Raw genomic sequence first — 72089 nt, 5'->3', positions numbered from 1 at the left:
TCATGCATCGGGCCAGGGTTTATCTGTATTTGTTCTAATATCTAAATGCAATTACCGCATCGTGAAAAATTAAGATTGACCTGAGTATATCATTTGCTCAAATATTTTTTCATAGGGTAGGAATGAAACATAGACTAACCAATGTAATTAATGAAACTTGGAACTGCATTAAATCAAACACAAAACTTCAAGATCAAGGAACAGGCCACGCACCGTACCAACAAAACAACATAATCAATATACACTGAAACGCAAGAGCCTCTGTAACATGTGATAAAGAGAAATTAATGAAATTGGTCGATCTTTACACTTCTAAAGTATTATTTGATAGAGTTCTTTGATTACATTGACAAATAGTTTAAATTATAGATTTGGTAACTCTCATATTTTCACATTCAGGTGAAGGCAGACCATGTTAAAATTGGTTTGGTTCATGTATGCGTCCAAAATTCAGGGTAGTTCATAATCAAATGCCATTTTCATTCACTAATCTCAAGAAATCAGATTTCTTATAGAGGTAAAATAACCTGCATATGCTCATAGCACATAGTTACTTTCTAATATTTTATATTTTCATTCACTAACGTAGGTTGTTAACTTCATGGACCAAAATATCGACGATATATCCGATATATCGCCGATATATATCGGTATTTTGGTACACCGACATCGATATTTCCGACATATATCCACCGAATATAGAACTCTTTTTTTTCCGATATATATCGGAATTTCCGATATGAAACTTTATATCGCCGATATAATCGATATTTCCGATATAATCGATATATATCGGTTGACTTTTTGACCATTTTAAAATATAAATCCGATATTTCCAATATATTTTCGATATATATCCGATATTTCCGATATTATATTTCCGATATATCCGATATTTCTGATATTTTAAATAGTTTGGACTGGTTACCAAAAAAATAGATATATCCGAAATATCCGATATATCCGATATATATCGGTTTTTGGGTACACCGATATATTGATCGATATCGATATTTTGGGCCTTGGTTAACTTAATCACATGCTCATAAATATCAAAGTCAACCACCTTGTGTACAGTGCATAAACGTTCTTTTTTTTTATGACCAGATAATCGAGGTGATAGAATACCTGTATTATTGGAAAGAGATGGCTTAGCATTATTATGGGACAAAGAAGGTATAGCCACAAGGAAACACCTATCTATTCTGTTGAATCGAGAAGCTCTAACAGAAAAGATTTTCCGGCATGGAGTGCAACATGGCAGTCTTCATTTTCCTTTACAGATCCCAGTCTATCAGCCCAATTTGCTAGCTCATGAAAGAGTAATGACGTAAACACGCCAAGATACAATTCGGTGTTCATAAATGCCTAACAGGAAGGACAACAGAACGTTAGAATCTTTTCTACGAAGCAAACCAAAAAGGAATATAGAGCGTCAATGAATGCTTAAAATGTTCGTTTCTGTTTCTGTTTTAACTTTTTTTATTTTTCATTTTGTTTATTGTGGTTATTTGTTAATGGTCTAAATTGACATTTTACAAAATAATGCAATTCTTTGATAGGTCTTTTTACTGTAAAAGAGTACACATAACATCACATAATTGTAATGAAAATTCTATTAAGGGTGCAGCAATAGAATGTAGCATGCAAAAAAGGACGAATATGCATGGTTGAACGAATACTAGTGATAAGAGCCCAAAACTGTAGTTTTAACCCTGTAACAGCCATATTATTAGACCAATTATGTGAGTAATAATTAAGAGTTAATACTGATTACGTGTTTTTATGCATTTCAGGCTTCAAAGTCCATTATGTGCAGAAATGTGCCACTTTAGCGAGATAAAGAAGCAAAGGTAGGTTACTAAGGAGTTCCGTGATTAAAGGCCAAGATTCAAGAAGACAAAACCTTTCTAAAAGCCCGGTCAAAAGCTGAAAAGTCGACGCGGGTAGAAACAGCACACAAAGCCAGCAGAACTTCCAAAGGCCATATCTTTGGACTCAGACCTCGGAATGGGGCCTACCTTATGTCAAAATGACCGGCTCGGAAAGAGCTTTCCAATGGTCTAAGTCTTGACCCAATCAGAGGAGCAGAAGTGGACGAAAAGTCTGTTGAAACCAACTGCAGCTGAAGAGGCCTTTTTGGACTGAAAGAATTGGGTTTTGGGCCTGATTCTCTGGCCCAAAACATGGCTCCAAGCCCATGCACGATTTTTGGATCTGAAAGTATAAAAACAAAAGCTTAGCTCTTTGTTAATGGTAGATTTTTTAGTAGAGAATAGTAGATTTTTAGGTTAGAAAATAAAGGAGCTTAGAATAGAAAGTAGCCATTAGAATAGCTTCTAGATCTAGTTTTTATTTAATTGTTTTTTTATTAAGTGTAGTTTCAAATCCAATTCTTGTTTTAGATTAAACTCTTAGAATCTTTACTCTTAATTAGTTTGATTAATAAAATAGCTAGTTTGTTAATTCCGATTCTTGTCATTTACATTTGTGTTAGATCTGATTTCATTTATTACTTGTTATTGAATTCTTAGTTATTAATTAGATTTTAATTATTGTTTAATTTAGATTAGTAAATTTCAATTCTTTATATTATGTTTAGTTTTAATTTCATCGGAAATGATTGCGTAATGATTCTCGGCTAAACCTCCATTAGAGGGGGTTGAGAAGCCTTGATGAAAGCTTGATTCCGATTATCGTAGATTCGTCGTAATTTCCTTTCCACTCTATAAACGATTAGTTCACCATGAGAATGGGTTTAATCGTTCACATGCTAGTTATTAATTGGTAGAAATGCCATGTGTAATTAGGGATTAGGAAGAACCAATTGTTCTGCGAAGTAGTTCAATTCGGATTATGACGATTCGTTGTTAATAGGATTAAGTCGAGTTAAGGTGGAATCAATCCCCCTCTAACTCCTTATCATCGAATCAATGTAGCATTCCCTTAGTTATTTTGATAACCGACTATTTGCATCTTGTGGGTAGTTGCATCGTAGTCTAGTTGCCTTTTCGTAAATCTCTCATTAGACCTTAAGTAGAGTACTTACACGTGAGAGCACAGCATGCGGAAGGACTGAGAGTGGAACGAATCACTCTACTCCAATATATCTCATAGGATTGAGAGTAGAAACTTTGATAATATAGGCATCATAAGCTAGTTTTAGTTTTACTTGCGTTTGTGAGTTTCATCGTTCATTTCGTAGGTAAACTATTCAATTTTATAATTTATCAACTAGCATACCAAAATGTAACCAATAAATCAAATAACCTACTTCAGTTAGCTCAACGTCCGAGCCTTTAGCCAGCAATGATACTTCTGTTCTTGCATCATGGCTTTCAGCTAATTCAGCTTCGAAATCCTCATCGAAAGCCACTGTTTTAAGGAGAACATTGACATAAGAAAGTGGAAAACACAATGTCAAAGAACTTGGCATTGCTGGGCAATTTGTCAAAATAACAAACTGATGCTAAATATCCAAGACTAATGAGAGAGTAGAGCAAGAAGAATCAGATTCAGAAGAGTAATTCTCTGGAAAAGCCTCCAAGTACCAGAACCGTGAAGCGAAAGCAGCTTCAGCTCTTTAACGTAATATCTAATTGTTCTGGGATACATGAGCCACAACCCTGCAAGACGAATTGTACGGGGACTTTTTGTGGCCTCCTCAATAATCTTTTCTATGAACTGCAAGAAAGAAGTTGAGTCACATTTAAGAAAATAATAACGATTTTTAAAATTACATTTATATTGTTTATAACTTGGTGGAAAAGGATAAACCAGCTAACTACTCATCATGATTCGATGTCAAACTTTTTTTTATATGATTCGGGATTTCTTATATTGATAGATTTATAACACAAACAACACACCTGAGTCTGCAAAATCGATATGATGTCGAGGTGGTATAAATAAGACTTGAGTTTCTATTTCACTGGACTCAATGTTGCCATCTATATATTCATATCAACAAACACAAATCCTTATTAATACCCAAAGCCAAATCTCTTCTACATCATTGAAACTGGAAAACACAAAACAAAACAACTTATTAACAAATTTACCTTATCAATTCGTTCTTGGTCTTCAGGAGAAGCATCAGCACCAGTAAAAAAAAATTGCTTCCAACAATTCTTCAGGCTTTAACATCTTTCCCAGTCTTAAAAAACGAAGGAATAAAATAAACACCAGCTCTAGAGATACCCTCGTTGAGTGGGTTTTGATTTTTGCACTGTTTTTTTTCTTTTCCACCGAGAAATTGGAGGAGTGAGAACGAAAATTGAGAATGAGAGAAATAATGGGGAACGAAGGTTTCTATATAATTAATTCAGTTTGATGAGGAGAACACATGTAAGCGAAGGAAGGGGCTGTTAGATTATTAACATACCAAAATACCCCCGAATTAGATAGTGAAAAGACCATTGTACCCCTGTGACGTACGTGAAAAATAATGTTTATCAACCCCCAGATTTTTCTAATATAGTAAGATGTGGCATGCACACGTGTTCGAAAGACTTGAAAAAGAAAAGAAATGGTGGGGGAGTGAAACTGAAGCCGTTATTGTTGACTAAATTTTAATATAGAATATTTTATAATTATATTTTTATTCTAAAAAATTTAGATATTTATTCATCATCTATGAACTAATGTGTTGGTTGGAGTTTAACTTTTTTAATGAGAGCAAAACAATATTGAGAAAAGAGTGACCAAGAGATTTAAATTATATATAGATAAGGGTTGACTATTATAAAAATAGTAGAGACTATTATTATATTGATTTTTTGAATAAGTTTTAAAAAAGTTTTGTAATGAATCATGACTTACCATGTTTTACCTTTACTTTTACTTTTACTTTGTGGTTGTGCTCCCTGGCAAGTCCAACGGAAAACAAGACTTTATGTCTCACACTTCTCAGGGATAAAATGCCCCAATATACATCTGTTTTGCAGCCAACCGGCAGAGGATCGGAAATCACTAATATATTCCTCCTTTTATGAAAAACTCAAAGTATCCAGTTGAACTCATAGTAAATTGTGATATTTCGAAATATAATCAAATTCAACATTTTGTTTGGGACTTGGGAGATTGAATTGCATAACCCGCTGGTTTGTCTTCTTCAGAAAACCAATGTTTAAACCCCATATCTTTCTCTCATTTAAAGCTTGTATCTTATTTAAACCCCTTTATCCTTCTCCCACAATGCATATGCTGATATGCCCATCAAAATAGATAGTATTCATATCTATTGAGTTATGATCACAAGACCTCACATTTGAGCAGCACCATATAAGGTATACAAACATTTCTTTCTCTCTACCCCTCAATTTACTACAGAGTAGTAATATATAAGAGAGAGTGCCTTTACTTGTCCATATTTCAACCATTATTCTTGATTCTTTTTAATTGTTTTTGTTTTCTACTACATAATGATTGTGAACTCTCAATAATTTGAAATGTTAGTTATTCTATTTGGATTCAGTTGTTGTGAAACTAATAAGTAGTTTTAATTATCAAGAAAATGGTCCCAAGGCCCAATTTCGATTCAAAACAACTCTAGAGGACAGAGTTTTTTTATAATAACTCACAAGGACAAATATCAGGTGAAAATAACCCTGAAAACCAATTTTCGAGTGAAAATAACCCCCAAAGACAAATGGCCCGGATTTGAAATAAATATTTTTCAATTTTATCCTTTCTGTCGTTTTACTATGAACAATAAGTGTTCATACCTTATACTGATATATGAACAATGATTGTTTATACCCAAATAGGTGAATATACCTTATACAATATATTGATGTATAAACAATGATTGTTCATAGCTCATGTTGAGGTATAAACAGTGATTGTTCATACTCCAATAGGTGTTCTCACTGATCATACATTATGTTAAGGTATGAACATTGATTGTTCATACCCCAAATAGGTATCAACAATAATTGTTGATTGTTCATACTCCAATAAGTGTTCTTATTGATCATACATTATATTGAGGTATGAACATTGATTGTTCATATCTCAAATAAGTATGAACAAATAATTATTTTTTATATATGAACAATTATTGTTCATACACCAAATAAGTGTTCTTATTGATCATACATTATGTTTAGGTATGAACATTGATTGTTCATACCCCAAATAGGTATGAATAATGATTGTTTATAGCTCATGTTCATATGAACAATCACTGTTCATATGTGTATGAACAATCACTGTTCATACTCCAATAAATGTTCTTATTGATCATACATTATGTTAAGGTATGAACAATCGGTGTTCATACCCAAATAGATATAAACAATAATTGTCCATAGCTCATGTTGAGGTATAAAAAATGATTGTTCATATTCCAATATATGTTTTTACTGATCATACATTATGTTGAGATATGAACAGTGATTGTTTATATCCCAAATAGGTATGAACAATGAGTGTTTATAGCTCATGTTAAGGTATGAACAGTGACTATATACACTAGGTCATTTCGGTTGGGCCGGGCTTTTTATTATTTCGTACCAGGGGTATACTTGACATTTCATCTGCCCAAGCCGTTTTTAATTCGCGTCAAGATATACTTGACCTTTCATTTACCCGGTCCTTGTGAGTGATTAAAAAAAAAGGGTGTCCTCTCGAGTTACTTCTTCCCGCGATTTGTCCTCTAGAGTTACTCCCTGTTTAATTATTGATATATAAGGAGTGCTAACAAAAACTAATACTGCAAAACGTTGATAATTAAGTTGTTCTAAACAAATTTATTTTGGTGAATGAATCAATATGCTCTTCTCCACTTTGTACCTTAGAATTTGAATTCTAACAGATTCCAATTCTGACGATAAAAAACAGCTTTGAATTAAATCAATTAGGCTAGGTACGGTGATTTCAAACAGTTTTAATTAGTCGCAAAGGAGGGGAGATCCTCTAATCTGCATAAACTATATATAGAACCAATATGGAAAAGAAGAATGATTTGATATTTGGCTATTGAATGACATATACGAATTCGATTTTCTAATACTGAATGTGATAGTGCTATTTTCGTCTTTATTTTTTTTTATGGAGTTTTCAGGTTTAACGTTTAGTACAATGAAGAACTAGCAAAGTCGGTAAAATCTTTGGGTGATAATACCAGAGGTCTAGAGGTCGAACCCCGCCAGCATCAAAGAGTTACTGATCTCATTTAAAACAGGATTGCCGATAAAAAAAAAAAAAAAAAAAAAAAAAAAAGCTTGTGATTCCATAAACAAATTTATTTTAGTGCTAAAAATTGATATCGGTAGCTTTTAGTCATGTGGATCTTCAGGGTTTCACTGAAAATTCAAAAGGATAAATTTGCAAAATCATTTTTCCTTCTTTTTTATTCTTAGTCACTTCATTAATTTGGTGACCTATTTGTGTTTAACTTTCGACTTCTACACTCGCTTGATTTTCTAATTTATGTAACACAACTTCTTGCCACTTCTCAAAATTAGAATTAACTCCCGCTTAGTGAAACTGTAAGTTGGATTATCTTCTTTTTTATTACATGTTTGTAATTTAGATTATTTCTGTTGGTCTAACTTTTTACCAAAATGTATTCGTTATTGATGAGAAATTGAGACTTCTAATGTGTAAGTAATTTAGTGTTATGTACTTTTTTCATTATCATAGAGAAGAAAAAAAAAACTTTTAGTGGACTGCTTAGACAACTTCTTTTGTTGGTTCTCATCTATTGTAGGTGGTGATTAATTTATGCTTTGGAGAATGCCTAATGTTTTTTGTTTATCAAATGTGTATTAGGTCTAATAATGGGTAAAAGTAAAGATGTTACTTGGAATCATTATCAAAAAATCCCCGGCAATAAAAATGGGACTATATGTAACTATTGTGGTGCAATTTTTAATGGTGGTGGGATCACTAGATTTAAACACCACATAGTGGGTGGAAATGTAAACGTAGAAATGTGCAAAAACCATGGTAAGAAGGTTAGGGACTTGTTTAGAAATACGGTTGACAGTGCTAAACTAAAGAAACTAGAAAAGGCTGCCGTTGAACGAGAGTATGAGGAGGCAATGTGTTATACTGAATATGTAAATGATTCTGATGATGAGCCTACCCAACAACACGGTTATGATCTAGATGATCTTGAGCAAGCCAAAAGAGAGTCACTTGTAAGCCACCACAACGAAAACCAATTGCGCAAAGGTGGGAGTGTACGAATGGAGATAGGTGAGGGCCGGGTCAGGTTCTAAAAAGAAAATGAAAGGAAAAATGGGGCCCTTTCTTTAGAAGATCCTGTAGCATGCATGCTGGTAAGCAGCCGGATATAGAAACTATCGACATTGACCTCATTCAAAGAGAAGATACAAGGCAACCGCCCATTAAACATGCAATTAAAGCGTGTTCAAAGGCATTGGGTGATCAGTTCAGAACAATTTTTGGAAAATTTATACATTATGTTGCAATAAACCCGCACCAAGGTATCGCCAACCCGTACACTCAACCTATGATTGATGCAGCTTGTGGAGCGGGCTTAGGAGTAAAGCCACCCTCCTGCTTATGACTTATTTCATAAGGAACTCGATATTAACAGTCTGGAGGTTGATGAATACATTGATGCCTTGAGACCAAAATGGGCGACGTATGGGGCGACTGTCATGTGTGATGGGTGGACAGGTCCAACAAGGAAATCTCTCATTAACTTTCTTGTGTATTGTGATGGACATAGTTGTTATGTACGCTCCATGAATTTTTCAAAAGATTCCACAAATTGATCATGGATCACATGCAGTCTATTCTAGATTGGGCCAGCAAAAAAAATATTGTCCAAATTGTTACTGACAATAGACTGATCTACAAGAAAGTCGGGGAACATTTAGTTAGGCTTCCTGGTATGTTATTTACAATTATGATTTACATTTTCTTCATTTTTCTTTTGTGAATAAATGTTCATCTCAATAAGATACAAGGTACAACTTGTTTAGGATGGGATGTGCTGCCCATTCGATTTATCTAATATTGAAAGACTTCTATAAGAGAGCATTAGTTTTGAAATTAATTAAAAAGGCTAAGGTGGGGATGACCTACCTATACAACCATTCACGGGTTCTTGAATTGATGAGAAGACTCTATGGTGGTGACATGATCAGACCTGCTTTGATAAGGTTTGCCACAAACTTCTTAGCTTTACAAAGTATGTGGAATAAGAAGGATAGACTTAAAGCCATGATTGTGCAAGAAGATTGGGTGGCAATATATAAGAGGACATGGCAATAAAAAAACATGTAGAAACTTAAGGATATCATTAATGAACGACAATTCTGTAGAGATGTCAATATTTTGGTTGATTGCATGGAACCTTTAGTGGAAACATTGTGACTTGTTGATGCTGATGCCAAACCTATTATGGGATTTCTCCATAGATGGATGTCAATGATGAAAAATAAGATTGAAAGTACTAAACGGCATCCATAATGGGTTATTAGACTAATTGATGGCAGGTGGACAAAGAATTTGAGTCACAGTACATTGCGGCACTTGGTAGGTGATATAAACTTCCACAAGATCTTTTAATTAAGCAAAATGGGTTATTAGACTAATTGATGGTAGGTAACCAAATATTAAAATAAAGTTATTGTTTTTTTTTTTTTTGTAGCCTACTACCTCAATCATGTCATACAATATGGTCCAGAACATTGGATAGTAAGTATTGATCCAGATCTTATAAAGGTTGTTCAGGATGCGATTGGTGTCTTGGTCCCAGACATTGAGACACAAGCATTATGCATGTATGACAGTATGAGGCAAATATGTACTCATTATATGGAAGGATTTGATCCATTTTGCTTATGAGATATTTTTTTTATAAGATAATATTCATATGCAAATAAATTTTTTTCGAGAGGCACATGGTACATTTGGGCAACCTACTGCTCTTCATAGTCACACTTTAGAAAATGTCGGGTTAGCTAGGGAAATAAAAGTTAAAATATAATATCTTTTATTTTGGTGTTGAAACTCTTTACTGACAATAGGTTTCTCATGTAGCGGAATGGTGAACTTTACATGGTGGGGATGCTCCGAACCTCAGAGTAGTTGCTATTAAGATCCTATCCCAAATTGTTGCATCATCTATATGCGAACGGAACTGGAGCACGTTCAAAATTGTGCATTCAAGCAAGTGGTGTAGGTTGACAGGTGAAACACTACATAAGTTAGTGTATGAGCACTACAACTTGAAGCTAAAAGCCAAGAACCTAAAGGCTGACAGCATATTCAAGATTTCCACACCAAATTTTGACCTCACTTAATTATACCTATCTTTTGACAGAGAGGATGCACCTTTTGACTGGATCCAAGATGATGAGGATTCCGAACCCAAGTTGGATGAAAATGGGAGGTTGAATGCTTACATTGCTCAGGAGATGGGTGCAAAAGTTGAAGAAAATCTTATACCACGACCCCCACGACACGAAGATGCATTCGATGACACTTTTCCTCCCTTTGATCGCAAGATGATGAACCTATTGTTGGAGATGATTCAGACTTATTTGGTTCATCTTCCAGTTCAAATGATGATGATAACAATGGTGGTGGTGGCTGCGGTGGAGATGGAGCAACTAGTGTGCAAGGTACGCTTCATTGTAGATAGATCACAGATGGATTTTATGCCTCCATTGCACTTCACTGGTGAATCAGAATTTCAGTATACTACCCAAGATGAGGATCATGCTGGGACCGCTTTGCCTAAATCAAAGCGGGTAAGACAGAGGAGGCCACATGTTAATGTCAAAATCGCATAATTCAATTGGAGAATCCTTCGAGTGAGCGATATACATCTGGATACTCTTATGCGGGTAGGCAGGACAACCAATTCGGAGGCTTGTTTGATTGGAACACACCCCAAAATTACTATCATTCTGAGGGTTACAGTTCCTCCACTCCACCCTATGCATATGGACAAGTTCCCGAGGGGAACTCTTCGTCCTCACATGACCAACTTCCTCGATTATGGCTATCTTAGTGGGAGTAATGCAGTAGCACAAAGAGCAGACGGGAATAGTGGTTTCCAGCCGAGTTTCAAGAGTGGTTGAACCTTCTCACTGGTGATACCGAGATGGCTGTTGCATCCATTTCATCTCCTAATACTGAGAAACTTGGGTATCCCATTATTGGTTTCTTGGTTATGGGTTACTATAGTAGCCATTTTCATAAGATGGGCCTTTGTAGGTATTGGGCCCAGAGAATAGGCCCAAGACCCTACTAGGCCCCATGAGGTAAACCTAAAGAGGAGATATAAAAGTGAGGAGAGGAGGACTTGAAAGGAGGAGGGGAAGGAGAAAAGAAGAAATGGAGGAAAGAGGCACCAGAGAGAGAAAAAGAGAAAGGTTGAGGGGAGGAGGAGGGAGGAGACAACCAGAGTAGGTGGAGACGACGGCCAGAGGAGACGTCGGCCAAAGAGGAGGAGGAAGAGGAGGGGAAATCTAGAGAAGGGGAGTATGGAGACGTCGGCCAGAGAGAAAGAGGAAGAGGAGGGGAGATCTAGAGAAGAGGAGAAGAGAGATGTCGGTCAGAGAGGAGGAGGAAGAGGAGGGGAGATCTAGAGAAGGGGAGTATGGAGACATCGGCCAGAGAGGAGGAGGAAGAGGAGGGAAGATCTAGAGAAGAGGAGCAGGGAGACGACGGCTAGAGAGGAGGAGGAGTAGTGAGATGATGTCCCGAGATGAGGAAGAAGAGAGGAGGAGATATTTATAGTAGAAGGGGAGAAGACGATGGCGGAGGAGGCGGCGGCAAAGGAGACGACGGCCCGAGGATACAACGGCCAGAGAGGAGGAGTAAGGAGATGATGTCTCGAGATAAGGAGGAAGAGAGGAGGAGATATCTATAGCAGAGAAAGGAGAAGACGACGGCCAGAGGAGACGACGGCCAAAGGAGACGACGGCCCCGAGGATACGGCCGAGAAAAGGAGTAGGAGATGATGTCTCGAGATAAGGAGGAAGAGAGGAGGAGATATCTATAGCAGAGAAGGGAGAAGACGGCGGCCGAGGAGACGATAGCCAAAGGAGACGACGGCCCGAGGATCTGACGGCGAGAGGGAGGAGTAGGGAGATGATGTCTCGAGATAAGGAGGAAGAGAGGAGAGATATCTATAGCAGAAGGGAGAAGACGACGGCCGAGGAGACGCACGGCCAAAGGAGACGACGGCCCGGGATACGATACGACGAGGAGGAGGGAGGAGATGATGATGTCTCGAGATAAGGAGGAAGAGAGGAGGAGATATCTATAGCGAGAAGAGGAGAAGACGGCGGCTAGAGGAGACGACGGCCGAGGAGACGACGACCACCCCGAGGATCTGACGGCGAGAGAGAGGAGGAGTAGGAGATGATGTCTCGAGATAAGGAGGAAGAGAGAAGGAGATATCTATAGCAGAGAAGGGAGAAGACGACGGCCAGAGAGGAGGAGTAGGGAGATGATGTCTCGAGATAAGGAGGAAGAGAGGAGGAGGTATCTAGAGCAGAGAAGGGAGGAGACGACTGTAACGCCCGTATTTTTAAATACGTATTTTTATATATATTAATTAATTAAATTTAATTATTTATTTTCAAAATTCGTCGGATTGGACTCGGGATACGTGGGCCTGGTTTTGGGCCCGAGTCGGTGTTGGGCTTGGGTTTCGGACCCAAGTATATAAACACTTTTTTCTAGAAAATAGGGTTCCTGGATAATAAAATAATGAAAATGGAGGCAGAGAGAAGCTGGTTTGCTGGAGCGTTGGAGCGCGACGAATCGGACTAGAAGGATTCGTCGAACTGTTCATACAGGTGAGTAGCTATTTGGCTATTTCACCGGATTTGTAGTTTACATACATCGGCGTATACTGTTTCGTTTTCTATACTGTTTATTATCCTGTTGTATTGGAATTCGTGCTATTTGAGTTATTAAATTTTATTAAATTTCGGATTTTGTATTAAACTGTCGAAATCTGGTCGATTTAGAAAACCGTTCAACTCTGTCAAAGTGTTAATGGCGGTCTTTGGAGAACTTCGCCCGTAAATTTTTGTGGGACTGTCATTGGGGTTGTTGGTTGATTGAATGAAGTTAGGTGGTCGTGGTGGAGTGTTGGGTGATGAGGGTCGGGTAGTAAAGCCAAAGCTTGGTTGGAAGGCGCTTAATGGCGGTGGCCAAACCAAAGGTTAAATTTGAATTTAGGTCGTTTCTTTTGGTTGAGTGATGATGGGTTGATGTTTGGTTGAAGTGGGATAGTGTAGGGTGTGTGGGGCTGTCGATTAGAGCTTGGTGGAAGCTCTGTTAATGGCGGCAGTAAACTCTCAGATCTAGTTTTGGGTTGAGATGTGAAGTTAAGAATTAGAGTTTTCGGTTTTGTTAAAGTTATAGGGGTTTGTGCAAGGGTTAAAACCGCTAGGTTGGAATGAGTAGGCGATTGGAACTTGTGGTGGCCGGATTTGGTGGTGGAAGAAGATTGAAGAAGATGAACAGTAATTTTCGGGTTGGGCTTGGGCTTGGGTCAAGACCAAGTGGGTCGGTTTTGCTTAGGCCCGATTCTAATTTCATTTGTTGGTTGGGCCCGATTTTGGTTGTTTTGTTTGGGCCCGATTTTTATTAAGTTTGGGACCAGTTCTAATATTAGCCTATGGTCCGTTACATTTGTATTTGTGGACCAGTTTAACTTAACAGTGTTTGGGCCCGTTTCTAATATTGCTTGGACCAGTCCATTGGACTTAAAATAGATCTTTCTGGGTCTTTACATGTTTAAACTTTCGGGTTCTAAGGTTTGGGCTTGGCCAGTTGGGTCCGAACCATGACCTTGGCCATGAGCCCATGAGCCATACACCTTTGACTTTGACCGAGACATGTTGAGTTTGACTTTGACCATGACAGTTTGACTTTGACCATCGACCGTTGACTTTGACGGTTGACTTTGACCTTTGACCATGGACGGTTGACTTTCACCTTTGACTTTGACCAGGACAGTTTGACTTTGACTAGGACATGTTGACTTTGACCGGGACATGTTGAGTTTGACCTTGACCATGAGGTGTTGACCCTTGACCGTTGGCTGTTGACTTTGACCGTTGACTTTGACTGTGGAATGTTGACTTTTCCAGTTTTTCATATGTTTGTTTATATGGATATATATAGTAATAAAATATTGTCCATATTGTATAACTTTGTGTGTCATTATCTAATTTAGATTTGACGTGAGTAGTGTGTAAAGCATATACATATTGGGCTTTAATTGTGGACTGTGGACTGTTTATTTGTGCTACGTTTTATGTGTATATTATATGGACACCTATAGTAATAAAATGCTGTGGAAGCTTGTATATATTTGGTTGTCATTATCTAATAAAGATTTGACATTGATATTGTGTATTTTTGACACGTGACGATATTGAGATGTTAGGAGATATTATATTCCTAATACGTTATAATGTATGTGATACGTTGAAGCATTGTGACATGATATAATATGCTAGGATAGTTGTATTAATGCAATATCTTGGAGAAATGTATATACACTCCATTATTTTATATGTGAGATGCTAATATAGTATTGGTGAATATTTGCCCACGGGAGTGTGGTGTAGTGCAATAATATATTGGCACGTGAAAGAATGAAAATGGTTATGAGGTAACTGAGATATTTCTATGTATTGTGGCTTAGTGCAATAAGGTAATTGACCCGCACGCGTGGTATAGTAGAAATGCTTATGAGTCATAAACGATGACACCAATAAATTACGTAACGAAAATCCTAGAACCTGACTACCACAACTCATGAGATTTGCCTTGTGTGGGCTTATGTGATATGATTGACCCATGTGTTGGGTGTATATATAAGATGTGATTGACCCATGTGTTGGGCAATCGTAGCCGAATAGTGGCTTGATATATTCCGTTCGCAAAATAGAACGATGATGCGCAATATTTTATGCCGAATAGTGGCAGTGCTTACATAGATTTGGCTTCCGTGTGAGGATTTACCTGGTGTGCGGCATCCCGCTCAGGGTGGTTACGCACGGAGTGGCTCATTATGTAAGGGAGGCATGTGGATGTACATGTTCGGCGTTGGGTTGCGATTGTGGTAGCCAGGGAAACTAGGTAAGACATAGATACGACGTGATTTTATTTTAGGACACACAAAAGAAAGCCCGAAATAATCTAATTATGGTAATATGTTTGGTTGGTTATTTGTTTAGTTAGAACCTAAGGCTCGATGGAGGAACTACATGCCTTATTTAGGATCGCGATAGTTCTTTGTGTGGTTAGTAGGAAGTTAAAGCTTTCGGTGGAGGAACTACCCGCCTTAATTATTGTATTTGAGTATGTTATATTAGTCGTTGAAAGTTAAAGGCTTCCGATGGAGGAACTAACTGCCGTTATGGATTATGTATATATTTGTATAAGTATATGTTGTTTTAGAGCTACTCACACCAGCATTTTTATAATGTCAACCCGATTTGCATGTTTGCTTATCGGGTGTGTTCATTCAATGAACATAGTTGATAAGTTTTGACAGTTTAGTGTTGAAGAAGGTTTAGGCTGGCCTTGTGGTTTGCATTAAGCGTTACATCTCCTGATACGTTTTGTTTTTCCCGAGGTGATATAGCTTTTCAGTCCTAGCCAATGTTTTTGTATTCTCATTTGTATATTTTAATTAAAGAGTTATTGAAAAGAGATTTGTAACCTAATCTTAATTGGGAATTTTTGTAATGAAGAGGACTTATGTATAATTGAAATTTTTATTGGTTTTAATTATCCGTATTTTAAAACTGTTTATGGGTTTTTGGAAGTAGAGAGTGCGTCACACCTCGGAGATCGAAGAGTCGGGGAACAAATAATGTTTTTCCGAATTCTGTCGAAATTCGGGGTGTGACAACGACGGCCATAGGAACGGCGGCCAAAGGAGACGACGGTCAGAGGAGACGCCGGCCAAAGGAGATGACAGCTAGATGAGACGACAGCTAGAGAGGATGAGGAATAGGAGGGGATATCTAGAGAAGAGGAGAAGGGAGACGACAGCCAGAGAGGGGAGGAGTAGGGAGATGATGTCCCGAGATGAGAAAGAAGAGATGAGGAGATATCTATAGCAGAGAAGGAAAAAGATGAAGGTCAGAGGAGACGACGGCCAGAGGATAAGACGGCCAGAGAGGAGGAGGGAGAGAGGAGGAGATATCTATAGCAGAGAAGGGAGAAGACGACGGCCAGAGGATACGACGGCCAGAGAGGAGTAGGGAGATGATGTCCCGAGATGAAGAGGAAGAGAGGAGGAGATATCTAGAGCAGAGAAGGGAGGAGACGACGGCCATAGGAACGGCGGCCAAAGGAGACGATGGTTAGAGGAGACGCCGGCCAAAGGAGACGACAGCCAGAGAGGAGGAGGAATAGGAGGAGAGATCTTGAGAAGAAGAGTAAGGTGACGACATCCAGGGAGGAGGAGAAAGAGGAGGAGAAACCTAGATAAGAGGAGCCAGAATGAGGAGACAACGAGAGGAGAATAGGGAGACAACCAGAGGAGATGACATCTAGAGAGGAGGAGAATCCAAGAGTGAGATAGAAAAGAGTGGAGAGAGGAGAGAACTACGGTGCAGCTTGATCCCTCGATAAGGGGGTACGTAGGCAACCCAAATGGGTTCAGCTGATGAAGTCAGATTAGGTGTATTGTTCGCCTTCAGCATCTAACCAAGTAGTCGAGAATTATAAAAATAAAAAAAATTGTGAAATGGGTTGCAACAGTTACACAGATCAGGTAACATATGACATACGACGGGAACGTGAGGGATTACTTAAACTTGTACATGCACTCTATGACATGGGCCCAGTATTGTAATGCATTCCTTCCATCACTTGCGACAAAGGTCACTGAAGCCAATCGTAGATCATTCTGGGGGTAACCTCTTGTTTGCAAATTGTACTATTTCTTATACCTCTTGGTATTGTCGAGTCAATTCCAGGATATCACTACTAAAAGAAGGGCTTTTTGTGTCACTTTTGTTTTAAGCCTCGTGTCACTTATTGAAAAAAAGTGACACACCAAAATCTTATGTGTCACTTGTTTAGAACATTTAGCTAGTTGTGACACTTGTTAAAAAAGTGACACAATTGAAATCAGGTTTATGTGTCACTTTGGTTAGAAGTGGCACATTTAGAGATATTTAATGTGTCACTTTGGTCATATGCCACGAAAGCGAGAAATTTAATGTGTCACTTAAAGATAAAACTACACGCCAACTTTTTACCGTATTTTGAATTTGAACAAAAAGCGACACACGCAAATGTTTTCTAGAGCTCACGGGCTTTAAAGTGCCCATCATCCAATAAGTATAGAAATCCACGATCCCTCAAATAAAATAAGGGCACGAAGTTCTCTCTGTTACCCCGGCCTTCTTCCCACACACTAACTCCCCAAACTCCAATCTGCACCGAAGATTTTTATTGCCCAACTAGTGCCAAGTGGAATCTTCTCCTCCTTCTCAACACCCTTATTTCACTCGGTTAGGGTCGGGCATGTGAGGTAAACCTTTCCCTTCCCTGCTTTTCAAGTCTTTGTGATGAGTTCCGTCTTTTCGCAATTTAATTGTGGGTAGCTCAAAAGTGAAAGATCAATTTGGTAAGCTCCTCAATCGGTTCTCCAATTTTCTATTAGTTAAGGTGAGGAAATACCGACTGTAGTGGCTTGATATCTCCGACATATTATGATATATCGAAATGGTGTCAGCCCTAATATTTCATGTGTAAAATATTGAAACGGGTTTTACCCGGCGAGGGTTTCGCCATCCGTTTCGATCGTTAGAATGTTGGCGGGACGAGAGTTTAATTATTCCGGAAAGGGAGGTTTTCTTTTTGGATTGTCGTCATGTTGTTAGTAGGTATTTGCCTGTTTATGGTCCTTGGGAGATTGATAGGTTTAATACTCGAGCTTATGTTTCTCGATTCTCTGGCGATGGTTCACTTCTTGTTCTTTGGTTCACGTGCATCGAATTTAATTCATTCTTGCTGTTATTCATTTTGTATTCAACTTAATATCGACTATGTATTCTCACTCCCTTTTATATATATATATATAGGGAAGTCATATTAAGATTTACAATGTGGAGAAGGACTGGAAAGTTCGAGGATATTCTTGCAAAAGCTTATGGTGGATCGTTACGGATACATCTCCCCCCGGATCAACGCTATCTTGTAAGTTACGCTTAGTTATTTGACACTAATGAATATATCATGATGCTTTTATAGTTGATTTCAGGACTCCCTTGTGTTACTTATTATCTTGTAATTGGTGCAAAAACTTACCTTGACTTGTATCATAATTCATAGCCCAATCCATTTCTTCAACTTTCCTTTCATCTTTTAAGCGGCTGAGAGTCTGCGGTCTATCTGATGATTTTGATATCTCACCTTTCAATCAATTTTCTCAGTATATGCACAGCAAATGTTTGGTAGACAATAGATTATATATAAGCAAAGCTTTGTGGAAAATATGAGTTTTTCTTTAAAAAAAAAACGTTAGCTTAATTACTATAGGTAAAATGAATATCTCTCTTTCATATCTACTTATATATTCTTAATCAGATTGATGGAAACCGCTAAAACCAGCATATCTTTTCAAATGAGCGTTAAGGAATTGTGGGGGGAAATGCATTTATTTGCTGAAGATGTTTAGACAGATGGTTCGAATATGGTTATTGGTGTTGTTGCTTAGACAATGGTGTCTTCTACTTACATTATGATTGACACACGACGCATCGACCCATCTGTCTTAACTTGTATTGTAGTCACCGAACGCAATGTGGCAGTGGCTACTATTGATGTCAACTTACTCTTTCGATTAGAGATAACAACTACAAACCTGGCTAAAAGTAGGGACTAAATTTATAAATTGTCTAATAAGCTGTTACATGCCTGGTCGGGCAACCCAGCTGCTTCGTGTTTTTAACAGCTACCAAACCAGTTACAGACTTACAGTTATGATCAGATCACATGGTTCAGCCACTTTCCCATAGACTCTTTCTCCTCCTTTCTAAAACACTTCCTTTCAAGGATATCAAGCTCTACAAAGTCGCTCTCAAATATTCCAAAGTGAGAAATTTTCTAAAAATCACTTAGATTCCGAAGAATGAAGAGCAGCAAATAATCATCACTAGGTAATTTATTTTTAAGTTCCAGAACAACCATGTTTGGAAATTTACATGATATAGATCCTAAATGTGTGCGCGTGTAAGTGGTAACGACCAATTTATCGATCCAGTCATGGAAGTACAACCTAGGCAGCCCAATGTTTAACGTCTTTGGTGCAAAACCATTGATATCAAAATCAACAAAAGTGACCTTAGATAAGTTTTCATTCTCACCAGTATATGCAGAGAATGCACCAACAAGGCTACCTTTCCAAGAGTTTTTGGTCGGGATGGGAATGAAAGGATGTCGTGTTTTGCAGTTTATTTTACGACTTGCGTTTGTACTTTCAGTTTGGCTACTTATAATACAGTTTATTACATTTTGGATATGGAGGTTGCAAGGGGTGACATTGGCAGTTAATCCATTTTACACAATAATACCCTAAAGTTAGGAGTCCCATCACCAATTTTTGACACCTATTGCAACTAAAAATCTTGTATTCACATAAACCAATGCATTAATAAAAGAAAACCGAGATATCTGCGCTCGCCTCGAAACTGGAAAAGGTACGAGGTAATAACTAACCATTTACCGTAATTCCAAACACTTAAAAAAAAAATCTCTCTCTTCTCTCTACAAACATCGCTACCAAAGTTTGAAAGATGCCACAACAAGGTACTAGTTTGTTTTTTGTTTAATCTTTTGTTATGTTGAAAGAAAACTTATTTTTGGTGTGTCTGTCTTACAAGAACTTCCCGAGTTCTACTTTGATACAGACAAAAACAGGTACTTCCCCAATAAAAGATCCGATACCTGGTTCCACTTCCTACTCTCACAAACCTCCTTCTACTTCCAAGCCCAACCAGGTATGCTTTACTTACCATTGTTATGTATATGCTACTTTAATCAAGTTTTCATTGAGGAATGCATAGTTAAGTCAATGCCCCTAAGGTATCCCTTTTTATTTCGCCTCATATATATGTTGTGTGAGGTACATAAAACGAATGCAATAGTCCATGCCTTAGCAAATATTATGAGTTTGATTTAATTTTGTCTGACTTGGATTAGGAAATCGGTACAAGATCAACACTTTCGTTAATTTTTAAGGTTGAGAAAAGATGAGGGGGTTTCTTGTATGAGTTATACTTGTTACTGATCTTATTTCAGTAGAAAATGATGGAATTAAAAAAAAAAAGAGGGTATCTTCTGTCTTGTTAGTTTCAGATCAGTAGAATTCCCTCTAATACGGGCTTGAATGCTTTAAGGGAGGGAGAGAAGGAGCCGATAAATGTTACTGATCTCATGTGTTGCGTACTATGCAAGGCATTGACTAGCTAGGCAAGTTGCGTGATATCTATTTGATAAAATGTCAGACAAAATTTTGCTTTCGGTATTCATTCAAGTTTCAGTCTTATTGGTTGCTAGTTAGTTCCTGCACAAATGCATATATATATATATATATTATGTAAAGGAGACTTCCTTGTGATCTGCCCTCATAAGGATGTAATGGCTTTCCAGGGTGTTAATACGTGCTAATCTTAGTATATACTATGTAGGAAGGCGTACCTACTTTATAAAGTGGACTTCACAAGTGTTTATATCAAATTCAAGTGATACGAGCTAAGTTACCTTGTGCACTCTGCACTGTCTGAAGTCTCAATTTCACACATTAACTACTCTCGGCCGGCTCATTTGCATAAATTATAGTTATCTGGACTTCTTACTGTAAGTTTCCGGTTTATTTCCTTGAGCCTCATAAGATTATAACTAACTTTTCATATTGATATATAGTAATATATAAGTGCATGCATTTCCTTAACGAAGTGTTAATAATGAGAGTCGTGTGGTATTATGCATGCACCAAGGACTAGCTGAATTACACTTATTGCTTCAAGTGTAGCTTTTAGCAATCCTATTTGTATCAAGAAAAGCAGTATGTTTTAACATTCCTATTTTCTTCATTCATATTGTATCAAGAATCACGGAATGTAATTTCATAATTATTTATAGAGCTAAAATTATCATTTGGGGTGCGTAACTAAGAACCAATAACCCGTGGTGAAACAAAAGAAAAAGAGAAGAAGCAAACATCATATCGTCCATACTTTTGAATTTTGATAGAGTAATAATAAAAGTGCCTTTAAGCTTAGGTGCTTAAGTGGACAAAAATTTCTATGTTTTCTTGGTTGACTTATTAAAAGGTTGAAACCGGTTTTAAGCTGCATGCATGAACACGTTACATTAAATGTGGTCCTCTCCGTAAGCCTAGATTTGAGCTAACCGCGTCCCTTTATGGAAGTCGCTTTTTGATTGTAATCGCTTTTGCTAAATCAATAATAAAACTACACCTTCTGTCACTTGACTCACTTCTCGTATGGCTGGTGTTCCTTGAATACAAGTAAGGTTTGAGTTTCTGGTCTGAAACTTTGAGCTGCAATGTAAGTTGCCTCCGCTGCATTGACCATTTGATTACGTTTATGTAAATTTTGGTTATAAGACTTGTTGTAGTCTTTATGCTTGACTTGTCGCAGCATAATGAACAAATAGAAGGCCTGAGCTACTGCAACTTGAGATGAATTGAAGATGGAGCGGATTGTTTCCAACTCCCTAACGATATGCCTATTTTCCATTTTTACATGTGAAATAGGTGGTGAATTTTGATTGTCCACATTATTACTATCATCACATTTGATTGCATTTTGTTCAGAGTTAATTCCCAGTTAGACACAAGTCCAATGATGAAGACCATGCACCTCCTTTGGAGTATAGTTCTGAGGTAGTTATAAATTGGTGCATTTGTAAATATGGTAGGCAATGCATTGCCTGCATTATTCATTTTCATAATATTTATAATATATTTTTCGTCGAACAGGTATTGGAGTTCTCTAGCAAGAAGAGTTACACCATTGAAATAGATGAACTTCGTCTTGAATTCATCGACTTTATCCAACAATTTATCGAGTAGTTAATTTGGGTAAGTGGGCTTCCATATTTTCCCTTTGTTTATATATATATACTTTTCTTATCGTTTTTTTTTCTTACTTGTACAATATACTCTTTTTGATTCACTTGCTTTTTAATTTTATATACTAATCATAGTGGAATGACGACTTCATGATATGATGTAGGTGTCATGGATCGATTAACATATGAATAGATTGCAGCTAGGTTTTGGTGTTGGAAGTCGCCTGACAAGCTAAGATATTGCTAGGATAGTATTGGCGTTATGTAGTTTTTTTTTTTAATTGTGATTCTTTTGGTATTGGAATGACTTCTTTTGTTGGGAGTCAAACTAGATGATAAATACTTGGTTTGATCGATGAAATCAATAGAAGTTAATTGTTTTGAATATTGTTTCTTTCTTCTCGAGTGGATGTTGTTTTACGTATCATAAAAGCGAAAGTTAAAGTTATTTTGGTTGTGATGTTTTGATAAATGTATGTGGATGTTGTTTGTCATAAAACAGGTTAATGGGATTTTGTTTATGACGTATAGGATGCAGGTTGAGAAATGAATACGATCGAATACAAAAATGAGAAAATGTTTTTTAAAAAAATTATTTTCATTTGTCTCACTTTTGGAAAAAGTGACATAATATCTATTAAAAGTGACACAACTGACTACTCTTATGTGTCGCTTTCTTTTTCATACGAGTTATATGGAGTTGACTCCCAAAAGTGACACAAGAAGTAGTAAGGGGCATTTGTGTCACTTTTGACGTTCTGTCTTGTGTCTCATCTCACAAAAAAGTGACACAAGTAGTATATTTAATGTGTCACTTTTGACGTACTTATGTCTCATCTCTGTCCAAAAGTGACACAACTAGATACTTAATGTGTCACTTTTGACGATTTATGTCTCATCTTCTCGGTCCAAAAGTGACACAACTAGTATACTTAATGTGTCACTTTTGACGCATTCTATGTCTCATCTCTCACGGTCCAAAAGTGACACAACTAAGATAATTAATGTGTCACTTTTGACGCATTTATGTCTCACTCACGGTCCAAAAAGTGACACAAACTAAGATAATTTAATGTGTCACTTTTGACGCATTTTATGTCTCACTCTAGTCTAAAAGTGATACAACTAGTATAATTTAATGTGTCACTTTTTTACGTGCTTATGTCTCACTCGGTCCAAAAGTGACACAACTAAGATAATTAATGTGTCACTTTTTTGACGATTTATGTCTCATACTCTTGTCCAAAAGTGATACAACTAGTATACTTAATGTGTCACTTTTGACGTATTTATGTCTCACTCTTGTCCAAAAGTGACACAACTAATATATTTAATGTGTCACTTTTGACGTACTTATGTCTCACTCTAGTCTAAAAGTGACACAACTAGTATATTTAATGTGTCACTTTTGACGTACTTATGTCTCACTCGGTCCAAAAAGTGACACAACTAGTATACTTAATGTGTCACTTTTAACGAAATTATGTCCCACTCTGGTCCTAAACGGATACAACTAGTGTCACTTTTGAGACAAGCACTGTGACACTCTTTCTTAAAAGTGACACAAGAGGCTATTCTTAAGTGTCACTTTTATTAACAAAAAGTGACACATTTAGTAAGGCTTTTGTGTCACTTTTGGTAAAACTTTATGTGTCGGGGGCTTATAGGTCACTTCAGAATTAGTTTCAAAAGTGACACAAGTGACTTCTTGTGTCACTTAAAAAGTGACACAGAAGAAAGCCCTTGTAGTCAATTGGGAGTTTTTGTTGGGAACTAGTAAAGGTTTTCATGGGGTTGTTTTGTGCTTGGGTGGAATTGTTCTTGCTACCCTTGCTATGTTTATGTAATCTCATTTTGGTGAAAACCTCCATACACACTGGATGGAGCTTTGTTTATTTTGTATCTTTCCCTTCAATCTTAATAAAATTTTACTTATCAAAATAAAAAAAAAGGTATTGTTGAGTTGATGTGCCCACTGCACTTTTAATTCATCTCATTGTGTTTGTTCCTTGAGAAATTTTATAACAACATGGAGCTTTATTGCCGAGCTTATGTGCAACTTTTCATGCGTAGCTTTTATTTTTCAGGCGCTCCATCTCCCTGTGTATTACTGAAAATGCTTGCTTAATCGTTATAGAGATTTAGTTATTGCTTTTTCACAATTGAGCTATGTTGCAAATGGTGTTGTAACATAGGTTGGCGGATGGAATCAGTTAACATAATGTGGAAATGTGGAGTAAAATGGTGTGTTGATATGGTGTAGTGTATTTCCACTGTTGTAACAAGTGTAGCAAATTGGAGAAAAACGCCTAAAAGCCTCTGTGAACTACTAATTTGTCGTCCTCCCTATACCAACGATTTTTGTTGGTAAATTTCGATATTTATCTCTAAATACCAAGATTCTAGACTTCCCACACCTCATTTTACCAACCTTGGACATATGATATATACCCATTATATCGAAAAATAATCTGTCTGATAAATGGCTTTGGCACGAAATTTTGTACCATGCACACAACTCATATGGGCTTATTCAGTTAGGATTCCAAGGAATAATTTAATGAGAAGATACATATATTGGTTTATTGGTAGCAGGGGCCCTATTTTTCAGTCAGCAATTGAAAGCTCTAGGCATACCATAAAATATCGAGGCATGGTGAACTATTGAGCCCTAATATCTCAGTCAAATGATATCATCGACATCTCTGCTGTCACACCCCGAATTTCGACAGAATTCGGAAAAACAATATTTGTTCCCGACTCTTCGATCTCCGAGGTGTGACGCACTCTCAACTACCAAAAACCCATAAACAGTTTAAATACGCGGATAGTTAAAAGCTATAAAAATTTCGACTTAACAAAAGTCATCTTCATTACAAAAATTTACAAATAAGATTAGGTTACAAATCTCTTTTCAATAACTCTTTATTTAAATTTACAAATGAAAATACAAATAACCTTGTCTCAACTGAAAATCTATATCACCTCAAGGAAAAACAAAACATATCTTAAAATGCAACGCTAACACAAACTACAAGCAGCAACCAACCTTCTTCAATACTACACCTGTCAAGACTTATCAACTATGTTCATTTAATGAACACACCCGATAAGCAAACATGCAAATCTGGTCAACATTATAAAAATGCTGGTGTGAGTAGCTCTAAAATACAATATATATTTATACATATAAATACACAATCCATAAGGCAGTTAGTTCCTCCACCGAGGCGCCTTAACTTCCAACAGCTAATACGACATTCTTAACTACAATAAGTAAGGCAGGTAGTTCCTCCACTGAGGCGCCTTAACTTCCCACTAACCACACCACAAACCATACGCATAATAAAAAGGCATTTAGTTTCTCCACGAGGCGCCTTAGGTTCTAACTAAACTAATAACCAGCCAAACATATTCTATACTTACCGCATTTCATGCTCAATTACAGAGTGGGTCGTCTCTGCCCAAGTAATTAGTTTGACCCACACTTCTGCAAAACCATATACAATCATCTATTTAAAGATACATCATTAACCAACATATTACCATAATTATATTAATTAAGGCTTTCTTTGCGTGTCTCTAAAATCACGTCGTATCTATGTATTACCTAGTATCCCTGGCTATCACAATCGCGCCCCCAACTTAACATGTACATCCACATGCCTCCCCTCACATAATAAACCACTCCGTGCATAACTACCCTGAGCGGGATGCCGCACACCAGGTAACCCTCACACGAAAGCCATTATGTAAGTACTGCCATTATTCAGCATAAAATATCGCACATCTCGTTCTAATTTTGCGAACGGAATAATCAAGCCACTATTCGACTACGCCAGAAGGGCCATTCAGATTCACTAAAACGCCAGAAGGGCCAATCACATTACTTACGCCAGAAGGGCCATTCAGATTCACTGAAATGCCCGAAGGGCCAATCATATCACATAAGCCCTTCACATGGGCCAATCACATGAGTTATGATAGCTAGGTTCTAGGATTTTCGTTACGTAATTTATTCAGGTGTCATACATTTATGACTCATAATAATTCCACTATATCACGTGCAGGTCAAATACTTTATTACACTAAGCCACAATATTTAAAAATATCTCAATTATATCTCATAACCACTTTCATTCTTTCACGTGCCAATATATTATTGCACTACGCCACACTCCCGTGGGAAATATCCACAAATACTCTACTACCTCCTAGTAGCATCTCACAGATAAAATAATGAAGCGTTTATATATTTATTTCTCCAAAACTATTGCATTTAATATATATATCCCAACATATTATATAATCACAATTGCTTCAAACGTATCGCATAACATTTTTATAGCATTTTAAGAATATTATATCTCCTAATGTTTCTATCTCGTCACGTGTCAAAATATACACAATATCAACGTCAAATCTTTCCTAGATAATGACAACCAAATTTATACAAGCTTCCACAGCATTTTAGCATTTGATTTGTCCATACAATTTACAACATAAAATGTAACACAATTAAACAGTCCACAGTCCACAATCAAATCCCAAAAAAATCTAAAGCCCATGAATCTAAGTCCATATATAATTTAATTCTCATAAAAATGTATATATCTAAGTCTTATAAAAATTCCCCGCTTGTTACGTGCCAATATATTATAGGTTTTACACACTACTCACGTCAAATCTTAATTAGATAAATACAAACAAAATTATACAATTTCCGACAATATTTTATTACCACATTTGTCCATATTCTTAAATATGTGAAAATCTGGAAAAAAAAAAAAAAAAAAAAAAACATTTCACAGTCAACAGTCAAAGTCAACACGTCATTGTCAAAGGCAACACATCATTGTCAAAGTCAAACTGTTGTTTCCATGTTCAACAAGTTCGTGGCTAAGGTCAAAGGTGCATGGCTCCTGGGCTCATGACTAAAGAAAATGGTTCGGACCCAACTAGCCAAGCCCAAACCCAAACCTTAGAACCCAAAAGTCTAAATGTTGAAAGACCCATTTGGATTTCTATTAAGTCCTATGGACTGCCCCAACCAATATTAGAAAATGGCCCGAAAACTTTAAACTGAATTGGCCCTAAACTAAAACAAAACCGGGCCCAAACAAAACAAATGAAACTGGCCCATAGAACTTAAAACTAAAACTGGTCCAAAACTTAATTAACCTGGTCCGGCCCAACAACTAATATCAAAACCGGCCCAAAACTAAAATGAAAATGGCCCAAACCAACTAAAATAGAATTCGGCCCAGCAACCATCTAAGGACCAAACCCCAGGCCCAAACCGATCATCTCCTTCCTCTAGCAGCCTCCACCACCAGCTCGTGCGCCGGCCACCACTCCTCACCTCCTCATCACATCGGTTTGACTCCAAATCAAAAACCAACCAACTTTAACAAAAGCCCAACTCGATTTCCTATATTGCTAACCCTCCCCCTTTGAATGGGATCTAGTCGTCTGCCATTAACAAAACACCCAAGCTTCAATAGCCCTACTGCCAAGCCCCCACTCAACCCTCAACAACCCATAACCACCCCATAACCAACATCACAACAATACCTTAAACAATTCAATAGGATTTCGTTCATGGCTGGGCGATTCTCTGGCCGCCATTAACGCTCTTACAAGCTCCAACAGCCCACCCAATCATCAAATCAACAATCCACATTCAATACAACAAGAGAAATTTAAAACCACATCAAAAAGTAAAAACTATGCAGGACGATCTCTGTCTAGGCTTGCACCACCATTAACAAAGCTCCCGAGTTTGGAACCGTTCCAACAGTTCAATAAAGTGTATCAACACCCCCACACAATATCCGCGATATTTCAATACCCGTGAAAGAGGGAGGTTCAGCCTCCATTGACGCTTCTTCGAGCCACAAAGACAATAACTTTTGTTTTCAATACTCTAATAACAACTAACCATATATACAGAACTCAGTTTAACACTAACGACGCACGACGAGGAAGAACGAACAGTAAAAATGAGTGAAAAACATTAGACCGTAGAACTGTTTCGGTATATCAGTGAAGTAGAAAAACTAACTACTCACCTGTATTAATAGCTCCTACGAATTCATCCTAGTCCGAGTCGTCGCGCTCTAACGCTCGAGCAAACAAGCCGCCTCCATTTTTATTATTTTTTTATTATCTAAGAACTCTATTCTCTAGAACAATGTGATTATATACTTGGGTTTGAAACCCAAGCCTAATACAGACTCGGGCCCAGAAATCAGGCCCGCGTATCCCAAATCTAATCCAGCAAATTTTAAATAAATAATTAAATTAATTAATAAAATAAATAAATACGTATTTTAAATACATGCGTTACATCTGCCCTTTGTATGGACTTCACAGTGTTTTTGTTCAATTGTTGTTGTTTTTTCAGTTAATTTCCCATTTTATAATACAAATAAATATATTCTACGTGTCAATAAATTTACATATTATTTGACGCAATGTACATTTAAAGTTTTTTTTAAAATGGTTTATTTTTTTTTTATAATGTGCTTGGTTGTTAACTAGTTGGTTAACTTAGTGTAAATGTCTAAATTTACACCAAGAATTAAGATTTGATTCTTAGCTCTTAAGAGGGGATGATTTTGTTAAGTGTTAATGGCTACTCTTCATGAGTAAGAAGATGTCTACGTATCCAACACTGTGTTAGTGGGACTGGAATCAAATCGCACGTAGTTCTGAAGGGTGGCTTTTATAGTCATTGAGAGTGAGCATCGGGTGCGACACGTGTACTGATGAGTACAGATGTGCGGTCGAGATAGATTGACATGTGCCTGTGGGAGGCACGTGGATTAACAGTTTTAGGTCTATCTGAAGTGGCATAGGATGTAATGATGGTGTTCTCCGTAATGATTGTGTATGGTTGTAATGGTGCATGTATTATGGCGGAAAAAGGGCTTAAGGATAAGTTGGTAATAATGACAGTAGTAGGTGATGATGTCACGAGATGAAGTCGAGCGACAAGTCACTGATCTGCTGAGTATGCGAGTGCTCCGATGTAACGAGTGTGATAGGCGTTCGTATGCCTAGGGGTTGCGTTGTGCGTGCACATCACGTGACTGATGGGATGCCCCTTACACTTAGCAAAAAAAATAAAATAAAATAAAACCCATTTAGAACATGAATAGTCATGCCAAATTCCAAAAACGAGGGATAGGGTTTCAGAAATGCAGACACCCAATGGGCCTCCAGCTCTATTCAGACGGTTCTAAAAGTTCAAAAAGCACAAAGCACATTACAGAAGCCTGACCCAAAATAAATTTTGGACTAAATTTCTAATGTCAATGGTATTTTCTTCATTTTGACGTCTATAATACGCTTAAATGGTTCTCAGAAGATGTTAAACGATATCCCTGACCAAAGCTCCGTCATCCATACTTATACGTGGTAATGTATACGGAACTTGATAATTTCTAGGGGCCAATTTCCGGCTGCTTTATGAATATTGATAATTGTAAGAGGACATGGATTGGATAATCTTTTGCGTGCCTTTATCTTGAAGTTAGAATCGGCCAAATGACTCCTCTAGAATTCTAATTCAAATTTTGATTACTATGGACAAAAACTGGACTCCAAATTTGATCAGGAATATTAATCCTAATTTGATCTCTCTAGTGCCAAATTTTATTTCAATAGCAACACTAGTAGAAACCAATCGATTTCTATATATAGGGTTGGATGATTTCACCAAGAGACCCATTAATCTCGTCGTCTTGTGTTCAGAAACTTACGTTCTGGAGATCTTGTAATACGTCTCTATGGCAAATTCAAGTGCTTCTTCATCTTACCTACAATGGTCGGTGTAGGGGAGCAATATCCTCATTAAGGAATATAGCGCACGCGCGAAGCATAAGCGAACTCAGGACATCGACCTCCAAGACCGATCTGTGAGCAGCTCCCTTCATGTAAGTGGTACGCCTAAGCTCGTTCAAGGATGTCTCAGGACGAACAAACGGCTGGAGACAGGACGCCTCAGATAAAGTCACCACCAGGTATAATCATTACCAAAATCTTACTTGTACTTCCCACCACTGGGAAATAGGGACTACCGCACCAACTTCCAATCAGCTCACAACTCATACTAAAACCAGCCCAACACACATTCATAATCTCCACCCTACACATGTGCAAGAGGTACACGTGCCTCTAGGATCAACACTCCCTTAGGCCTATAAATACCACCTACTTGAACTACGTGAGACTTGATTCTTCTCTCCCCTAAAAAACCAAGAGAAGATACGTAGGCAGCTCGCTCCTCAGCGAACTCGGTCTCTCCAGAAAACCTCAATCCATTTTCCTCTCTTCATTTCAGCTAAAGAAAAACCTAAACACTCCTTTACATTGGTGCCGTCTGTGGTCTCGATTACTTGAGAATCCACTTTCACACTACTCAAAAAGTAACAATTCTCAAGCCCACGAAGCATGGCAAGCCTCGAAGCTCAAGTTCAAAACCTTGCAAACCAATTGGGTTTAACAAACGAGAGCATTTCCTTGCTCAGGCAAGAAAATGCTGCTTTACTAGCACAAGTAGACGCTCACCAACAGCAACCAGTCGGTAACGTCGCCGAGAACGGCATCAATGAAGTTAATCAACAGATTAACGAATTATCGCAAAAGATCGGCCAGAGTGCAGTAAGAAAGGATGCAACCCAGATTGTTCAAAAAATGCTCAAGACATACCGCGCGTCTCCGTTCAGTGCCGAGGTCCTCAGTAAACCCTCTCCTCAAGATTTCATCCAACCACGTTTCCCAATGTATGATGGCAGCACGTGCCCCGGTCAACATGTGGCTCGTTATATCCAAAGTCTAGCGCTTTACAGTTCCCCCGAGTTTGATCACCTTCATTGTCGTTTATTTCCAGCCAGTCTCAAGGATGGCGCACTTGATTGGTTCTTCTCACTTGAACCTGATTCTATCAAAACCTTTGAACAGCTTACTGATCTGTTTGCCAGTCAATATGTGCACAACAGGCGAAAGAAAGCGGATCTTGACTCACTGTTCCAGCTATCGTTCATGGAAGACGAAACCATTCGCTAATTCTTAGGACAGTTCAAGGCCGAGCTGTTATGTATGGAAAGCGGCCTGAAAGAGTCTTTTGCCACACTGGCATTTTCTAACGCCTGTCGAGTGAGTAATACCGACCTCTCCAGATCATTGATGAAAGAGCGCCCAGAAACGCTGTCCGAACTGTATGCTCGGGTCGACAAGTATATTAAGTTGCAAGAAAGTTTGAAGTTCAGTGGTTTAGCCGAGGACCAGGAGGTGGCAGCGATCTCTGATCATACCCCGCGTGCCAAAAAGCGATCCAGGTCGCTTGCAATAAAGGCAGCTATCCGACCAGACAACAGCAGAGAGTTCGCTGTCTTGACACGCTCCCCCAGTTACATACTGGATAAGATCCAGCGCGCCTCATACTTCCGACCAGATCTGCGGCAACCAATAGATCGACCTGACAAGTCTTACTGCGCATTCCACAAAGCAAAATGCCATGAAACCAATGCGTGCTGGGGGCTTAAGCACTATCTTCAGGACCTTGTGGAAGCTGGTCATATTAAACATTACACCAATATTCCTGATGGAGATTTGTGCCATAAACTTATGGCTCGCCGAGTACACAGTCGATCTCCGCCTCGCCGTAACCACCAAAAGTTTCAAGCTCGCCCTCAAAGCAGAAGATGTCCCAGAGATCGTTCTCGCCACGAGAGAAGACAACACTCGTCAGATCGTGACAATGCTAGCACCATTCATATGATTACTTTCCCCGATGATTCTGTAACCTCCTCCAAAGAGAAAAGACGTCGTGTCGACGCTCTTCAGGAAGTGTATCATTCACTTCCCAGCCAGCACACGCTCCCCGCAGCTCAGGAGATATCATTTTCACAGAGGCCGACCTCAACAAGGTCTGCCTCCCTCACAACGACACACTTGTCGTCCACGTCAAGATTAGCGACTAGATAGTAAAGCGCGTCCTGATTGACCCTGGGAGCTCGTGCGACATTTTATTTTATCACACCATTCAAGAAATGAGTTTACCCAAATCAGTCCTCATGGATCCGATTACCCCCCTTTATGGATTCAATGGCTCCAGGACCGACCCCGTCGGTGACATCATACTCCCAGTATCGGTAGGGTCTAAAGAAGACAAAGTCAGCTGCAATACACGCTTCATCGTTCTGGACATCAAGTCGTCCTATAACGCCATACTAGGCCGGCGGTGGATCCATCAAATGCAAGCTGTACCTTCAACATTGCATCAAGTTCTCCATTTTCTAGGCCCTAGAGGAATGATGGAACTGCGTAGCAATCAACTTGAAGCGTATCATTGTAACCAAATCTTATCAGCAAGTAAGACCGACAGCGGACCAATCCACATAAGGAACGAGCCCACCAGTTATACAATGGCCAAAGACCTGGTTGCCGAGGTCAGAGCCAAAACATCAAAACAGCACGCTGGGGGCTCCAGCAAGAAGGATCAGTCGTCTATTTTAGCTCCAGAAGTCAGTCCAACCATTGTCGATCCATCAGATCGGATCTCAGAAGTCGCATCAGTTGTTGTCAATCCAACAGTCAAGACTCCAGAAGCCACCTCCACTGTTGTTGTTCCACCAGTTAGCACCCCAAAAGTCGCATCGTCATGTTTCGCGCAACAAATGTCCATTCCGGAGGTCACCCCAGTCCCTATTGTCATGACCACAGTAGCCATTCCAGCCCCTGTTGTCGTCGCCACAGATATCGCTCCAGCTCCTGCGGCCAATTTCACTCTCCCTCAGATCGATAAAGTATCACCATCTGAGGAAGTATCAGCGCCAAAGACAACACCTCAGCATGCAAATAGAGAGCGAGTGAACCTAGGAACTGATGATGATCCCAAGTTCGTATATGTAGGGGCTAACCTTGACCCCACACTCAAGGACCAACTTGTAAACTTTTTGGCTATGAATAAAGATGTTTTCACTTGGTCGTATATCGACGTGCCCAGAATAGATCCTAATGTAGCATGTCATAGATTAAATGTAAATCCCAATGCTAGAACGGTTCATTTAACGGCTCGGCTTTCCCGTTATCCCTGCGGTTTCAGAAAGCCATTAATGACGAGGTCGACAAACTCAAACAAGTCGGTTTCATCAGAAAAGTGGACTATCCAGACTGGATCACCAACATCGTCGCGGTCCCCAAAAAGAATGGAACAGTTCGCCTATGCGTCGATTTCACGAATGTCAATCAAGAAACACCGAAAGATAGTTTTCCCCTACCTCGTATTGACCGACTTGTCGACTAAACCTGTGGCCATGAACTTCTCTCCTTCATGGACGCGTACAGTGGATACAACCAAATCCCACTCGTTGAGGAGGATCAAGAGAAGACCTCGTTCATTACCGAGCAAGGAATTTATTACTACAACGTTCTCCCGTTCGGCCTTAAGAATGCTGGAGCGACGTATCAACGTCTGGTAACTGACATGTTCCAGGACATGTTAGGAGATACCATGGAGGTTTACATCGACAACATGGTCGTCAAAAGCAAGAAAGCAGGCGACCACCTCACTCACCTCGAGCAAGCGTTCTCCAGATTACGCCGAACTCGAATGAGGCTGAACCCAGAGAAATGCCTCTTTGAGCCGCCCTCCGTAAAGTTTCTAGGATATCGTGTCACAACGAGGGATCGAAGCAAATCCAGATCAAATCCGAGCGTTCTTAGACATGCCCGATCCACAGACAAAGAAACAGATACAGAAGCTGTCAGGCATGGTCGCTGCACTCAACCGATTTATATCCACGGCGTCAGACAAGTGCCGACCGTTCCTACAACTCCTCAAAAAAGGCGAGCAGTTCTCATGGAACAATCAATTCCACCAAGCATTTGCCACCCTCAAAGAGTACCTCACCACGCCTCCTGTTTTAGCCAAACCAACAGATGGAGAAACACTAGGGCTCTATCTTGCAGTATCAGACTTCGCCATTAGCTCAGTTCTCTTCAAAGAGGAAAACAACTCAGAAAAACCGATCTACTTTACAAGCAAGACGCTCACGCCAGCGGAAAGGAATTATTCTTTCCTTGAAAGAGCCGTACTTGCTTTGTTGTATTCGGCAAGAAAATTCCAGCCGTACTTTCGATCACATCCGATCAAAGTACTTACCGACCTCCCCTTGAAGAAAATCTTCCACAAAGAAAACAAGACTACTCGTATGGCAGTATGGGCCGAAGAACTCGGTGAACACCATATGGAGTTTGTACCTCGAACTTCTCAGAAAGGTCAAGTCGTCGCAGATTTCCTAGCAGATTTCCCTGTCGATGACCTAAATTGGGAACCAGAAGCGGAGCTCGCAGACACAAAGGAGCATATCAAACCAATCTGGTCTCTCTTTGTAGATGGCTCTAGCAACCCTGGAGGGAGTGGCATCGGAGTCGTCTTAGTGTCACCCGATGGAACTATGGTAGAGAAGTCAGTTTAAATCGACTTCGCAACTTCCAACAACGAGGCGGAGTACGAAGCATTGATCATGGGACTTCGTATGGCACTACAGCTTGGTGTACAGGAACTTCAAGTTTTTAGTGACTCGCAACTGGTCGTTCGCTAGATTGCAAAAGAGTACACTACCCATGAAGGTAACCTTTCGAAATATCTTCAATTCATACATCATTTACTGCCTTCCTTTAAGAAAGCTACCATACATCATTTTTTGCATGACGAGAACCGTCACGCAGACAGTTTAGCTTACTTAGCCACTCAAACACTGAATTGCCTCCCAAGACAACTACTCATCAAAGTAGTCGACCGACCTGCGTACCAAGTCGAGCACGCTTTAGCAATAAGCGATCTGTTCCTTCTCTCTGCTAATCAGTTGAGTCAGACATGGATGCAGCCCATCATAGACTACATCCAGCATGGCACACTCCCTGTAGAACGTACCAAGGCCAGGCAAATGCCATATCAAGCTCGTCGTTATTGCTTATTTCATAACAAGTTATTCAGGAAATCTGCTGGTGGCCCACACTTGCGGTGCATTACTCCAGAGCAGGGTCAATTGATTTTTGCGGAAATCCATGAAGGAGAATGTGGAAACCATGCCGGAGGTCGCTCTTTAGCCCATAAAGCAATTTCCCAAGGATACTTTTGGCCCCGTATGCAGATCGATGCCAAAGCATACGTCCTTAAGTGTATAAGATGCCAAACATTCGGCCACAACATCATCCTGCCCGCTGGCGAGCTGATCAGTATAGCGATCCCATGGCCATTTCACATGTGGGGCATGGACATCATGGGACCATTCATTCCACAGAAAAGCACCGGTTTTCGCCCGTCTTTAGTCAGAACCGACTATTTCACTAAATTGGGTCGGCCATTCCTTTAGCGCATGTCAAAGAATCACATGTCAGAAACTTCATCTGGACTCACATCATCACCAGATTTGGTTTACCACATACACTAGTGATGGACAATGGCCCCCAATTCAAAGGCAGAACAGTTAAATAATTTCTAGCCAAGTGGAAGATCGTTCATGCATTTTCTACTCCATAGTATGCTCAGAGTAATGGTCAAGCAGAAGCCAGCAACAAAGCAATTTAAGAAAATCTAAAGAAAAAGATTGAAAAGAACAAGAGCCAATGGCCGAATCACTTGGAGAACATCTTGTGGGCTCATCGCACCACAGCTCGGTCCAGTACAGGTGAATCTCCATTCTCCTTGTGTTATGGCACAGAAGCCGTAATTCCCACCAAATTGACAGTCACTACGACTCGGTCAGAGCTCGTAGAGGCGGGACACAATGACTCCGTTTTAGCACAAGAGGTCGACCTGTTAGAAGAACGGCGTGACTTAGCCGCCATCAGAGTCGCTTCTTATCAGCAAACTCTAAAGAACTCCTACAATAAACGAGTGCATCCTAGATCTTTCCAGATGGCGATCTAGTGCTAAAGAAGACGCAAGACGACTCCAAATTAGCACCTACATGGGAAGGCCCATACATAGTGGAACGCGTTGTAGGCAATGGAGCATACTGGATAAAAACCCAAGAGGGGAAATTGTTGCCTCGCCCTTGGAATACTTATCTGCTGAAAAAGTTTTATCAGTAAAACCACTGATGTTGTATATGCTATTTTTCATTTAGTATAAACTCAAGATTAAATTCTTTATGTTGCCTATTACAATCTACTCCATTTACTTGTATTGAAAAGTCATACAATTCACACCGGAAGAACGACCAGTACACTTACCTACTCCAACACTCTCAGCGAACCATACGCTGTCATAAGCTAATACGCTCTCTGTGAGCAGACAGCTCTCTGGAGCTTACAGGCTCCACAGCCTCTCCGAGTCTTGTTAAGTCCAAGACCTATACTTCTAGGATCGACCAAACGAGAACGCTCTCCGTGAGCAGACAACTCTCTGGAGCTTATAGGCTCCACAGCCTCTCCGAGTCTTGTTATGTCGAGGACCTATACTTCTAGGATCGACCAAATGAGAACGCTCTCCGCGGAGCGGGCTCTCTGGGCGCCATAGCTCCATGAAATTCTCCCGAAGTCTTGTTAAGTCGAGGACCTATACTTCTAGGATCGACCAAACGAGAACGCTCTCCGTGAGCAGACAACTCAGACAACTCTCTGGACCTTACAGGCTCCACAGCCTCTCTGAGTCTTGTTAAGTCGAGGACCTATACTTCTAGGATCGACCAAACGAGAACGCTCTCCGTGAGCAGACAGCTCTCTGGAGCTTACAGGCTCTACAGCCTCTCCGAACCTCGCTTGTCGAAGAACCTATACTTCTAGGGTTGACCATACGGGAATGTTCTCCATGAGCAGTACGCTTTTATAAGCCAACACGCTCTGCCTGAGCAAAACACTCTCCTGAGTATTACTTCTAAGCTCAGAACAATGCACCTAGTGGAGAACTCTTAATTCTAAACGCAGATTATCTAGAATGTTCCCAACGTTTCTTCTTTTATAGCATGATGAACAAGGAAGAAAGCGCTAATCACAGGCAAAACGTGTCTCTAATCTAAGTCTCAAGCTCCTCAGTTATTTCAAGCCGCATACATAATAAGCAAGATGCTAAATACAAGCAATTAAGCAGAAACATACATTCTGAGCACACTTCGTAGCAATACTTGACCACAGCCACAACAACTAGATCCATCGATCTGCTAGGATTACCCAGGAAATCCAGATCGGTGTCTATTACAAATTTAACAACGCATCGAACTGCCACTTTCGTGGAAACCAATTCTTTGTACTAAAATAGCGAACTGCTCAGGCAAGCCTGAAGACACAGCTCTATTGTTAACTCTCATATAAGAGAGGAGAATGTAAACAACACTTACAATTTTCACTGAAATAGACAAAGGTAGATTGCATCATCAAATATCAGTCAAGACATGCTTATTTTCTGGGGCAGCGCTAGTGGAAGCAGTGTGCCGCGCAGATCTCAGCATCACGCACATACCTTCTCCCTGTTCCTCGCCTTCAGTCGCTTTCTTCAGGACGTGATACTCCTCGTCCAAAGCGGCATATGCGACACAAGCCTTGGTATACGCATTATGTGCTTTGCGCGCTACCTTTTGACATTTTTTAGCATATGCAGTTACCTCAGCTAATTCCCTCTCTAGATCTGTCATATCAGTTACCAATGCAACATTCTCCGCAGTAACATTCTGATACTTGTTGGTCATCACTTCTAGCTTCCTTTTGTCAGTCCCCCACGCAGCTCGCATACATCACAGCTCGACGTGAGGGTTATCATCAGTCTCAACGTTTTGCACAGCATCTTTTAGTTTATCATACCCTGCAAGAAACTGCACAAACAAAGTTAAAGATCCAAATTGCCTGGAAACTGACACAACAACTTAGCACATCATGAGCTCACCAAACAAGCGGCCATATCCATCATCCCCAACAGCGTCTCCATGTCCTCATCTTTCACCTCCGCCTTGTCACCATCTAACACAATTCCCTTCAGAACACTAGTCACTATGGGTGCCGAGTGGAAGCTACAGTCCGAGCATTTCACCATACGCTTCTTCCCCGTCTTCCCCAAGTAGTAGAATTCGCTCCCCACATCCCCATATCGCGGGGACGAATTCTCACCAGCGACTTGGCGACCTTGCCTCAGGTCGCTACGTTCCGCAGCATGACGATCAGTGTCACCTACTAGTTGTGACGACCTAAACACAATGCCACCAGCCGGACGACCAGCTCTCCTAGGTCGCTTGTTGCTTTTGGCTCCCACAGAAACAACTTTCCTCTTACCACGATCGCCATGAACATAAGGATCGAACTCTATCCCCTCCATTATCAGAGGTGAAGTTTCTCTCATGCTTCCTTCTCCTCTCACATATGGGTGACACCTTGCCATGATCAAACCTACGAACAGAGACAATACTGCATGAGTTAAAAATATACACCAACTCCTTCTCACAAAGGTAGCATTCAAAAATGAAAACAAACATACCTGTAGACGCATCGACGAAGGTAGTGCACAGCGTTAAGGCAGAGAGGAGCTAAGACAAGAAGCCAAGCAAATACCTTTGGTATTCTACGAACAGTTTACTTATTAGGTAACGTCTTTTCCTTAAGCACAGCATAATTACCTTGAGACGCCAAACGTCAGACCACCTGCCCGCCATCATTACGCTCCTTGAACAGCTCATTTTCCTACACGTGTCACACACGTGAGGAAATACTCCCATTCAAGGGCAATGAATGTAACCACCATACGTCCTACTCTATGAACAAGATCGCAGCGATCTGGTAACATCATTACGAGCAACACCTAAAGCTGAGCACAATTTAACGACAAGACGCTCATTCAAGACTACAGGGTACTTGTCAGTCAGTTATCACCACAGAGCATCCGACAGGCATAGATATAGCAGTATCATCATTCATACATTCAATCAAGTAGACGACACACACACGACAGAGAAACAAGAAATAAACATAGCACATAAGCAAGCCAACGACCTGTTCGGACAAGCCCCAACCACAATTCGTTCTTTAGCCGAGTTGCTGAGCCTACTCAGGAAATCCAACCTGGCTAACCAATATTCATCATCACATGGTTACCCCAAACCAGTACGGGGTACCAAATCGTTCCAAGTGGTAGCACATAAACACAAGAAAGGCGAACTGCCCAGGTTACCCCAGGAAACCAGCTCTATTGTATCACAGCTTACAAGCAAACAGATTCACAAGACAAAATTACAACTCACCATCTCCAGGCGCAACAACCAGCTCTCCAGCCACAAGCGACTCGTCAATTTGAGCATCCCTCCCGTCAACCATAACAGACACTCCATCTAAGTCCAAACTCATAAGCACATCAGATGCAACTGCTTCAGCTCGTGGTACCACCACTTCTGGAATGATCACTGAAGAAGCGAGCACACTACCGACATCTCCCTGCACCTGTTCCACTGCGGTGCGAGACATACAGCGTGCATGTTCCTCCTTCAAAGCGTTATAGTCCGCTTCCAGCTCAACAAAGTCAGCATCCAGGACGTCATAGGCCTTCGTAGTGTCCTGAGTAACCTTCTTGCAGTGCACGACATACTCGTTCAGTCTACCAATTTCTACAGTCGCTGCCAGGACGTTCTCTTCAGCTCCTTGTAGTTTCTGCCTCAGATCTTCTGCTTCGGTATCTTTCAGCATCTTTGCCAGATTCAGAGCTTGATGTGCTTTCTTCAGGTCTTCCAGCTCCTCACCTTCCATCTTAGCGACGTCTTGAACATTTTTCAGCTCGTCTGACAGCTTCACCATAGCTTCTCTATCTGCCTTCGCGAACTGAGCAATCTCCTTCAACTTCTGAAACCCACTTACAAGCTGCAATTGCACATATATGTTAATAACCAGGGCACACCAGCGTACATAGGTGAACAAATACATCAAAGAGGGACAAATCCACGTACCAGACATTGCGTGATTTCCATCCGCTTCAGGTTATCAGCCAGCCCTCTCTCATCCAGCTCCTTACGATTGTCGTCCAGAGCTATCTGTTCTAGCAGACAGGCCGCTACCTTACTCGACCTGAAGCTACAATCAGTTCGCCTCACAGTTCGTTGAACCCCGTTGTCGTCTAAATACACAAACTGTGACTCTAAGTCATCAACAACCATAACAACTTTTCCACTCCCTTTGCGGGAGCCTTCGCTTTCGCCAGCGGACTAGGTTCTCGCACCACGGGAGACGGACTAGACCCCACCCCAAAGGTAGCCAAGTCCATGACCTGCTCCGGTCACACCCAACTCCGGAGAGCAGCCGTAGCCCCAGTCTGACCACCACCAGAAGCGCCCCCCACGCTGGAGCTTTCCCCAAGAGCATGTCGTGCAACTTTGGCAACTCGGGCAGCATCTTGCTCGGAGGCGTCATTTCTTCTCTTCTCCGACCTACTTCGTACATGAGGATTGAAGACCATCGTCTCCAGCTCTACAGGAGCATCCATCGACCCCCCTTCAGGTCGGGAGCTCGACCCACTAGCCCCTGAAGCACCACCTCCAGAGGGACGTCTCGAGCCGCCATGAGCCCGATTCCTATCTTCCCGCGTTACCAAATCACTTACACGCGTCTCCATCACCCCCCGCCTTGTCTGACTTCGAGCTCGGTCCTTTTGAGCCTTTCTTTTTTCCCGAATCACAGGACCACCCTTTTCCACAAAGAAATGTGCAAATTCAGGAAGCTTCGCTTGTTTTTCTGCTCGAGTCAGCTGCGCGAACCTCTCTATCTCCCCCCGATCAGTTCGTGTTTTCACAGAAAAATCTACAAGCAAAGCAAAGACATGGGCCAGTTAGAACAACAGTACATCACCAAGTAAAACAACAAAAGAAAGACATTCCTACCCACCGGATATGTTACAAATCCTAGTTTGCAACCTACATCCACTAGCACAGTAGTTGCCAACTAACAGCAACGGCCTCTTTGTCCAGGCCTCGTTGCTTACACTGTCAATCACAGCAGAACGCGTCATCATCGTTTGCAAACTAAAGTTCAAATTACCAGATCGACTCACGACATAATGCTCGATTATGTCGGACACCCCTATGTGGTATTCCCCACTTGCATTCAACAGGTCGAACACCCTAAACAGTCGCTAGGTATTACCAACAAACTGACAAGGAGACTTCCAACAATGAGCCAAGAAGTCACAAACCAGTTTCGAGAACAGTATGTGTATATACGCTCTCAGCTGGCCCTCACAGATGATTACCCCCCCATTCGGCGGGTTGTACTCCTCACTACGTACATTCTCACTCAACCGTTGTTCGTATATCTCTAGATCGGGAATGTTGATCCCATACTCTGCCCTCAGTTCGGGGAACGAGCTCGCAACACGACGATCCACCATCCTAGGGGGCAACTCACTTGATGATGAACTCTCCCCTCGACCTGACGTACTGGCCACAGCACCTTCCGACCCAGATCGTGTCGTACCCTCGTCTACCCTAACTCCCTCATCCAACTCAACCTGAATGCCAACACTCACCGATTCTTCATTGTCATCCTTATACTCACCACAACTTAATGAAACCTCCCGAACCTCTTCTGATCGAGTATCGTCAGAATCAAACATTATGACGTATCCTTCTTATCAACTACCCAAGCTTAAACCCTACAGCCTAACACTGACCTACCTACTCAACAAATCGCACTTGAACAAGAAGAAAGCAAATTGAAAATGAAAGGCAGCAGCAGCAGAAGCACTAACCTGAGAAACCCTAGCTTGCGTTTTTGCTGGAGAAGGAAACAAGAAATACTTTTTCGAATGTCCCAAATTTGATTTTGTACAACCGCCCGTTCAGTTACCAAGAAGTTATGATTACAGCCTATACTCTAGCCCACACACGTGTTCCAAGGACCTGTCTTCTCAAAGTTCCGAATAATGCGGCGACATGTTTCTTTACCAACTGCTACGATTCGGTCACGTGCCAATCACGGGCCAACTTCCCTTTCCTGCCAAATCATCATGCCACACGGTTCAAACTTTACGAGAACGTTCACCATAGCTCGCTCATGCTTCGCACGAACTTCCGTTTTTTCTCTCAGCAGATCGCTTCCATGGACATAAACAATCTACTGAGAGGGGGCTGTGTAGGGGAGCAATATCCTCATTAAGGAATATAGCGCACGCGCGAAGCATAAGCGAACTCAGGACATCGACCTCCAAGACCGATCTGTGAGCAGCTCCCTTCATGTAGGTGTTATGCCTAAGCTCGTTCAAGGATGTCTCAGGACGAACAAACGGCTGGAGACAGGACGCCTCAGATAAAGTCACCACCAGGTGTAATCATTACCAAAATCTTACTTGTACTTTCCACCACCGGGAAATAGGGACTACCGCACCAACTTCCAATCAGCTCACGACTCATACTAAAACCAGCCCAACACACATTCATAATCTCCACCCTACACATGTGCAAGAGGTGCACGTGCCTCTAGGATCAACACTCCCTTAGGCCTATAAATACCACCTACTTGAACTACGTGAGACCTGATTCTTCTCTCCCCTAAAAAACCAAGAGAAGATACGTAGGCAGCTCGCTCCTCAGCGAACTTGGTCTCTCCAGAAAACCTCAACCCATTTTCCTCTCTTCATTTCAGCTAAAGAAAAACCTAAACACCCCTTTACAGTCAGGATACACTAGCAGTCTCTTTCTTATTGCTATGTTCCTCTGCCTTGGCTTAGTATGTTCAAAGCCTACAATCTCTATTGAAGAATTTTACGTTCCTGCTCTCGACAAAACATCTAATGACACAAGGAACACCGCAATATTCTTTGAACTTAGTTTCTACAAACCCCGTTTCCACTTTGGCAGACAAATCTTCCCTGCACACGTATGATATATTCCTATGATGCCCTCAATGTTACTATTTACTATGGCAAAAATCTAACTTTTGCAGTAGCTAATGTATCAATTCCTGGATTTCTACTGGCTCCTGTCTATGTTCAACGAAACGAGATAGTTAATGCCGTTGGAGTTCCTTGGGAAGCAGGTAGAACGGTGGATTCAAATGGGGCAACCGTCTTCGAGGTGGAAATCGAAACAAACTATAGATATGAAAAGGGCCAAAGAATTAAAGTTGAAAGAATTAAAGTTGAAAGAGTTAAAGTTGAAGGTGTTGTGACGCAGTGACGGTCAATGATCAGGGTAGCATGGTGAAACATAAGAACAACGGAGTGCAGCTATCTTATGTGGATGTTAGCAATTCTGCACGTTCGGGGGTTAGTTGGGTTTGTTTTGCATTTCTTTTAAGTTGAATTTTGAGCTCTTACATATAATTGTATAGTCCTAGAGCTCCCATCTCATACTGCTTCTACTGATGAACAAGTACCCCTTATTTGTTCTGGACCGTAACGTATCCCTAATTTGTTTTTAAAAATTTTATTTATCAAGTTCATTATATCAATTGTTTCAACCTGTGAGTACAAAATTTTGTGCGTATTAGACTAGTACATTGAACTTTCAATGTGAAGTAGACAGTGAATTTCGGATAATGCAAAGATGAATGTCCATCGAACTAAACCGCAGTGATGACTGCTCGTTAACTTCACAAATCCAACGGAAAATTAACATCAAATTACGAAAAAGCCGTGTCTTTTTTTATTATGATAAAAAATCATAGTGTCTTTCTTTTATTTTTTTTCTAATTTCGATGGGAATCAGGATTTTTATCGAGGTTCGATCTATGTTAATTCAGTGCAGGCGTATGACTCGTTTTGCTTGTATTATGTGCGTTAAACTAGGTACTATCGTTATTGAGTTTAACTGTAATAGGTGTCCCCGAAGGTGACTTGCGAAGCATATGGTGGCATTCTTTAATTTTGTCATGCTTGGCATAGGACTTGGAATGGTGTCAACTTAGTTTGTGCGTGAGTATGTTGCAAAGAAGGTTCAGTTTCGAATTCTTTCAAAGTCAAAGGTGTTTTGAAATTAAATTATGAATATAATATTTTGATGTCTTCCCTTCCTGGTAACATATAGGCAGTCGGGAATATGAAGAACATCATTTTAAAACAGTTTCTACGCAAGCTTATGTTAATATCATTCATCCAAACAATTTTCCGTTTAGATCACTCAGTTGACCCAGACTAGGAGCGCGCCGAGTTAACTTTCCATTCTGTTTCTCCTTTCAGCATTCAAATAACTAGCTTTGAAACGCTTGTGTCACAAAAATTCTCTCAAACTATGCTACTAATTCACAATAAGTTTCAGTGACCAATCTTGTTTTGATCGAGAGGAGTGCTATCAATGAAAATCGTTACAAACAGTTGCACTAAAACCTCCAGGCATTGCTAACTTGGTTTTCTTGGGATCTGATAATCGATTTTCATGGCAAATTCGCGGGCTATTTATCGTTACTTGCACAGATCAGGATTTATTTTCAATCTGAGTCTTTTTACTTTCTTCCTCTTGCTTGGCTTAGGCTGTTCCTATCCTCTTCTCTCAATTGAGCAATTCTATGTTCCTGCCCTGGACAAAACCTCTAATCACACAAGTAATACCACTATATTCTTCGACCTTGAACTCAACAGCTACTACCCTGGTACCTATACCAACCCAACAACTTACTACGACGCCCTCAATGTTACCATTTATTATGGTCAGAACCTAAATCTTCCAATAGGAAACGTATCGATTCCTGGGTTTCGTCAGGGAAGAAATAAGAGAACTCATCGAAAAGAGACAGTCACAGCTGTTGGAGTACCTTGGGAAACCGCTAGGACGGAGGTTTCTAAGGGGACAGCGGTGTTCCTTGTGGATTTGAAGACAATGGTGAGGTATAAATTGACTTTTACAAAGTCGAAGCGTTATATGCTTATGCTTAGAGGCAATGTGACAGTCAATGATCAGGGTAGCATGACGAAGCGTAACAAGAAGGGGGTGGAGCTATCTTCTGTATTTGTGCAAGTTAGCAATTTTGCACATGTAGGTGGTTTTGTTGGCTTTGTTTTGCTTTTTCTTTGGTTCTAATCAAATTAGATTTGGAACTGGTGATCATTGTACATGTTTAAGAACTCGGATTACTTTTTACCCTTTTTTCACTTGATTACAAATGAGTTTTGTTTTTTGGATGGTTCTTGTAAACAAGAGTGTGGTCGGAATTGTCCATCAGGAACAAGCCTGTGTGCCGTTCGCTCTGTCATCACTTCATCAGTGACCTTCAATTTTTTTCGATCCGGAGTATTTTATGTCATACAAATCGCTTTTATAAATTAACATACTTGATAAAATTGATAGCACAATGAGCAGGAGAAATTTGTTACGAGTATGGAAACCAATATGAACCTCAAGTAGTCATGGATCCACAGTAACATACTCTGTTTAATGCCATCAGTAACCTAATAATTTTCCGGGGGTACGCTGTCCTTATAAGACGATCTTAAATAACATACTTAACGAATTCAGATGGCAGAGAAATGGAAGAATGGCATTAGATCTTAATTTTGAATGATGCATTTGTTTGACTACTTAAGAGTATAGTTTAGAAAAATTCGTATGGAAAGAATTAATTTTGAGATTTGGAGGATTGTCAATTAAAACTAAATGAACTCTTTTATACTGAACATGATTTCTAAAAGGAGTGTTAATGAGCTCTTCTTAGTACTTTAGTGCAAAAAAATTGTACTTCCTAATTTGATCTGAAGACCAGCGTTAATAGGAACCATCACATCATTATATATAGCGGTGGATGATTTAATCACAATAGACCATTATTAATCTTGTGTATGTCTGAAAGATTTGGTGTTCTCTTGCTTCAACAAGGTTTCATTGTTCGGTCTTGGTGTTCTCTTCAACAAGTCCTTTTTCTTTTGTCGTGTATTAATTTTAGAAAATAAAGAGAAAAGAAATGTTTCAGATACAAGATGTCCCAAGTATGTTCAATTACTTTCCTTAGTTAATGTTAGAGAGTTAGTTGATCTTAAGAACGTACGTTTTACAAATTTCTCTATCATCTAAATCCGCAATGTATTGCATTGGCAGGAAGATATCGTTTCGTGGAGACTAGCAAAGTTGATAAAAAAATTTGGTGATGATACCAAAAGTTTGGAGGTGGAACCGCCAGCATCAAAGAGTTTGATCTAATTTAAAACAAAATTGCCAATCAAAAAATATATATATATCCATTTACTTTTTACTATTCCATATAAAATCCGTTACAACAATAATTCTACTCGTTTATATTGATAACTTAGAGCGTTGGTTAGTCAATATATATACATTGTTTATTATACTTGATTTTCGTCTCAGCCCCGGCTGCCCGGGAAAAGAAAATTTTGTAGCTCCGCCTCTGAGTGGGTGTACTTCCACTTTAACGCACGCCACACGCCCACACAATTGGTGTGCCCCAAGATGCAACTTAATGATAAAAATCTTGCTTTCGCACCATAATTTGAAAAATATAACTGTGGATCTGGGGACCGATTTGAACCCAGGTAGAAGTGATGTAGTCATGCTAGCTATATTGCTACAATTTCAGTACAATATGGCGATGTGGAAGTTAAGATTACTGAATGTCAACATACCTGACCAGCATTGATGTCAACTTAGGTTGTGTAAGCTGCACAGAAGGGTCAGTTGTAAATTCCAATACCAAAGTCACAATTTTCGGGTAAAGACAGACAGTCATGAATGTGAACTATTTAAGTAAGGGAATATTTTCAGAATCATTATATATCATTTTCTCCAAACCATTTTTCGTTTATATTACTGAGTTGACCAAAACAAGGAACGAGAGTTGAACTTTCCATTTTGTTTCTTTTTCTTTCAGCTTTCATTAATATATACTCTCATAAGCATAAGTTAACAATCATCGACGCGCAAACATTGTGGCATTGTGCCTCTCATGCTATACTAGTACGCTATAACTCTGTGTGACCAAACTTGTTATCAGAGAAGTGCTTTCATAGAAATTGATCCAAATAGTTGCAACAAAACCTTCTGGCGCTTGCGAACTTGTTTTTCTTGGGATTTTATACTCCGTTCCAATGGCAAATTCAAGCAGAGGTTCTCATCTGCACGTCCCGGGATTCATTTTCAACCTAAGTCTTGCTATTTTCTTCCTCTGCTTTGGCTTGGTGTGTTCTGATCCTGTTCTCTCGATTGAAGAATTCTACGTTCCTGCCCTCGACAAAACCTCTAATGACACCGAGAATACCACTATATTCTTCGACATTAAATTCAACAACAGAGACGATGGCGGTGAAAGTTACCCCAGAACTTACTACGACACCCTCAATGTCACCATTTACTATGCCCAAAACTTAAATGTTCCAGTGGGAAATGTGACAATTCCTGGGTTTCGTCAAGGAAGAGGTAGGACAACTTATCGAAAAGAGACGGTTAGAACTGTTGGAGTACCTTGGGAATCCGCTAGAACAGAGGTTTCTAACGGGACAACAATGTTCCAGGTGGATTTGAAGACAATGATAAGGTATAAATATACTTTTCAGATGTCGAAGCGCCATTCCTTTTTTCTTAAAGGTAATGTTACAGTCAACCATCAAGGTAGCATGGTGAAACGTAAGAAGAAGGGGGTGCTGCTATCTTCTGCATCTTTGCAAGTTAGCAATTTTGCACTTGTAGGTGTATTGGTTGGCTTTGTTTTGTATCTGCTTTGGTTCTAAGTTGAACTTTGAACTATATTTTTATTTTTATTTTATAATCAAAAAATATATTTATTGATATGAAAAATAAATCAAACAAATAATTTAGAGGTCAAGCGCACTACAAATTGCGCCGTTAGTCCTTTATGAATAACAAATTCAATCCTTCTAAACACATATTCGTGAGAACCAGCTTTCATCACATTGTTGTCTAACGTACACTTTCTACACGCACCCTCTTAAACAACTCAACCACATCTGGCGCCAAAAAACCAAATGTATCAAATGCAAACGGGACGAAGTAGTATTGGTTAGCCATGCACGCTCCTTTATGTTTCTCTACCTTCGATGTAGTTGCATTAATAGTTGTTTGCCTTACTCCAAAAACTCTATTAACAAAACCAACAAAAAGAAATACCCCTGTGACATCCACACAAAAAGCGATACCCCTGTGATTGTCGGGCGAAATGTCGATCTACCTTTTCTAGGACCAGTGAGCGAGGAAGTTGACAGGAGCCTCCTTCACTTGCATACCAGCACGCCATACCGCATTATATAAAATGTCATGTACATGATCATGCTTGTATGTAAACCCGACCTGAAAAGTGCTTGCACTGTGCCGCATGATCTCCAAAAGCGTCAAGGCAACTTTTCATACATACATGACATCAATCACCATCAGTATACAAAGGGATCATGAGGCGGTAACGAAGAATAGCCCGATACTCAACCGGCGACATACGTTGTCTAAGACCACCCATAGGAATAGCAAGGAGAAAGTCTTTGACATGTCCATACTATACACAACTAATAACATCTTTCTGACGATCTGACAAGTTAAATTCCCTCTCAAGACCTGTAATAATTTGGTCAAGATCAGGAAGATGCATACGCAGTTCAGCAGTTGCGTTATCAAACACATTACCCATAGGAGTGTGTGTTTACGATATCTAAAAATGTGGTTTTGGAGCTAATCGGTCTGAATCTGTGAGGCTACAAAGGAAAATGTGTTGACATCTTCTGCATAACAGATACCAAGACCACCAAAACGGAGTGGAAGGGTTGACAAATGCCACTGAAGATCATCGAAACTAGTTCCATCATAAACAACAATGCCATGAACAGCAGACCGGAGACCATAGTCAAACATATTCGCTACTTTCCTAAAGTGAACAAGTAGACAAATACGTCGAGCAAATATCAATTTAGGTAACCCTACATGTCACACCCCGAATTTCGACAGAATTCGGAAAAACAATATTTGTTCCCGACTCTTCGATCTTCGAGGTGTGACGCACTCTCAACTCCCAAAAACCCATAAAAGCGGTTTAAATATCACGGATAATTTAAAACCAATAAAAATTTCAAATTAACAAAAGTCCTCTTCATTACAAAAATTAACAAATGAAAATGCAAATAACATTATCTCAACCGAAAAATCTATATCACCTCAAAGGAAAACAAAGCCTATCTTGAAATGCGACACTTAACGCAAAACCACAAGCGACAACCAATCTTCTTCAACACTAAACTGTCAAAGACTTATCAACTATGTTCATTTAATGAACACACCCGATAAGCAAACATGCAAATCGGATCAACATTATAAAAATGCTGGTGTGAGTAGCTCTAAAATACAACATATACTTATACCAAATATATACACAATCCATACGGCAGTTAGTTCCTCCACCGAGGCGCCTTAACTTTTAACGACTAATACAACATCCTTAAGTACAATAAGTAAGGCAGGTAGTTCCTCCACTGAGGCGCCTTAAATTCCCACTAACCACACAACAAACCATACGCATAATAAAAAGGCATTTAGTTCCTCCACGAGGCGCCTTAGGTTCTAACTAAACTAATAACTAGTCAAACATATTCTATACTTACTGCATTTCATGCTCAATTACAGAGTGGGTCGTCTCTGCCCAAGTAATTAGTTTGACCCACACTTCTGCAAAACCATATACAATCATCTATCTAAAGATACATCATTAACCAACATATTACCATAATTATATTATTTAAGACTTTCTTTGTGTGTCCCTAAAATCACGTCGTATCTATGTCTTATTTAGTTTCCCTGGCTACCACAATCGCTTCCCAACGCCGAACATGTACATCCACATGCCTCCCCTTACATAATGAACCACTCCGTGCGTAACTACACTGAGCGGGATGCCGCACACCAGGTAACCCTCACACGAAAGCCATTATGTAAGTACTATTACTATTCGACATAAAATATCGCGCATCTCGTTCTATTTTGCGAACGGAATAATCAAGCCACTATTCGGCTACGATTGCCCAACAAATGGGTCAATCAGCATCTTATATATACACCCTACACAAGGGCCAATCATATCACATACGCCCACACAGGGCAAATCACATGAGTTGTGGTAGTCAGGTTCTAGGATTTTCGTTACGTAATTTATTCAGGTGTCATATATTTATGACTCATAATCATTTCACTATATCACGTGCATGTCAAATACATTATTGCACTAAGCCACAATATTTAGAAATATCTCAATAATATCTCATAACCACTTTCATTCTTTCACGTGTCAATATATTATTGCACTACGCCACACTCTCGTGGAAAATATCCACAAATACTCTACTACCTCCTAGTAGCATCTCATAGATAAAATAATGGGGCGTTTATACATTTATTCCTCCAAGACTATTGCATTTAATATATATATCTCAACATATTATATAATGTCACAATATCAACGTCAAATCTTAATTAGATAATGACAACCAAATTTCTACAAGCTTCCACAGCATTTTAGTATTTGATTTGTCCATACAATTTACAACATAAAACGGAGCACAATTAAACAGTCCACAGTCCACAATCAAATCCCCAAAAATCTAAAGTCCATGAATCTAAATCCGTATATAATTGAATACTCATAAAAACCTATATATCTAAGTCTTGTTATCAGAATTCCCCTCAGTTACGTGCCAATATTTATATGCTTTACCCACTACTTACGTCAAATCTTAATTAGATAATGATAAACAAAGTTATACAATATCGACAATATTTTATTACTACTTTTGTCCATATTCTTTAATATGTGAAAAAGGGGAAAAAGTCAACATTCCACAGTCAACGGTCAAAGGTCAAAGTCAACGGTCAAAGTCAAAGTCAACACATCATTTTCAAAGTCAAACTGTCGTTTCCATGTTCGACAGGTTCAGGATCATAGCCATGGTTCATGGCTAAGGGCAAAGTGCATGGCTTATGGGCTCATGACCAAGGTAATGGTTTGGACCCAACTGGCCAAGCCCAAACCTTAGAACCCGGCCCCAAAAGTCTACACTGGCCTAGTGAATCAACCTGACCCACTTTAAAACATATGGACCAAGCCCAAAACAAAAACAGCAAAACCGGTCCAAAGAAAGCTAATTGGGTTCGACCCAAGCTAACAGAAAATGAAACTTAAACTGGCCCAAAACCTTAATTGATTCGGCCCACAAACCACTAAAATGAAACTGGCCCCATAACAAACTAAACTAATCTTGGGCCCAAAGACTAAACTGAAAATGGCCCAACACACTAATGAAACTGGCCCAAGAAATCTAGTTAGTTTTTGGCCCAACCAACTTAATCTAAACCAGCCCAAACCCAACTAACTTAACTCCAGCCCAACTAACAAACCTAAAGGCTTTAGCCCAAGGCCCAAAGCCCAAATCGGCTACTGTTCATCTTCTCCAGGCTTCTCTTCCTCCAGCCACCACAAAACCTTAACACACCACCCCAAACAAACCAACCGAAAATGAAGAGGGTGCAAACCCCCAACACTTTAACAAACACGAAATCCTCAATTTCTGGAATTCACAAACTTCACTAAAACTAGATCTGTAAACTTCTGGCCGCCATTAATGGCTTCTACAAGCTCCACTCGATAGCCCTCACGCACCCTCACTACAATCAACTATACACTAGTCTAGGTAAAAGCCTCACACTCCAATTAAACCCAAAAACAACCCAACCACCGGCGCCATTAACGCCTCCAAGCTTTGGCAGCACCTTACCACCCATCGAAAACACCACTAACCAATCCCATAATACACAATAACGGCTTCAACAAAAAGTATTGACACCCCCCACAGTATCACAGTATTATAGAGGAGAAGATTCGCGCCTCCATTAACGCTCCTCGAAGCTTCGACAGTTCAAATAAAATAGCCCCCACCACAGTATTACAGTTCGATAGTTCCATTTCAATATCCGAGTTTCACTAGAGTTTTAACAACCCGACAAACACGACGTCGAATAAAACAATATAATGAGCAGTATAAAAAAAAACATAAACATTAGACAGTATACACCGATACACGAAAACCATAAATCCGGTGAAATCGCAAAATAGCTACTCACCTTAATCCCAAGCTCCACGAATTCCTCCGAGTCCGAGTCGTCGCGCTCCAACGCTCGAGCAAACAAGCCACCTCCATTTTTATTATTTTTTTATTCTCTAAAAACCCTATTCTATAGAACAATGTGATTATATACTTGGGTGTGAAACCCAAGCCTAACACAGATTCGGGCCCAGAAACCAGGCCCACATATCCAAATCCAATCCAGCAAATTTTTAAATAAATTAATTAATTAATAACTAAATACGTATTTTAAATACGGGCGTTACACTACACATGCTCGTAAGAGTGTCAATTCATATTGGGGGTCTTTTAGCTACGCTAGTGATTCAGCAGCTTAAGACTTTTCTCAACACACTTACTAACAAGACCAGAGATAAAAGATGTGTCCATACTGACTACTCCACCAAGTAATCTAACCCTAAGCTGCAGCCAAGATTTACTAATAGGGGAAAAAACGAGATTAGAGTGTCATGGGTCCACTAATGGCCAAAAGTTCTATGTCTTGTTTTCATTAAAGACGAACCCTAATGATGGCCCTACTTCTCGGATAATGTGTAACGATATTGCGACCTGTTCTATGTCACCAATCACAATCCAATCATCTAAGTATCACGCCTATAACTCTAAATGACAAACAAACTGAATACGCAGCACTAGCGGATGTATGTAAAACTAGTGCAAAAAGAAGGGGCTCGATAATGTTTATTTTATTTTATTTTTTGTTTTTCCCAATAAGTAGCTATTATATATGTATTAATAATGCATAAAGGGTTTTACATCAAATAAAGGAAAAAATTGTATTCATTTTGAACTAATGAACTGTTTTGTGCATAATACTATATGAATCATGATTTGCATGCATTTGAAATAATATTCCTATACAATTTTAAATTCCCAAATTTTGGTTATGCTTTTTATACGAGTTTCTAATGTTTAGGATTGTTGAATTGCTTTTTATATATTAATATTAATATTTTGACCATTCGACCATTGAGTAATGAGTAGTGAGAAATATTGTGTGTACAGAAAGTAGGCCCGTGTATATGCACCGCCTCTTTTAAAAATTCAAGAAATAAGGCTCAGCCCCTTGGTTCTAACTCAATTGAGTATAAACTCCCTCCCATTTCCCCATATCATATAACATCCCTATTATTTAGGTCTCGTTAAATAACATCCCTGCTTTCCAAAAAAGAGATAAAATCTAGTCTGTTTTTATTTACCATTTTATATTATTTCCTTTTTTACCCTTTTGGGATTGAAATTTTCCCGACTATATATAAATGTATTTTTACACACACACACACACACACACACACACACACATATATATATATATATATATATATATATATATATATATATATATATATATATATAGTAACTTAAATTTAAATTTACATAGTCATTGGAGTTATAAAAACTTAAATTTATATAGTAACTTTTGGGTTTGAAAATTTCCCTCACAGAATATATGTAAATTTAAATTTAAATAGGTTAAGAAGATTCTGTAATTTTATATTGTCATATGTAAATTTACATTTTCATATGAAAACTTAAATTTACATATGTAAATTTAAATTTTAATATGTAAAAATACTATGCATGTAAATTTAAATTTTCCTATGAAAAAAAAATTCATATAAAAATTTAAATTTAAATAGGTTAAGAAGACTATGTAATTTTATATTGTCATAAGTAAATACAAATTTACATAGGATGACGTCAGCCCAATTTGTCCTTAAACCGAAATTATAAGTAAAGATTGATGACGTTTGCCCGGTTTTTACAGGGGTTTTTTGGTCTGTTTTGGCTTTGATGTTATGTTTTAAATAATAGGGAGGTTTTATGCATTTGTTCGCTCCTGGGGGGTTTTTGTGTAACAATTTTTTGGTGAGGGACATTAAACCCAAAATCTGTTTAAAAATTTGCTCAATAACATATACAAATTTCATAATAAATTATTGTACATTTTAATTGGAAAAAAATTTCATTTTAATTTCTTAATAAATTGTTTTAATTGAGCTTTAAAACCGCGTTTTTAATTTGGGGGGATCCCGACCGATACGTTTTAATAAACTAACAATTTGCCTTAATTGAGTTTTAAAACCTCTTTTTTATTTGGGGAGGGATCCCGTTTTAATAGTTGTCTTAATTTAGTAGGATAATAATTCTTGTTTTAATTAAAAGTGTTAGAATTTCTCTTTTCAATAAGGGGAGAAATTCTCGTTTTAATAGGAGATGATGATGTGAAATTTTAATAGAGCTCGAAAATAAATAGGTGAGAGCTTTAATATTAAAACTAGAAAATAGACCCGTGCATATGCACCGGCTCTTTTAAAAACTTGCTCAACAATCATAACTATACATTTAGAAATTTTCTAATAAATTGTGATTCCCATTTTCGTCGCTAACCCGTTCCGTTTTAATTTCCTAACAAATTGTTTTAATCAAGTCTTAAAAACCCATTTTCATTTATCAACAAATTGTTTTATTTAAGTTTTAAAAACCCGTTTTTTAATTGGTGGATGGATCCCGTTTTTAATAGGAAAGAGATCCTCGTTTTAATTAGAAATGCTAGATTTTTCTTTTTCAATAGGGGATTCCCATTATGATAGGAGAATGATTCCCGTTTTAATTAGAATTGCTATAATTTATTTTTTCAATAAGAGATGAATTCTCATTTTAATAGGAGTTGATGACGTGGAATTTTAAAAGAGCTCGAAAAATACCTGTTATGGGAGTTTTAATATTATTATATATAGATAGAAAATCAGGAAATTGGGTATAGGTACATAGACGCAAATTTCTAAAGTTAAGAGGAAATAGCAAAAAAAAAATTTGTTTTTCCTCCATAAAAACTGAAATTTGACATCTGTCTCAAATTTCAGACTGACTTTTATAATTTTGACCTCTTTTATTAGTCCCAACTAAAAAAGCCAACTACCAACAAAAAAAAAAAGCTACGAACTAAATTAGTTACCAAAAAAATAGTAGGTTAATCAAAATAACTAAAATTCATCCAAAATCTACAAAATTCCAATTAAAAGTTAGATGAATTTCTGGAGAGACCAAAACAATGTGGAAAACATCAACTTCAAAAAAAGAAAAAATGTATGTTGATTACAACTAATTTCAATATAGCTTTAATAATTTAAAATGCATCTCTGATAATTTTGAATAGTATGTTTAAGCTTGATGAAATTCAAATTATGAAATTGTGAAAGGACAAATGGTGTTTTTTTATAAGACAATTGTATTATTTGATTGCAGTACATTTTGGAACAATACACACGCACCCTTGCCTGATGAGTCTCCTCGATTGACACACACACCTACAGCCAGCACACATTAGATTTTTGTATTATTTATTTGTGGAAGAAATTGGCAGTTACAAATGAAAGGGTAAAAAGGAGAAATAAGAAATTTTAAAAACAGTTAATACACCCAAAAAGTGACGTGTTGCTAAAATTGGAATAGAATCAAAAGATAATATTGGTTTTTCTCTAGACAAAAAACACACTGAAAAAAGTGTCTAGTGCCCAATTTCTAGGATAGAAAATAGACTCGTGCATACGCACCGACTCTTTTTAAAACTTGCTCAACAATCATAACTATACATATATAAATTTTCTAACAAATTGTCATTCCCATTTTCTCGCTAACCCTTCCTATTATTATTTTAGCGCACAAAAATTGTACTTTATTTGATAACAACTACGAATCCTAATTTGATTTGAAGAACCAACGTTACTAGAAACATCCTATCTAGGGTATATAGATGCAGGTAGATGATGCAACCACATGAAATCGTTATTCTCTTCAACAAGGTTTCAAAGTTTCGTCTTGTGTGAGATCGTATAATCCATTTATGGTAACTTCAAATTCTTGTCGCCTGTAGTGCTTGGGGTACGGTACACTATCACTTTCTTCCTCTGCCTTGACTTAGTGGGTTCTGCACCTATTATCTCAATTGAAAACTTCTACGTTCCTACCCTCCTACCCTTGACAAAACCTCTAATAGCTTGGAGAATATCTTAGACCTTAAATTCAACAACCTTGGAGTTTGTGAAAGAAAAAGTTTTCCAAGAACTTACTACGACCCTCAATGTTACCATTTATTTTGGCGTTCCAGTAGGGAGTGTGTCAAGCCCTAAATGTCGTCAAGGAATTGATAAGATAACTCATCGCCAAGAGATGGTTGGAACTGTAGGCAGGGGCAGCCCTGAGTTGACGGGGGCCCTAGTCGAATTCCTAAAGCAGAGGCCTAATTTTACACCGGATAAATTAGAGTTAATGACTATTTAGTACTACGAACTTTCACATTTTTTCTTAAATGGTATCCGAACTTTGTTTCTCGCCTATTCGTACCACAAAGTTTCAATTTGTTTCAATTTAGTACCTCAATTAATTTTCCATCCAATTCCGTCCAATTTCACTAACAGCGTTAGCACTATTCACACATCACTATTCACGTGAACAGTGTTTTCTCAAAAATTCAAATTTTGAAAAAAAAAATATTATTCACTTGAACAGTTTTTTTAAGAATCTTTAAAATTAATTCTTTAATGAAAAATAATTAAAAAAACATTATTCACATTAACAGTGTTTTTACTATTCACATGAGCAGTTTTTTTTTTTTTTTTATATATATTTTGTAATAATCTAATTTTTAAGATTGATTAAAGATTATTACAAAACCAAAAAAAAAAACACACACACACACACTGTTCACATGAATAGTATTTTTTATTATTTTTCATTAAAGAATTAATTTTAAAGATTCTTAAAAAAAAAAAAAAAACTGTTCACGTGAATAGTGAAAACATTGTTCACGCGAATAGTGTTTTTTGTTTTTTTTTTCAAAATTTGAATTTTTGAAAAAACATTGTTCACATGAATAGTGTTGTGTGAATAGTGCTAACGCCGTTAGTAAAATTGGATGAAATTGGATGGAAAATTAAATAATGTACTAAATTGAAACAAATTGAAACTTCGTAGTACGAATAGGCGAGAAACAAAGTTTGGGTACCATTTAGAAAAAAAAACGAAAGTTCATGGTACTAAATAGTCATAAACTCGATAAATTAAAACTTAAAAATAATTAGATTTGTAGGTGGATTACTATGGCTGGTAATGCTGATATTAAAGAAGCTTGAGCTGTTGAACATGGTAATGGTGTGTGAAATTTATAAATATGTGTCAAATGAACTTATAATTTGGGGCCCTTTTTAGGTTAAAATTTGGGGGCCCCAGAGTCCTGCTTGTGTGGACTGTCCTCAGGGCCGCCCCTGACTGTAGGAGTACCTTGGGAAACCGCAAGAAGGGAGGTTTTTGATGGGACAATGATGTTCCAGGTGGAGTTGAATACAACTGTGAGATATAAAAAAGGCGCTAATATGTTGAAGCGTTGTAGGCTTATACTTAGAGCATTCCCAATGCAGGTGGATATGGTGGGAATGTGAAAATATTCACCTCCAAATGGTTTAAACCTTTCCTAATGCAAAAGTGAAATTAAAGGTGACTATTTTCCCAAGTCAAAATGAGGGTGAAACCTTCAACAAAATAGTGGCTGAGTTGTGAACTTCGGACGGAATGTTGGATTCCGTCTTGTGTGTTTTTTTTAGAAAAAAAAAAACCGGGTTTTTTTTTTTTTTTTTTCGGACGGGATGGTGGATTCCGTCTCGCGTATTTTCGTTTTTTTTTTTAACTTCAGACGGGATGTTTCATTCCGTCCGGTGCATTTTTTTTCGATTTTTACATTCAGACGGAATCCAACATCCTGTCCGAGATTACTTTTCACCTTTGCATAGGCAGCCTCACCTTGCTTTTCACCAAAACGGTGGAAAAGAGGGGAAATACTGCCTACGTGGAGGTGAATAATAGTGGCTTGCATTAGGAATGCTCTTAGTGGTAATGTCACGGTTAATGATCTGGGTACCATGGTCAGGCACTCAGGCGTAAGAAGAACAAGGGGGTGAAGCTATTATCAGCGGCCGTGCCAGTTAGCAACTTTGCATATGTGTTGGGAGGGTTTGTTTTGCTTTTGCATTGGTTTTAAGATGGAATTTGAATTCGTGATTTGTTACATGGAAAAAACTTGCAATTGTAATCCTTGAGCTACATTTTTTAACTCTTTATCTATCACTTTGCTTGTTTGATGAATCTTAAAGTACACCTTATTTTATCTGAACCTTCTGTTAGGGTTTATACCAATACCAATTGATTCCCCCACTACACAAATAACTCGTATTTGAACATAATTCAACTCCAGACAAATTCTAAATATCAACTACAACCTATACTAACATGCCCAACTCGCTAAACAACTATTAACAACAGATAATAATGTAAAGCAGAATTAAACGCATACCACAACACAAAGATATACCGTGGTTCGACCAATGGTGCCTACTTCCACAAGAGCTAGTTCTTTATAAAGTGGGAAAGAAGATTACAATCTCTCCTTTTAGTCTTTCACCTTACTAGATCACTTTTATCTCTTTATAGGGTTGTCTCTCTATAAAGGTTATCTCTCAATCTTGATAGCTTTCAAGATTGGGTTTTCTCTGACTTTTGTGTTGCCTCTCGTGTGTTTTATGGGTGTTAGGTTTTGCCAAAAACTCTAACTCTTATTGCAAACTCGCGGTCCACAATTTCTTCTGAAAATAGACTTGGGCGTGGGTCGCGCCACGGGCAAGACCAAGTCGAGCGCAGGTCGCGCTGAAGGTATTGGAAGTATTCCACCATGGTAGCGGTCGCGCTTGGTCAAAACCAATCGGCGGCGGTCGGCTCAAACATTTCCATGCAGAATGAACTTCGTTCCTCTTCATGTGAGGGATAACGCCAACAATCTCCCCTTCCCGAACAGTGAGGGGGGCTACCTCCATGCAATTTCCAAATCAACAGGAGGAGTGTGCTGCCATTCCGACAATAGCACAACAAACATCAAACTTACCTTTCGGTAAGACTTTGGTCATCATATCCGACTCGTTCTTGTTGGTATAGATCTTCTCGATACATAAATGCTTGTCTTCGAGTACTTCTCTAATCCAATGATAATGCACATGTATGTGCTTGGATCTAGAATGGAAACTCGGATTCTTGCTCAAATGGATGACGCTCTGACTGTCACATAGAACTACAAACTGTTTCTGCTTTAGCCCTAGTTCGTTGAAGAACCTCTTCATCCATAGAAACTCTTTGCAACACTCAGTGGCTACAATCTACTCGGCTTTTGTAGTGGAGAGGGCAACACACTTTTGCAACTTTGATTGCCAAGAAACTGCTCCCCCTGCAAAAGTAACCAGATAACCGGAGGTGGACTTCATCGAGTCAACATCACCTGCCATGTATACATCAGTGTAGCCTTCAAGTAAGGGCTTACCTCCACCAAAGCACAAACACGATTTGGAAGTGTCCTTGAGATATCTCAATATCCACTTAACACCTTCCCAATGCTCCTTCCCCAGATTTGACAGAAAGCGGCTTACAACACCAATGGCGAAAGCAATATCCGGTCTTGTACACATCATTACGTACATCAAGCTGCTCATTGTGGATGCATAAGGAATCTTTTCCATCTGACTCTGCTCATGCTCACCCTTTGGACATATCTATTTGGTCATGTGGAACTGGCCACCAAGCGGACAACTGACTGGCTTCGCTTGATCCATGTTGAATCTCTTCAGCACCTTCTCAATGTAGCTTTCTTGAGAAAGCCACAACTTTCCACTCTTTCTGTCACGAGTGATCCGCATCCCAAGTATTTTCTTTGCTTGACCCAAATCCTTCATCTCAAAGGACTTACTCAAGTCTTTTTTCAGCTTGGATATCTTATTAATGTTTGGGCCAACTATCAACATATCATCCACATACAGCAATAGCACTATGAAATCCCCATCTGGAAATCTCTGAACAAACACACAATGATTGGAAGCAGACTTCTTGTATTCTTGCTTTGCCATAAAGGAATCAAACTTTATGTACCACTGTCTTGGTGCTTACTTCAACCCATACAAGCTCTTTATCAGCTTGCATACTAGGTGCTCCTTGCCTTTGACCTCAAACCCCTGTGGTTGGTCCATGTAGACATCTTCTTCAAGGTCTCCATGAAGAAAAGTTGTCTTAACATCTAGCTGCTCAACTTCTAGGTTCATACTTGCGGTTATACCCAATACTACCCGGATAGAAGTCATCTTCACTACAGGAGAGAAAATCTCATCAAAGTCAATTCCTTTTCTTTGACCGAATCCCTTCACAATAAGGCGAGCTTTGTGCCTTGGGTGAGGATTGTTCTCCTCATGCTTGACTTTGTATATCCACTTATTCTTGAGAAATTTTCGTCCTTGCGGTTTCTCAACTAACTCATAAGTGTGATTTTTATGCAAAGAATCCATCTCGTCATGCATGGCCTTCAACCACTTCTCTTTGTCTGTACCTTCAAGTGCCTCTTGATAGTACATAGGTTCTCCACCATCCAATAGTAGAACATACGTATGTGGTGGATACATGGTTGAAGCTAGTCTCTCTCTGCTTGACCTCTTTGCCCCATCTGCTGGTGCCTCAGGAGGATGCACTTCTGCTTGCTCTGGTGGTGGTTAATGCATCGCATCTGCATCTTCTATACCAATAGGTTATATCCCATCATGAGTAATAGGATTCTCATCATGAGCTTCAAACTCATGGTTCTCTGCATTCTCAATGCCTTCTCCACGTTCCACAGTAGGAACTTCTGGTTATGAATCAACAAGATCATTGGTGAAATCCTGTAGCTTCTCACCCTCCTCAAAGTCTGTTATGGTTTGGTCTTCCAAGAACACAACATCTCAACTTCGGATTACCTTCTTGTTAATCGGATCATAGAGTTTGTAACCAAACTTTTCATCTCCATAACCCAGAAAAATGCATTGCTTGGCTTTGTCATCAAGCTTGGATCTCTCATCCTTCGAAATATGCACAAATGTCTTGCACCCAAATACCCTAAATTATCCACAATCAACATCTCTGCCTGACCATACTCTCTCTGGATAATCACTATTTAGAGGCTTTGACGGCGATAGGTTGATCACATGCACGGCTGTACGTATTGCTTCTACCCAGTAGGTTCTAGGTAGCTTAGAGTGAGACAACATGCATCTCATCCTCTCTACAATAATACATGTTCATTTTCTCTGCTATTCCATTCTGTTGCGGTGTCTTGGGAACGGTCTGCTCATGACGAATCCAATGACTCTGGCAATACTCTTCAAACGGCCCAATGTACTCACCCTCATTATCTGAGTGAATACACTTCAACAACTTCCCAGTCTCTCTTTCCACCATACTATGGAATTTCTCAAACACACCAAGTACTTCATCCTTGGTCTTCAGACTATATGCCCATATCTTTTTTAACGCATCATCAATGAAGGTCACGAAGTATGAAGCTCCCCCGTGGGACTTCACTTTTATATGACTACATAAGTTTGTGTGCACTAGTTCAAGGACATTGTCTTTTCTGTGAGACGGGAATCTTTGGAAAGACACCCTGTGTTGTTTTCCTACCAAACAGTGAGTACATGTATTTAAATGTGTACCTTTGATGTCTGGCAAGGCCTTTTGCTTACCAAGAACTTCCATCCATTTTATGCCCATATGACACAGTCTTTTATGCCACAGTTCGGAGGAAGCTTCTTCTTCTGCCGCATTCACTTCTGCTTTACACAAACTAGTCTGTGGTTTGTAAAGAGAGCAAGTTTTCTTCCCTCTGGTTGCTACAATGGAACCTATGCTCAATTTCCATACCCCGTTACCAAACGAGTTTACAAAGTTATCGTCATCTAATTTCCTAGCCGAAATTAGGCTTAGCCGAATGTCAAGGACATGTCTTACATCCTTGAGTGTCAAGGTGTAGCCGACATTGGTTTCTACATGAACATCTCCAATGCCTATAATCTTCGAGGCACCACTATTACCCATCTTCACTTTACCATATTCACCACCACTGTAGGTAGTGAAGAATTCCCCGCAATCGCGATTGTGTGACGGATAGGATGCTCCCCAGATCTATCACCCACTTTGTATCCTGACATGAGGTACTAAGACAACACACACCATAATCTGACATAATTCCCACTAAGTCGTCGACTAGTGTAGTAGTATCTCTGCCTGTGTTTCCATTCCTCTGCACCATGTATTCATGTACATAGTTATTCTTCTCATCCTTCTTCAGTGTTCTGCACTCATATCTGAAGTGGCCCTTGGTGGCACAATAGTAACATTGCCTCTCTGCCTTATGAGTTCTAGCTTCACCCCTAGATTTACTTCTGTCATCACCTCTAGAACGAGATGGTTTTCTGTATCTACCTCTCCATCGTTTCTCAATGACAAGGATCTCTGAGCGAGAGGAGTTGCCTTTTGAACTCCTTCTAGTCTCCTCATTCAACAAAGACGTGGTAGCCATCTTCATGGTAACAATTCCATCCTTGGCTGCTCCGTGTAGAGAGACTGCTAATGTCTCCTAACTTTTGGGTAGAGAACCTAATAGAAACAAAGCCTAAACTTCACCTCCCAAATTAATCTTCATCAAATGCATCTGATTGATGATATTCTGTGTTTCGTTAAGATGCTCAGACATTGAAGAACCTTTTTGGTACTTCGTGTCGGCAAACTTCTTAACGACCAACACTTTGTTTCCGCCCGACTTCCTCTCATAAAGGTCTTCGAGTTTCTTCCACAAGCCAAAAGTTGTTGTCTCTTGGGATACATGGTGAAAGACACTGTCGTCAATCCACTATCGAATGTACCTAATTGCTTTTCTGTCAAGCTTGTTCCACTCAGTCGCAGCAACCATTTCCGATTTTTCTCCTCCATTCTCAATGGGTTGTGTCAAGTCCTTACAATAAAGCAAGTCTTCCATCTTGGCTTTTCAAATGTTATAGTTCTTCCTATTCAGACTCGTCATGCGAGTGTTCATGGAATGGTCCATTTCTACAAGTTATTTAAACTTAAATCTTCTCTCAGGAATTTTGTTAAACACCTTCCAACCAAGATTTGGATAACACCCTAGGCTAATATAACCAAGGTTCTGATACCATTTGTTGGGGTTTATACCAATACCAATCGATTCCCCCACTACACAGATAACTCGTATTTGAACACAATTCAACTCCAGACAAATTCTAAATATCAACTACAACCTATACTAACATGTCTAACTCGCTAAACAACTATTAACAACAAATAATAATGTAAAGCAGAATTAAACACATACCACAACACAAAGATATACCATGGTTCGGCCAATGGTGCCTACTTCCACAAGAGCTAGTTCTTTATGAAGTGGGAAAGAAGATTACAATCTCTCATTTCAGTCTCTCACCTTACTAGATCACTCTTATCTCTTTACAGGGTTCTCTCTCTATAAAGGTTATCTCTCAATCTTGATAGCTTTCAAGATTGGGTTTTCTCTGACTTTTGTGATGTCTCTTGTGTGTTTTATGGGTGTTAGGTTTTGCCAAAAACTCTAACTCTTATTGCAAACTCGCGGTCTACAATTTCTTCTGAAAATAAACTTGGTAGGCTGGGTCACTTCGAGGCAAGACCAAGTCGAAAGCTGGTCGCTACTGAGGGTACTCGGAAGTCTTCCACGCAAGACGGGTCGCTCAAACATTTCCACGCAGAATAAATTTCATTCCTCCTCATGTGAGGGATAACGCCAACACCTTCGAGTTTTTTCCATAGATTGTATCGACCGTAAGTATCTTCAAATAATTTCTGTATACTATGACGTTTTCATTTCTTTTGTGGCGTTTGTGTTAATTTTAAGGAAACAGAGAGAAATAACTAGTAATAAGATGCCAGATGACCAAGTATTCCTATTTCTTTCTGTGTCGTCCAATTTGCAATTTGTTACACTGGCAGCAAGCAACTAGTATCATGTACATGTAGGAGGATGAAGTCTCAAGTGTTTAAGCCATCCCAAAAACATGGTTTATTACTTTTCTGCATTCTCCACCACCCCCTTCTCCCCTAAATTTTGTCTGAGGTCATTCAAGTCCTACTCCTTTCTCTCTGTTCTCGTATCGCTAATTATCCAGAATGCACATTGATATCGTTGCACTGAACTTTCAATTCGTCACGGTTGTTACACTGAAAGTGACGATGACGCTTGGTAAACAACTTTCAGGCAACGATTATTGTTGCACTGAAAAGGGAGGATGGAATTTTGGGTCAAGGTCAATGCAGTATATGGGCTGGATTGTTGTCCGTGGTACTAAGCCTGGAATGTTTTGTATGATTGTATCTTAACGTTGGGCCAAACAAAAGTTTGAGTTGGGCCATTAGGTCAACTAATCAAAGTTAAGATTGAACGGCTTGGATTATCTCAAAACAAAAGTATGCTCTCCACTTCCGCCGTTGATTCTATAAACCCTAATTTCCAAAAGTCTTCTATAAACGCATCTGACCTCCACTTCTCTTTCTACGTGCTTCTCCTTTTTCCTCCATTTGGCCTTATTCTCTGAAGGGGCTTCTTGTTTTCATTATCTTAATTAATATATTTTTAGGTTCCTTTTATAATTTTTTATTTTTTATTTTCAATGATTTTTTTTTATAGAGAATTATAGACAATGTGTTTTGGGTTGCGGTGATGATGTCTATATTAGGACTAGAGTTTCCGATCTGGGTTTAACTCAGAAGTTGAAGATGACCCTTGGCTGTCTGAGCACCCCCTAATAAAATTCTAATATTCTTTTTATCAAATTATTTTGTTTTTGTTTATTTTACATCTATATAGGTCTGAATTGAAAAGCGTCCTTTACCAATTCAAGGGGATGATATAGTTTCTCTTGGTATAATGGCTTGGACGCAATAGTTAATTTTACGTGGTTATCCTGATTCTTGGTTTTGTACTCGTTGGACCATAGGTTGTGACCAATGGTAAAAGCCGTCTGCCATTTCAGATGGTAGCATTGTACTGAAAAATGGATAATTGTCCTGTAAATGAAAAACAGTTTTGATTTGCTATTGCCCGCAACTGAATTCAAAAAAGAAAGAACTGCAGTGAGAGGGAAACACACCATTTGAGAGTAAAGACTAAAGAGTGCTACAAAAATTAGATAGCAGTCCGTGTGTGCGGGAGCTTGGGACTTGATTTCGAATTGTCGTTGTATTTTTCAGCAAGAGCCAGTAAACGCTCCTTTACACATGTACTGTTTAACGGTGCTTCCAGGCGTTTCCAGTAGACTTCATTGAACGTATTGATATAAAATTCGCGCTTTGCGCCAGTTTCAACTTTCCAGTGCTTACACAAATTTGACTATAACTAACAGGCATTCCGGCACAACAAATGTAGCTCATAGTGCGATATATGATATAGGGTAATGGATTAAAGAAGAATTTTCAAATGAATTATTAGCAATTCAATCAGAAAATTTGGTATAGGTACACAGAATTAAATTTTTTAAGTTGATAGGAAATAGCAAAAAAAAATTTTGTTTTTCTTTCATAAAAACTGAAATTTGAAATCTGTCTCAAATTTTAGACCAACTTTTACAATTTTGACCTCTTTTATTAGTCCCAACTAAAATTCATCTGAAATCTACAAAGTAGTGGGTTAATCAAAATAACTAATTTCAAAAATGAAAAAAAATAATGTTGATTACAACTAATTTTAATACAACTTTAACAATTTAAAATGCATCTATGATAATTTTGAATAGTATATTTAAGTTTTGTTTGATGTAATTCAAATTGTGAAAGGACAAATGGTTTTTTTTATAAGACAATTGTATTATTTGATTGCAGTACATCTTGGAGCAATACGCGCACCCGCTTGATGAGTGGCTTCAAATTCTGTGCACATTAGATTTTCATATTATTTATTTGTGGAAGAAATTGACAATTACAAATGAAATGGTAAAAAGTAGTAAAAAGAAGAAAAAAGAAGTTTTAAAAACAGTTAATACACTCAAAAAGTGGGGTGTTATTAAAAAGTAGAATCAAAAGATAATATTAGTCTTTCTCTAGACAAAAAACACAATAAAGAAAGTGTCTAGAGTCCAATTTCTAGGCAATTCAATACCTATGGGACTTCCAGTAGAATATATATCACTATCAAAAGACAAAAGACAAGGGATACCAATATTTCGAAACTAATTCCAACTACTTAATACTTCTTTCTTTCTCTCTGCCGCTTGGGCCATAAAACTTTTGCTAGCTAGGCACCAATTTGCTACGATGAAAGGAGATTCGGTTCAGTCGTGGTTGCTCTACCTGGAGAGCCGTTTCAGCCACAGAAATCTGCCGTAGGAGGCGCTGTTTACCAAGGTTGATAAGAATAAAGCTGAGCGGGCATCCTCCCCAAACAAGAATTTCACTTGCGCCATCTCCCATTTGTTTGTATATTTGATCGACTTTTTTTTTTTTTTTTGGTGAAGATGAATTTTTATTAAGATAATCTTTCAAAGCTTACACCGGAATCAGAATTCAAAGATTCAGAAAGAAAGGATGGCTGTCTAAGCCACCAAAATGAACAAGTTGAGGGGACAGTACAACGTTGAAATACCAAATGGACGTCGAATCTGTGGTGTTTCTTTGGGAAAGCTAATTACCATTGACTTGAAGGAGGAGATGCACTTGCTTCATCCCTTCACTAGGAATGTCTTGGACCTCCGTCCACTCAAAATAAACTTAAACATATTTCACCATAAATTTTCTGTGGGAAGAGGTCTCCTCTATACTGGCACCATAAATACCAATACCACGGAATATGACACATACTGTACGCCAATGTGAAGGTTTTTTTTTTTTTTCCTTGAGGGCTATGCCAAATTCGTTTTTGTAACTAAATATATTAAGCATTAAATAGTAGTTTATTTGTAAGAATGTCATTCAGAACTTGCTTGAGCATACTGGATTTCAATGTAAATGCAAATCTTTGTTTGTATTTTCTAAATCAGTACTTATGCTCAAAATTTTCTTGAGTGTAAATGACTAATGAGTTAGCAAATAACATGCCATCCCCACTCTTTTTCCAAATAATTATCTTTGTAACACGTGCAACACACGTGCCCATTTACTAGTATATAAAGATAGAAAATAGACTCGTGCATACGCATCGGTTCTTTTTAAAACTTGCTCAACAATCATAACTATACATATATAAATTTTCTAATAAATCGTAATTACCGTTTTCGTCGCTAACCCTTCTTATTATTTTAGCGCACAAAAATTGTACTTTATTTGATAACAACTACGAATCCTAATTTGATTTGAAGAACCAACGTTACTAGAAACCATCCTATCTCTGTATATAGATGCAGGTAGATGATGCAACCACATAAGATCGTTATTCTCTTCAATAAGGTTTCAAAGTTTCACCTTGTGTGAGATCATATAATTCGTTTATGGTAACTTCAAATTCTTGCCGCTTGCAGTGCTTAGGGTACACTATCACTTTCTTCCTCTGCCTTGGCGTAGTGGGTTCTCCACCTATTATCTCAATTGAAAACTTCTACGTTCCTTCCCTCGACAAAACCTCTAATGACTTGGAGAATACCACTGTTTTCTTAGTCCTTCAATTCAACAACCTTGGGGATCATGAAAGAAAAAGTTTCCCAAGAACTAATTACTACGACCCTCAATGTTACTGTTTATTTTGGCCATAACCCAATTGTCGTTCCAGTGAGGAGTGTGTCAATCCCTAGCTGTCGTCAAGGAATTGATAAGATAACTCATCACCAAAAGATGGTTGGAATTGTAGAGTACCTTGGGAAACCGCAAGAAGGGAGGTTTTTGATGGGTTAATGATGTTCCAGGTGGAGTTGAATACAACTGTAAGATATAAAAAAGGCGCTGATATGTTGAAGCAATGTAGGCTTATACTTAGAGGTAATGTCACGGTTAATGATCTGAGTACCATGGTCAGGCACTCAGGCGTAAGAAGAACAAGGGGGTGAAGCTATTATCAGGGGCCGTGCCAGTTAGCAACTTTGCGTATGTGTTGGGAGGGTTTGTTTTGCTTTTGCATTGGGTTTAAGATGGAATTTGAATTCGTGATTTGTTACTGTAAGTATCCTCCATTCTACATTTCAGATCACTACAGCACACGTGTCCACAACCCAAGTCGTATCTCCATCAGCTCGTACCACATTATCAAGATGCGTTGTAAATCGACCGGACTTCGTGTCGTCCAAAATCTCGCCATTCTGACCATATATGGAAGCAAATCATTCAACAAGAATCACGAGCTCAGTCAACGCACCAATCAAGGAGACATTAACTTTATAACATTAGGAGTAATGACGAATCATCAAGATAGCACACAATGTGGATCTACACTTGACAAACGGCCTGGAGCAAATATAGAAGGTCAACTCAAATATCTATAAGTAGAGAGAGATGAACTACGTAAGGCTTGATTTAAGTTTACCCCTAGAAACTTGATACGTAGGCAACTCTTGTCCTAAGAAGAGTGCAATCATTCCCTATCAAACAGAACATCAAATCGTTCACCCCAAAACATCAAAAATCTATCGTTACATTGAAAAAACTTACAATTGTAACCCTTGAGCTACATTTTTTTTAACTCTTTATCTATCACTTTGCTTGTTTGATGAATCTTAAAGTACACCTTATTTTATCTGAACCTTCTGAGTTTTTTCCATAGATTGTATCGACCGTAAGTATCTTCAAATAATTTATGTATACTATGACGTTTTCATTTCTTTTGTGGCGTATGTTAATTTTAAGGAAACAGGGAGAAAGAACTAGTAATAAGATGCAATATGACCAAGTATTCCTATTTCTTTATGTGTCGTCCAATTTGCAATTTGTTACACTGGCAGCAAGCAGCTAGTATCATGTACATGTAGGAGCATAGTACAAAATATCCCGATATATCCTGATATTTGGGGATATCTATCCATATTCTAGAAAAAAATATATAAATATCATGATATGTTCAGAGATATATACGACTGCAAATATCGGTGATATTTCAACGATATTTGTGATATTTGCGATATTTTGTGATATTTTGCGATATTTGGGGATATTTTGTGTATATAATAATTTTATTTAATATTTACCATTATATTTCAAATAAATATAAATAATGTATCATGATATATCAAGAAATATCTATAATATCTACGATATTTTTCGATATTTTGGATATATCCACGATATTTGCATGTGAAACTATTGTACAAAATATCAGGATATGGATATTTATCGATCTCTGATTTATGGATATGTATCGTGGTTATATCTCTCTCTTTGGGGATATTTGACATTGTTTCACATGTAAATATCGTAGATATATTCAAAATATCGATAAATATCGTGGATATTGTGGATATTTATTAATATATCATGATACATTATTTATATTTATTTGAAATATAATGGTAAATATTAAATAAAATTGTTACATATACAAAATATCGCAAAATATCTCAAAATATCGCAAATATCGTTGAAATATCGCCGATATTTACAGTCGTATATATCTCTGAATATATCGGGATATTTATATATCTTTTTCTGAAATCTGGATAGATATCGACAAATATCGCAATATATCGAGATATTTTATACTATGTGTGAAACAATGCCAAATATCCCCAAAGAGAAAGATATATCCATAATACATATCCATAAATTGAATATCGATAAATACCTATATCCTAATATTTTGTAATATGTGTAGGAGGATGAAGTCTCAAGTGTTTAATAAGCCATCCCAAAAACATGGTTCATTACTTTTCTGCATTCTCTACCCCCTTCTCCCCTAAATTTTGTCTGAGGTCATTCAAGTCCTACTCCTTTCTCTCTGTTCTCGTATCGCTAATTATCCAGAATGCACATTGATATCGTTGCACTGAACTTTCAATTCGTCACGGTTGTTACAGAAAGTGACGATGACGCTTGGTAAACAACTTTGAGGCAACGATTATTGTTGCACTGAAAAGTGAGGATGGAATTTTGGGTCAAGGTCAATGCAGTATATGGGCTGGATTGTTGTACGTGGTGCTAAGCCTGGGATGTTTTGTATGATTGTATCTTAACGTTGGGCCGAACAAAAGTTTGAGTTGGGCCATTAGGTTAACTGATCAAAGTTAAGATTGAACGGCTTGGATCATCTCAAAACAAAAGTATGCTCTCCACTTCCACCGTTGATTCTATAAACCCTAATTTCCAAATGTCTTCTATAAAAGCAACTGACCTCCACTTCTCTTTCTACGGGCTTCTCCTTATTCCTCCATTCGGCCTTATTCTCTGAAAGGGCTTCTTGTTTTTATTATCTTAATTAATATATTTTTAGGATCCTTTTATAATTTTTTTTTTTTAATTTTCAATGAATATTTTTTATAGAGAATTATAGAGAATGTGTTTTGGGGTGCGGTGATGATGTCTATATTAGGACTAGAGTTTCCGATCTGGGTTTAACTCAGAAGTTGAAGATCACCCTTGGCTGTCTGAGCACCCTAATAAAATTCTAATATTCATTTTATCAAATTATTTTGTTTTTGTTTATTTTACATCTATATAGGTCTGAATTGAAAAGCGTCCTTTACCAATTCAAGGGGATGATATAGTTTCTCTTGGTATAATGGCTTGGACGCAATAGTTAATTTTACGTGGTTATCCTGATTCTTGGCTTATTTAACCGTGCCATGTTATCCTGGAAACGCCACAAACATCGCTATTGAACGAGGCATACATCGCTATTGAACGAGGCATAAAATTTTGAGTTCGGTTCCTCCATAACCGGGTTCTGTACCAGACACCTATCTCGTATCTCGACGCACACACACACATCTCGGAGTACACACACAGATATCGAGGCACACACACATCTCGAATTTGAATTGATGGTGAAATAACACGGTTACAGAGATGATCTCTCTAACCGGTTGTAGAGATCTCGACCCCTAAAATTTTTCTTGTTTTGGGTTTAATTTCTAATTTTAGTACATTGTTGTAAATCTTAGGGTGTGTTTGTTAAATTTAAAATAGGTGAAAGGAAATAATTTTAAATGGTATGTGTTTGGCAGGAAAAGAAAAGTAAAAACTGGAAAAAGAAATAATCAAGTTTGTGTCCACTATGGAATGGAATGGAAATGAAATAATTTTAAATGGTATGTGTTTGGTAGGAAAAGAAAAGTAAAAACTGGAAAAAAAAATAATCAAGTTTGTTTGCAAAAACTATGAAAATGAATAATTGTATTGTTGAGTAGAGTGTATTAGTAGTAAGTCCCTATCTATCTATTTCCTTTTTTTTTTTTTTCTACAAAAAATTTTAGCTAAAGACACAAAACCTACAAAACTTTTTCCATTTGTTTCCATATAGAAAAACTCATTTTCTTTCCATGATAAACAAATGCTTTAAAAACTATGAAAAAAGTAGACTATTTTTATTTTCCTTTCCTTTCTATAATATTTCCATCATAACAAACACACCCTTAAATGTGTTTCTAGGCTTTACAAACTTATTGGGTATTTCTTAATTTATATAATTTATATATAACTATAAAGTTATTGAAAATTGAATTTGTACTACTATAGGTGTAACCAATGCTAAATGCCTTCTCATTGCCATTTCAGATGGTAGGATTGTACCTAAAAATTGATAATTGTCCTGTAAATAAAGAACAGTTTTTAATGTGCAATTCCCGCAACTCTGAAAATCAGTTTGCTCGATGAAAAAGAAAGCCTTCAAAGAATAAAGAGTGCTACAAATATTTGATAATTTTCCGTGTGTGCGGGAGTTTTGGACTTGATTTCGAATTGGAGTTGTAGCCAGTTAACTGCTCCTTCACACATGTACTGTTCAATGGGGCTTTCAGGCGTTGCTTCATTGATCGTAAAAATTTGCGCTTTTGACCCGTTTCAACTTTACAGTGCTTCCACAAATTTGACTATAACGAACAGGCATTCGGGCACAAGTGAATAACAAATGTAGCTCATAGTCCCCCTAGGAGGCGCCGTTTAC

General features: G+C 38.7%; 2 protein-coding genes, 2 long non-coding RNA genes and 4 other non-coding genes across 8 annotated transcripts; 7 read left to right on the top strand and 1 right to left on the bottom strand.

The window, feature by feature from the left end:
* Window positions 1-3273: 3273 nt before the first annotated feature.
* LOC147477654 (uncharacterized) lies at window positions 3274-4322 on the bottom strand. The gene is made up of 4 exons (XR_015207257.1): window positions 4062-4322; window positions 3870-3950; window positions 3552-3684; window positions 3274-3375 (listed from the first exon to the last, which is right to left on the bottom strand). It is a non-coding gene; the product is annotated as an uncharacterized LOC147477654 (long non-coding RNA).
* Window positions 4323-21445: 17123 nt separating this feature from the next.
* On the top strand, window positions 21446-22467 carry LOC147477653 (uncharacterized). Its single transcript, XR_015208200.1, has 3 exons — window positions 21446-21892; window positions 21989-22090; window positions 22245-22467. It is a non-coding gene; the product is annotated as an uncharacterized LOC147477653 (long non-coding RNA).
* Window positions 22468-42324: 19857 nt separating this feature from the next.
* On the top strand, window positions 42325-45170 carry LOC147477652 (uncharacterized). Its single transcript, XM_086586050.1, has 5 exons — window positions 42325-42382; window positions 42788-42901; window positions 43003-43095; window positions 43233-43324; window positions 44430-45170. The coding sequence occupies exons 1-5, from the start codon at window positions 42325-42327 to the stop codon at window positions 45072-45074; spliced, it is 1002 nt and encodes a 333-aa protein (XP_086442176.1). The 3' UTR covers window positions 45075-45170.
* Window positions 45171-47089: 1919 nt separating this feature from the next.
* Window positions 47090-47728, top strand: LOC147477651 (protein NDR1-like). Its single transcript, XM_086586049.1, has one exon. The coding sequence runs from the start codon at window positions 47090-47092 to the stop codon at window positions 47726-47728; it is 639 nt and encodes a 212-aa protein (XP_086442175.1).
* A 16999-nt stretch (window positions 47729-64727) lies between these two features.
* Window positions 64728-64822, top strand: LOC147477650 (small nucleolar RNA Z157/R69/R10). Its single transcript, XR_015210009.1, has one exon. It is a non-coding gene; the product is annotated as a small nucleolar RNA Z157/R69/R10 (small nucleolar RNA).
* An 87-nt stretch (window positions 64823-64909) lies between these two features.
* On the top strand, window positions 64910-65049 carry LOC147477649 (small nucleolar RNA snoR80). Its single transcript, XR_015210003.1, has one exon. It is a non-coding gene; the product is annotated as a small nucleolar RNA snoR80 (small nucleolar RNA).
* Window positions 65050-70489: 5440 nt separating this feature from the next.
* On the top strand, window positions 70490-70584 carry LOC147477648 (small nucleolar RNA Z157/R69/R10). Its single transcript, XR_015210008.1, has one exon. It is a non-coding gene; the product is annotated as a small nucleolar RNA Z157/R69/R10 (small nucleolar RNA).
* An 85-nt stretch (window positions 70585-70669) lies between these two features.
* On the top strand, window positions 70670-70799 carry LOC147477647 (small nucleolar RNA snoR80). The gene has a single exon (XR_015210001.1). It is a non-coding gene; the product is annotated as a small nucleolar RNA snoR80 (small nucleolar RNA).
* Window positions 70800-72089: the final 1290 nt, after the last annotated feature.

This window comes from Coptis chinensis, chromosome 9, assembly GCF_015680905.1.
Source record: "Coptis chinensis isolate HL-2020 chromosome 9, ASM1568090v1, whole genome shotgun sequence".
Taxonomy (NCBI): Eukaryota; Viridiplantae; Streptophyta; class Magnoliopsida; order Ranunculales; family Ranunculaceae; genus Coptis; species Coptis chinensis.
This window is presented reverse-complemented; position numbering and strand designations above follow the sequence as displayed.

Excerpts from the sequence above, each read along its gene's own strand:
- LOC147477652 (XM_086586050.1), top strand. The coding sequence starts at position 42,325 with ATGTCTCAGGACGAACAAACGGCTGGAGACAGGACGCCTCAGATAAAG. Across the intron at positions 42,902-43,002 it reads ACTTAGTTTCTACAAACCCC|TAGCTAATGTATCAATTCCT; the intron begins GTTTCCACTTTG and ends TAACTTTTGCAG. Across the intron at positions 43,325-44,429 it reads GCAATTCTGCACGTTCGGGG|TTCATGGCAAATTCGCGGGC; the intron begins GTTAGTTGGGTT and ends TGATAATCGATT.
- LOC147477651 (XM_086586049.1), top strand. The coding sequence starts at position 47,090 with ATGGCAAATTCAAGCAGAGGTTCTCATCTGCACGTCCCGGGATTCATT.